This window comes from Marmota monax, unplaced genomic scaffold (genome assembly GCF_021218885.2).
Source record: "Marmota monax isolate L192 unplaced genomic scaffold, Marmota_monax_Labrador192_F-V1.1 WCK01_AAM20220418_F8-fsc00030, whole genome shotgun sequence".
Taxonomy (NCBI): Eukaryota; Metazoa; Chordata; class Mammalia; order Rodentia; family Sciuridae; genus Marmota; species Marmota monax.
The window spans coordinates 8673782-8745870 of record NW_026691988.1 but is presented as its reverse complement, the minus strand read 5'-3'; the positions used below and the strand labels follow the sequence as shown (position 1 = coordinate 8745870).

The window sequence follows — 72089 nt, the reverse complement described above, 5'->3', positions numbered from 1 at the left end:
TTTAGAGTAAAAAGGGTTATTTTAAGTTTATCTTTGGGTGACATATACCCCTTTCCAATTCCCTCTTTTTGCTTTAGTAAGTACATTTTAATTGTTTGATGAGCTCTTTCAACTATGCCTTGTCCCTGTGGATTGTATGGAATTCCTTTTGTATGAGTAATGCCAAATGATGAGCAAAATTGTTTAAAAGAGGTAGAAGTATAACCAGGACCATTATCTGTTTTTAACTGTTTTGGAACACCCACAGTGGCAAAATTTTGTAAGCAATGAGCTATAACATCTGTAGTTTTTTCTCCAGAATGGAGGGAGCCCATCAAAAATCCGGAAGAAGTATCAACTGTAACATGCAAATATTTTAATTTTCCAAATTGTGGCAAGTGTGTGACGTCCATCTGCCAAATATGGTTCGGTATCAGTCCTCTAGGATTGACTCCAAGATTAACTTGTGGTAAAAAGGTCACACAATTTTGACATTGTTTTATTATTTGTCTAGCTTGTTCCTTAGTTATTTTAAAACGCTTTTGTAAAGTATTAGCATTGACATGGAACCTTTTATGAAAATGTGTAGCTTCTTCTAGTGTAGAGAAAATATGTATGTCATGTGTAGTTTTATCTGCTAAATCGTTGCCCAAACTAAGGGCTCCAGGCAATCCTGTATGTGCTCTGATATGTCCTATAAAGAATGGATCTTTTCTGTCCCAGATTAGACTTTGTATAGCAGAAAACAAAGAGAAAACAGTAGAGGAAGGGGAAATCCTGCCAGCATCTTCAAGGGATACTATAGCATTAACTACATACTGACTATCAGAGAATAAATTAAATACAGAATCTTTAAACATCACAAAAGCTTGTAAAACTGCATTAAGCTCTACCTTTTGAGCTGATTGTTTGGGTACTAAAAATGTAAAAGTTTGATCAGGGGTAACTACTGCTGCTGTACCATTATTTGACCCATCAGTGAATACATTTGGAGCATTCATGATAGGGTTTTTTCTTGTCATTTTTGGAAAAACTACAGGATGCAAAGACCAAAAAGACAACAAAGGATTAGATGGTAAGTGATTATCAAATGAAACATTAGATTTACACATGATTATTGCCCAAGTATTTAACTCATTAGCTAACTCATCAATTTGATCCATAGTATATGGAGTAATAATTTTATTGGGAGAAATTCCAAACACTCCCTTTGCTGCTTTTATTCCTTTGAGTATTAATTGTCCTACAGCCTCAGGATACCTAGTAAGAATAGTGTTAGGAGAATAAGATAAATGTATCCACAATAATGGACCTTCTTGCCAAAATACTCCTGTAGGAATATTTTTTGTTGGTATTACAATAAATAATAAAGGCAAAGTTATATCAATTCTATCCAAATGCATATTTTCCATATATGTTTCAATAATTTTTAATGCCTTTCTTGCTTCAGGCGTTAACCTGCAGGGTGAATTTGGATCTGATGGACCTTTTAGGATATCAAATAAAGGTCCCAACTCTCCTGTTGGTATGCCTAGATAAGGCCTTATCCAATTTATGTCTCCTAATAACTTTTGAAAGTCGTTAAGTGATTTGAGTTGATCTACTCGTATTTGAATTTTTGGTGGACAGACCATGGTTGAGGATAATAGAACTCCTAAATAATTAATTGGAAAATTTAATTGTACTTTATCTATTGCTATCTCTAGATTATAATTTTTTAATAAATTTGTAAGTGTGGCATAACATTCTAGCAATGTGTTTTTATCTTTGTGTGCTAACAATACATCATCCATATAGTGAAATATTTGTAGTTTAGGATTTTGATTTCTAAGTGGCTGGATTGCTTTGTTAACATAAATTTGACACATAGTTGGGCTGTTAGCCATCCCTTGAGGGAGTACTTTCCATTCATATCTCTGATCAGGACCTTCATGATTCAGTGCAGGGATAGTAAATGCAAAATGTGGACTATCCTCAGGATGAATTGGAATTGAAAAAAAACAATCTTTAATATCTATAGCTAAAACGTACCAGGTTTTTGGCAAAGCAGACAATTGAGGAATCCCTGATTGAGCAGGTCCCATAATAACCATCTCATTATTAATGGCTCTTAAATCTTGCAATAATCTCCATTTACCAGATTTCTTTTTAATGACAAAAATGGGAGTATTGTAAGGAGATACGGAAGGTTGTATATGTCCCTCCGCTAATTGTTGTTTGACCAGGTCATGGGCTGCTTGTATCTTTTCTTTAGTCAGGGGCCACTGAGGAACCCATACTGGTCTTTCTGACTTCCAAGTAATTTTTATTGCCTCAGTGACCCCTTCTGAAAACCCAGTCCATGTCTATTTATTCCCTGATCTATTTGAATTGGTGCTGCTATGCCTTGTTCTCCTAATCTTTTTTCTTTCCTGAAACCTTGTCTAGCCCTAATAGTGGGTGCATTTGGATTGATGTTATTTGTTAATGTCAAACCTAATTGATCTAGGACATCTCGTCCCCATAAATTTATAGGAAGATGATCCAATACATATGGCTGTATAGTTCCTTCACATCCTTCAGGATCCTTCCAATCTAATACCATTGCACTTCTATGGGGATTAGTTGCCACTCCTAGGCCTCAAAGCGTTTGAGTGGCTTGTTGTAACAGCCAATGTTTTGGCCATTCTTGACGAGATATGATGCTAAGGTCTGCACCTGTATCCAGTAGGCCATTAAATTCATGTCCTTGAATATTTAGTTTTAGCATGGGGCGAGAATCTAAATTTAAAGACAGCATAGCCCAATCTACACCTGTGGAGCCTAATCCCCTGGAACCTTTTTCTATAGTACTACTGGAAAATTTATCATGTAGGCTGGGTATTATTAATAACTGTGCTATTCTATCTCCTGGTGAAATTACTGATATACCCTTTGGAGAACTAGCTATAATTTTTATTTCACCTTCATAATCGGGATCAATTACCCCGGGACTTATCATAAGTCCTTTTAGCGTAGAAGAACTGCATCCTAACAATAAGCCTACTGTTCCTTGGGGAAGAGGTCCTTTTACTCCTGTGGGAATGATTTGAACTCCCATCTCTGGAGTTAGTACTGCTCTGGCGGAGGCGCAGATGTCCAACCCTGCTCTCCCTCTGGTTCGTCTGATGAGAGATCTGATGGATAATGTGTCCTGGGCACTACCCTGATGGTGTTGCTGAGTTCCTCCATGGTGTTTCTGGGTTCCTCCAGTGCCCCGTACATTTGTGGTCGTGGGCCCCTGAGCATTGGGCCCCCCTGTCCGTTTTTTGGCAATGGAGCCCGATGCCTTTCTCCACGATATCGTGGGTAAACACTTGGTCCTTGTCTGTTTTTTGATAACGGAATACCCTCTATGGTGGTTTGAGAACGGCATTCATTAGCCCAATGTTTCCCTCTACGGCATCGTGGGCAAATACCCGGTATTCTATTCGTTTGATATCTAGCTTTGTTAAACCCTCCTCCTATGGGGCAACTCCTTTTAAAATGTCCTGTTTGATCACAATTATAGCATGTTTTTGGCCTGGCATCTAAAGCCTGTTGTACTGCTGCTAAGACTTGCCCTTGTTCATTAATGTCTCTACATAATTTAATATATGTGTTTAAATCTTCATGTCTCCATGGTCTAATGACCTCTCTGCAACAACGATTTGCTTGGTCATAAGCCAGTTGTTTTATAAATGGCATTGCCTGTTCTGTATCCCCAAAAATTCTGGAAGCTGCTTGAATAAGCCTATCTACAAATTCAGCGTAAGGTTCATTAGTTCCTTGTATTACCTTAGATAATTGACCTTGTAAACCTCCATGCCCCTGTAAAGTTTTCCATGCCCTAACCGCATCTACAGCAATTTGTGCGTATACGCCAGGATCATATTCAATTTGTTGCCGTTGACCCTCATAAGGTCCTTTTCCTAACAACATATCTAGATTTCTTTGAGGGTAACCGGCTGCTGCATTTCGTCTAGCTGTCTCCCTGCAAAATTCCTCATTGGCAACCTTCCATAACAAATATTGTCCTCCATTTAGCACAGATTTACACATACTAGCCCAATCTGCTGGCGTCATGTCCAAGTTGGTAATGGATTCAACCATACTTAGAGTGAACGGTGCTTGAGGACCATAGGTTGTTACAGCCTCCTTTAACTGCTTCACTGTTTTGAAATCTAAAGCACGGTGAATTCGCTGCCCTCCTGCCTGCTCAAGTACAGGGCATGCTAACCTTTGAGGTCCTGTCTCAGGATCCCATCTATCAACTACGGGGTTTGAGGGCCACTCAGCTATCTCCATAGGGGGAGCTGTTGGTTGAATTTCGCCCTCTGGTGATAGAACGGTGTTAGTAGCAGCCTCCTGTTGTAGCTTTTTCCCTAATAGCTGTTTCTCCTCTAAGCTTTCTTCCTTTAAATTTTCTTCCTCTGTCTGACTAGCTTGAGAGACCTTCTCTTTTGCTTGATCTAAAATGTCTTTCTCCATGGTCTGAACCTCTAACAATTTACTTAACACTCTTTCAGTTTGTTTTTTACTAATTTCTAATCTGTTATAAAGATAACGCAACCCAATAAGACAACACAAAACAAAACCGAAACAGAATGAAACAAAAACGGAACAAAAAATCGTTGTATCAATTTTCCTATTTTCTTGACATGTGCATTTGTGGTCTATTTCTATCTCTTCCTCAGGGGAGAACAACTTCAAACCTTGAGCCAACCATTTTTCCCAATCTGCCTGAGAAAATTCTAGGGATAGGCAGCTTGAAACAAACACAAAACAAATCAAAACAAGAACACATTGTTTTTTAAAATGGTCACCCATTCTCTCGCCTTCCCTTAGGGGCAAGCAATTTCACTTACCCCGAAGCTTCAGACGTTCCCTGCACGGGACGCCAAATGCCGCAGTCTGGCTGGGCACAAATCACGAGCCACTGAAGCAGGAACAAACTTTATTTTTAAACTGCAGGAAAACACTTCACACAGCTCCCGGGGAATCATCCCGAACGCCACGAGGCTTGTCCAGGAACCCCCAGCCGGAAATATCTCTCCCGGAAATCCCTCCTCCTGCACTTCCCCAACCAATGGGAACTCTCGGGGAATCCCCGGAAATCCCCACGAGAACTCCAAAATAGTGCGAGAACTCAAAAGTTGCGGCAGAGGCGGATAGTAATGCCTCGCCTGTCAATCAATACTGTTGGCAAAATGCCAACATACAGACTCGGCTGTGGCTCTCAGCAATCCAGATATAGCAATCAGCCAATAAGGAATCCCCACCATCTTAATGGCTCCGTGGTGTTGCCTCACAAACCACTCCTCCTGGCAAACTGCCAGGAGCCATCTTGACTTGATCATAGCCCCCAACAATTTTCCTTTTTTATTCTCTCCCCTGCCCCCTTTCTGTCCCTCTCCATTTGACATGGTAATTGATATCATCTGCTATCTGATATCATGCCAAGTAAAGAAAAATGAAAATGTCTGATCAGCTTGAATTTTACCATTTATTTTTATATTGAGCAATGGTGATTTTAAATGCAGGTATAAGAACAATTTAATCTGTTTGCAGAACAACTAAATTATGTAATTCATATGAAATAGCTTTCAGAGTACTTACCACATACTCCTGTGAGTCTCATTGAACTCCTAGGAACTTGTGGTTCCACCAGAATTCTATGCCCATGAGCATGGTGAGCGCCATGCACAAATCCGGCAGCAAGGAACCGTGACAGATATACATATTGCACATACCTCCTCTGCACAGTTCCATGCTCCGTGGTCTTGAAAGATTTCATTTTCAAAGAACAAGTTTAAAGATAAAATTATTAAGAATTTCAAGATGTTAACAGCAAAGCATTAAACCAACCGCAGATAGGGCTCTTCAGAGTTTGGTGTCCTGTGCAATACCACAAGTCACCCTGAAGCTGACCCTGAAAAGCTGTTTTCCAAAGTAGCTTTACCAATGCAACACTTCCTCCTGCAATGTATGAGTTCCAGTTGCTTCAACACTTGGTATTATATAATCATCAAAAAAGGAAGGTACTACTATCTCCTTATGGGTTCAGTTTGCATTTCCTTAATGAGTAATGTTGAGAGGCCTATTTTCTAGTTTGATATCTTCTTTTTCCAAGACCTGTTCAAAATTTTTCCTTATTTATAGAGGGTTCTCTCTCTTCTTTGGTGATTTGTAGGAAAAATGTTTTCTGCAGTCTTTGGCATGGCCAATGCCTTTTCCTGGTCTGTGCTTATGCTTTCTCTCTCGTAATGGTGTCATGATAAAAAACAATTGTCATTTCTAATGAAATCTAATTGACTAATCAGTAGCTCTAAAGTAAGCCTTGATATCTTGTTGTAAATTGCCAATTTTGTTATTCTATTTTATTCTAAATTTATTTACTAATTTAATTTGTTATACATGACAACAGAATTCTTTTCAATTCATAGTACACACATAGAGTAAAATTTTTCATTTATCTGGTTGTACACAAAGTAGAGTCACACCATCCATGTCTTCATACAGGTACTTAAGGTAATGATGTCCATTCATTTCACCGTCTTTCCTACCCCCATGCTCCCGGCCTTTTCTTCCTTCCCCTTTGCTCTATCTAAAGTTTCTCCATTCCTCCCATGCTCCTCCCCACCCCCATTATGGATCAGCATCTACAAAGCAGAGAAAACATTCAGCCTTTGTTTTTTTGGGATTGGCTTACTTCACTTAGCATGATGTTCTCCAACTCTATCCATTTACTTGCAAATGCCATGATTTTATTACCTTTTAATGCTGACTAACATTCCATTTGTATATATACCACAGTTTCTTTATCCATTCATTTATTAAAGGGCTTCTAGGTTGGTTCCACAATTTAGCTATTGTGAATTGTGCTACTATAAACATTGATGTGGCTGGATCAGTGTAGAATGCTGCTTTTAAGTCCTTTGGGTATAGACCAAAGAGTGGGATAGCTGTGTCAAATGGCGGTTCCATTCCAACTTTTCCAAGGAATCTCTATACTACTTTCCAGATTGGTTGCACCAATTTGCAGTCTCATCAGCAATGTATGAGTGTGCCTTTTTTCTCCATATCCTCGCCAACACTTATTGTTGTTTGTATTCTTAATAGCTGCCATTCTGACTGGAGTGAGATTTGTATTTTTCTAATTGCTGGAGATGTTGAACATTTTTCATATATTTATTGTTTGATTGTATATCATCTTCTGAGAAGTGCCTGTTCAATTACTTAGCTAATTTATTGATTGGGTTATTTGGTTTTTTTAATATTAAGTTTTTTGAGTTCTTTATATATCTTAGAGATCTTGGCTATTTGAGGCCCTTTTGAAATAAAAAGCTCCAAAATGCCCCGTGTTCTAATTCAGCATTTTAAAACACTACAGATCATAATTACTTAAGTTATTCAGATGAGAAAATTATGATACACCTCAAGTGAAGCCAGATTGCCTCTGGATTTGGACCAAAGTGGATTATTAATGTAGTGCTTTGTTTTTCCAAACCAGAAAAGAAGAACCCTTGTTTCCTTTTCATATTCTGGCTAATTAGCATGCCAGGCAGATACAGTCACCAGCTGAATTATAACCAACAGTTGTTGCCTTGAGATTTTTTTTTCTCCTGAATGCCAAGGTCATTCGACACTTGCTAGCATTTCCATCTTCTTTATTACCACTACTCTTTTTTTTTTTAATTTATTTTTTTTTAGTTTTCGGCAGACACAACATCTTTGTTTGTATGTGGTGCTGAGGATCGAACCCGGGCCGCACGCATGCCAGGCGAGCGCGCTACCGCTTGAGCCACATCCCCAGCCCCTACCACTACTCTTAATGGTGCTGACTGCAGGAACTTCTGTAGCTATTTACAAACCCTTCCAGAAGCCAGTGTTCTATTGTCAGGTGCCCTGTTTTCCATTCTGTATAGAAGTTCTCACCCTCAAAATGGAAATGACCCAAACAGTTTCACAAATCCTTAATTAAAAATCTTTCAATTTAAGTTAAAGTTGCTTAAAATACAGAATATATAGGTATGTATCCAGAATATATGCATATATGAATATAACATAATATTCTATATAACATGCAATATATCTAATGTACATATATTTTTTCCAATTTGTAATTTGTCTCTCAGCTCTTTATTTTTTAGTTTTAGGTGGACACAATATCTTTATTTTACATTTATGTGGTGCTAAGGATCAAACCCAGTGCCTTGTGCATGCTAGGTGAGCGCTCCACCACTGAGCCACAATCCCAGCCCCTCTTTTAGTGTCTTTTGATGAGCAAAAGTGCTTAATTTTAATGTAGTCAAAATTATCTGTCCTTTTATTTCTGGCTAGTCTTTTCGGTTTAAGTAATGCTTTCTGAGCCTAGGATCATACAGACCTTTGACCATAAGCTCTTTTAATATCTTCCTAGTTTTGCCTTCAAATTTAACTATCATATTGGTTTGTTTGGGCTGCCATAGTGTAGTACCACAAGTTGGTGACTGCAATGACAGAAATTTATTCCCATCCTTCGTGAGCTTAGAAGTCTGAATGTCAGGTGGCTTGGTTCCTTCTGAGGCCTGTGAGAAACAACCTGCTCCACATCTCCCTCCTAGTGTCTGGTTGTTTATCAGCAATCTGTGGCATTCCTTAGCTTAAAGACATATCACCCCACCAGAAACAGTGGTGCATGCCAGTAATACCAGCTGCTCCGGAGGATGAGGCAGGAGGATCACAAGTTCAAGGTCAGCCTCATCAACCTAGCAAGGCCTTAAGCAACATATGGAGACCCTGACTCAAAATAAAATATAGAAGGGCTGGGGATGTGGCTGAGTGGTTAAGCACCCCTGGGATCCATCTCCAGTACCAAGAAAAGAAAATCACTCCACTCTCTGCCTTTAAGTTCACATGACATTCTCCCCATGCACATCTGCCCAAATGTCTCCTTTTTATAAAGACATGGGCATATGAGATTAGGGGCCATTTTATACCAGTATTATGTCATCCTAACTTACCTAATTACATCTGCAACAACCTTATTTCCAAATAAGGTCACCTTCTGAGGTACTGGGAGTTAGAACTTCTATATAAGAATTTAGGGGGATATAATTCAATCCATAACAGCTCTTTAATCCACCTGAAATTATTTTTATACCAGTGTAAAATGAGGGAATTACCCAATTTTCTCAGAAGCATTCACTGCAAATCCTATGTTTTCCCCACTAATCTGAAATACCCTACCCCTTTGTCATTTTTCAAATGTCCATAAATAACCATAAGCTCTTTTAATATCTTCCTAGTTTTGCCTTCAAATTTAGCTCTCATATTGGTTTGTTCGGGCTCCATATATTGCGTCACTGATCTTCTCATCTGCAACATTGTCTTCTTAGAATTGTATATGTCTTGACAAGGTAAGGGAAAATCCCTAAGCTTTTTCAAAAAGGTCTTGATTGTACCTTTGTGATTCCAACCAGATTTTAAAATCACTTTGTCAAGTTTCACAAAATCTGTTACTAGTTTGATTGGAATCATTTTGAATCTGTGACCCAATTTTGAGAGATATTTGATTATTGTTAGATTTTGTCACTATGACCAAACTACCTGGCAAGAACAACTTAGAGGAGGAGAAGCTTATTTGAGCTCACAGTTTTAGAGATTCAGCCCATGGTTGGCCGACTCCATCACTCTGAGCTGAGGTAAGGCAGAGTGTCATGGTGGAAGGGTGTGGCAAAGGAAAGCTGCTCACCTGGTGGTAGCCAGATAGCAAAGAAATAACAGGAGGAGCTAGGGGACAAGATATCATCCCCAAGGGCACACCCCCAGAGACCTACCTCCGCCAGTCACATCCCTCGTGCCTGCAGTTACCACCCCTTGGTAGTCCTTTTGGATTATTAAACCATCAGATGGTGTAAACCCCTGATGAGGATACAGCTCCCATAAGCCAATCATTGTGAAAAGTCCAACCTCTGAAGCTTTCTGCATCAGGGATCAAGTTTTCAAACTATGAGCTTTAGGGGGACATTTAAGATCCAAACTATAACAACAACCTCTCTTCTTAGAACTGTACCTCAGCACACTTTCTCACACGTGATGCCCAGAAGGTGCACAGCATCTCTGCAGAGAGACTCCATCAGCAAGAAGGCCTTAACCAGATGTGGTCCCCTGCCCTCCCAGCCCTCCAGAACCATGAGCCTCCATGAACCATTTAGAAAAATAACCACTGCCCTATACTACATGAGATTAGTGTCCCCTATAGCAATAGCACAATTTGTGTAGAAGAAGAGGCTATGTCACCATCAAATTTCCAGATATTATATAAATACCTAATATTATGGAAATGTGATTCATTTATTATGAAGAAGTAGACAAATCATTGATGTTGCTGTTTATGTGACATCCTGTCTAATGAGATACTAAAAGTCAAAATCTAGCTTTGCAATAAAAGCAAATCTCTGGCCTATAATCCCAGCAACCAGGAGGCTGAAGTGGGAGGATCCCTTGAGTCCAGGAGTTCATGATCAGCCTGAGCAATATAGTGATACACTACCTTAAAAATAAAATGAAAGAAAGAAAGAAAAAGAAAGAAAGAAAGAAAATTCCTTGGTTTGATCCCCAACATAACCAAATGTGATGGGTTCCCATCCAAGTGAGCACAAAGCCAAAAAAGCACAGCCAGGTGATTAAAAGGTGAAGAAAGATTTATTACACTGCAGCAGGTGTAGAAAGCACTAGGCTATTTCCAAAACAATACTCTCCCTGAAGAAGGAAACCATGGGGATCTTATTCCTGGAGCCTATATATATTCATATAGGAAAGTGCTCTATGGAAGGTTACATTCTTGGGCATGCCCAGGCTGTGGTGTACTTTTTCAAGCAGGCTTAGCTTAGGTCATAGTTCAAAAAGGGGAGACGGTAGAAAAGCATTTTTGAGCATGCTTAGCTTAAGAACATGGAACATGTGTTCAAAAAGTTTAAGATGGTGGTCAGGAACGCTGTGGGTCATGCTTAGTTCAATGTTATAATGAGTTTATCTAGGTTGCCTAAAAGAATGAGTCAGAGTGGCATGGTGGCTTTGGCTGGTCCTCTGCGAGTTGTTCCAAAGAGTCTTAGCTGACACAAAAAAGAAGAGACAATTCTGAAGATGCATTAATGCAGGAATTTGCCCACAAAGTAGCCTGCCTCAGTTAGGGGCTAACACCAGCACCACAGAAGGAAAAGAAAGAAAGAAAAGAAAATTTTTCCTTAATTTCCTCCAGATTAAACACACACAATCATTTCTCTCTTTCCTTCATGAATGCACAGACAAATTTGTATGGAGAATACATAAAAGACTCTTACAAGTCAATAATAAGAAACAACCCAGAGTAAGGCCTTGTGGAACAGGTCTGGGATCCCAGACACTCATGAGGCTGAGGCATGAGGATGATCACAAATTAAAGACAAGTGTGGGCAACTTAGTTTATTTCGTTGCTATTGTGTTTTTTTTTTTTTTTTTTTTTTTTAAATAAACAGAAAGGACTGGGAATGTAGCTCAGTGGAAAAGTGTACCTGGGCTCAATCTCCAGATAGAGAAGAAGAGGGCAACCCAATTCCAATCAACAAGAAATGAATAAATTAAACACAACATACTCAAATAACTCCATGTTTTCATGTTCCTGGATGGTTTATGTTTCTGAGCAAAGGAAATTAGCATGTCATAGGAGAGCTCCTTAACCACAGATTCATTTCCTCTTTGCGTGGTAATGGTGTTAGACTTGGAACCATCTATCCTCATTCAAAGGGTAATAAAAATGATCTCTTCCATAGTCCAATGTTTGCATTCCAGGATAGGTACTTTCCCCTTTTCATCCCAGAAAGAATTAATTGACTTTCCAAAGAACTTATTTACAATAAAGAGCTCAGGTTTCTCTTTCTCTCTCAGAAAGAAAGCATGGCAGTGAAGCAGTATATATCCTATATAAACTAGGGACTTATCAGGAGGGGCTTCTGTTCCTGTGCTCACACACAGAATCTATCTGGCTCATCACATCACCTCAGAAGACAGAGAAGAATGGGGTGTGGGCAATGGATGCAATTATTGCTGTCAAAGTTAACTCTGATCTTGGCTCTAGGAACTCATGTTTCCTTTCAGGATAGAAATAGCCTGAATATTTGAGACTAGTCTGGGCAACTTTTGGAACAAATATGAACATTTAAAACTTACAAAATATTCTAGCAATAATATTTTTAAAAATATATAATCTACTGATATATACAGCAACATGAATCAATCTCAAAGAGATTCTACTGAATGAAAACTAAAAAGAGCCAAACACAAAAGAATATACATAGTGTGTTCCCCTTAATAAGGAGAACAAAAACAGGCAAAACTAATCAAATGGCAATGAAAGTCACAATAGAGAGGCCCTATGTGACAGATGTGTGAGGAGGAACATGAGTGAATCTGCGGGAGCACAGGAAATATTCTGTTTTGATCTGAAGCTGGTTACATGCTGTGTGCATATGAAAATCTTGAGATCAGTGTGGTTTGTGCATTTCAGTCTATGTTATACTTAAAAATTTTTTAAAAATCATCTCAGCTGTTTGTATTATGGGAACTGACAGTGTGTCTAAAATTTATATGAAAATTCAAAGGGTAAAAATTAACTAAGTCACCCAAATAAGAACAAAGCGGAAGGACTTACTCTACTAACAAAAAGATAAAGTGTTAAATAGTGTGGTATTGGTGAAATAATAAATCAATAGACCAATAAAATAGAACATAGTCTATAAACAGACCTACTCATTAATAATACTGAATTTATAACCAAGATGGAAGTAAAGAGCTCTAAGGAAAGAATACTTTTTAATAAACAGTACTGGGTCAACTGAAGCTCATAAAAAAAAAAAAGAAAAGAAACTTTAACCCCAACTGTATACTTTGTATGTTTTAAAATCAATTTCAGGTAGTTCATAATTTGAAATGTGAAAATTAAGCAATAAAGTTTCCAAAAGATAACTTAGAAGAATATGTTCATGACCTAAGGGTGGAGTAAGTTGTTTTTTTGTGTTTTTAAACAGGACACAAAGAACAACAGCTATAAGGGGAAAAATGGTAAGTGAGACTACATTAAGGAATTTCTTTCATTAAAAGACACTTGTAAGAGTAAAAAGCAAGCTACAGGGGAAAGATGTTTACAAAATATGTAACTGCTAAAGGCCCAATTTAGCATATGTAACAAATTCTTTCAAAACAAATTTTTAAAAAAATAAAGACAATTTAATTGGTTAAAAATAAAGCCAAAAAATTTGAGAAGACTAATTGCAAAAGAGTACATCCAAATGACAGTTAAATTATTGTAAAAACTCAATGTCATTAATCATCAGGAAAAATTCAAATGAAAACCACAATGGATATAATTACCTACCCTCTATCCTCTAAAATGGATAAGACTGTGAAGCCTAAAAATACCAAGTGTTGGAAAGCATGTGGAAGAATTGTCATTCACAGCCGATGGGAGTGAAACAGGTATAACTTCTTTGGAAACCCAGTTTAGCATTAATTATTTAGGCAGAAATATAGGCACCTAATCAAATGACATGTACAAGAATGTTCAAAGCAGCACAATTGCTAGTAGCCTCAAACCGGAAAAAATCTTAATGTCATCAGAATAGAATGACTAAGTAGACTGTAGTGTGGTCGGACAATGATAACTTCACAGCATTGTGCCATAGCTATAAGCAGCAGCATATGCCTAATTTCGAGTGAAAGAAGCTAAAAATGATGGAATACACAATAATTATTTGTGGGAGAAGAAAGAAGGTAATTGGCTGGCCTCCATAGGGCTATCACTTTGTGATAACTCATTGAGTTATAACATCTATCTAAATGCACTGTATTTTTCTGTGTAAATTTTATACTTCACAATCATAACTTTTAAAAAAGCATGAACTATTTCTCAAAAAAAAAAAAAAACTTTGAATGATTTAGAAGAAGATTTGGTGAAATAGGGTTCTATAGGACTTTATTAGATAATATTTGGGTGCAAGCACATGGCTAGAAATTGCTAGCAATCCCACCCCCCAATATTTATATGGAGTGTCAGAGCTTAATGTAAAGGATGCTTATTATCCACCCTGGACTTTCTTCTCTACATTTGTAACCACTATCCCCCAAAACTTTTTCCAGTGTACTTTATCTTACCAATGCTCTCTCTCTAACTGCCACTAATCTCTCAAGTTCACTCTAGAAACAGACATATCAATACAATCTAAACTTGCCCTGACTATACTTAAGTGTCCAGGGGATGAGTATTTTCTCCCATTCACAATGTAGTTTACAATACAGAAATCACAACAGTGCTGTTTTATCCATAAATTAATGAGTACATTTTGAAATGCTTGTTATTTTACAGTTCACACCTCAAATGTATTTGTTGTATTTTCTCAAGTGTAAGAGGCATATGAGGCAGTCATTAAAATCATAGACTTTGGAATTAGACTTACCAGGTCTTGAATTCCAGTTCTCTTATTCATTAAGTAAGCAACCTGTGCAAGCTTGTCTCCTTGTTTTGGAATTTGGGGTAATGTGACAAGTTCACAGAGTTGCTGCGAGGATCGAAGGAGGCAGGAAATGTCAAATCATTAGCATAGTATCTGGCTCAAACTAAGAACACAGTAACTTCATGTTATTATTGTTATGTATCGTTCCTGGAAAGACTTTAAGAATTAAACTAAAATACGAAAAATGTGACAGGTTTTTATTGTTTGTTTGTGATATTAGTGTTTGGAAGTGGGAGGTGTGGGGTTACTGGTTTATGGCCTTTTCAATCAGAAAGCCCAGAATCTCATAGTACATCCAGCTCCACAAAATTAAGACCTCACTGTGCTAAATCATAGCAAGAAGGGTCATAATGTTTATAAGTAGAATAAAACATTAATTTGAATGTATTGAATCATTTTAAAAACTTTTACAGGAGAAAAAGATCTTTGAAGCATACAGTGGAGTTTTTTTGTTTGTTTGTTTTGGTTTGGTTTTTTTTTTTGTTTGTTTTTTAAAATGGGAGGGACCAGGACCCAGGACTGCTACTACCTGAAGTCAACAGAGGTAGCTGCAGTCCTAGTTTAAGAGGTTAGACTTTAAAGTTAGTAAGAAACCTCCCTAAGGTGAAATCTGGGACACAGGTAAAAAAGTTATGATGAAACTCTTCATTTTGGCGCACGAGAGCATGACCTGAATACCTCTCAGGCCACACTCATCCTCCCTGAGGAAAGAATGAAGAGTTTGTTACCATGGAAGGGAAATGTGGACTGCCCTCTGGCAACTACCAAAGAGAACTTGAGGAAAGGAGAAAGTGCAGGAGAGGCCCGCAGAAAACTATTGGTCCCCAAACAAGTATTAGCCCACTCTTGGCTGGGAGTAGGTGGCCAGGGAGGGTGGGGGGTGTCTCACTGTCCCAATTCCACCACCCATTCCCACTTTTTGGTTGGGGGAAGAACTTTATGAAATGACGCTGTTCAAGTGAAGAAATATTAGGTTGTAAGGGCTATTATGCATGTCTGCTTTAGCCTTTATTAGGCCATGAATAAATCATATTTGAATAGAAATGCACATAAGTCTTGAAGTTTAGATATCAAACAGTTGTTGATGTAAAATGTTTTTGTAGCAAATCTATACCATATTTAACCCACTAAAGGTGATAGCAATGGAGATAAACTAACAGAATCTATAACAAAAAATAAGAATCAGCAATTCAAGGCAATACAGACGGTATACTAGTAACAGAGTTTTTCCTAAAATGTTCAGGAATTACAACCAAATCAATAAGAGTCCAGTGGGGAAAACTGCACTAGTTATTTTAGCAGAAAGAATTTACTATATAAAGAATTGGTCAAACAGATACTAAAGAACTAAAAAAGTAGAAAGGAATACTGGGATTAAAACAGAGAGAAACCACTGGAAGCCACTGCTGCCCTTAGGGAGAAGGAACAAGGGAAAGTGAGTGTTACATCCCAGAAGAGGAGCCTCACAAAATCGGGACTCTAACCCCCTGGGAATTAGGTCTGGTCTGCACAGAGCTGGTATTTCCAAGGATGCAGTGAGGTGAATTCTTTGCCAGGACAAAGAGGCAAGGTGACACATTACAACAGCAAATAACTCCAAAGCAAATCCCACCTCTCTTCTTCCAGCTCTGTCTTCCTCCAGTGCCCCCAACCCTGTAAACTAAAGATGCCACCTGGATGTGTGATTTGTGGAGTACTAGTTTCAGTATCACAAATCCAGAGTCCCAGCCTAAGGCACAACCTGACTTGGACTCCTGTTTCTAAGAATTTCTGGCAGGGGAAAGTAGCAAATATTAGGGAATTCTGGCTAGGGGTGTAGCTCAGTGGAAGAGCACTGCCTAGTATGTGTGAGGCCCTGGGTTCAATCTCCAGGATGGTTTTAAAATTTTTTTTAATCTGCTTTTTTTTTAGGGAATTCTAGAAATTGCCCATCCTTTCACTCCCTTCCCACTGAAATGATTTGTTTTCTCAGTTACTGAAGACCTTCTTTATTCCCCTAAAATTAAGGATAATTGATTCAATTTTAATGTCATTTTTCTTTATTTGTGCATTTGAAAACAGGCATTTATGGGAGGGAAGAGTCAGAAAGCATATCAGAGAGGTAAATCATTTAATTCTCTACTTCCGGGCTGTGCCCAACGTTTAGAACTACCTAGAAAGGATCAGCAGTGAGAGCAACTCTCAGATTTTTCTATTCCAATAAGTTTCCCTTAATTTCACTCTTCTTCTCCCCCACTAATTGGAGAATTGGACCTAAAATCAGACCTGTGGTGAACTGCAAGCTACTGTTCACAGGCCTGGGAAACTTCATTCAGACTGATTGCTGGAGGTGAAGTGTCCCTGTCCTCACCTGTAACACAGAAGGATATCTAACGTGTAGGTAGTGAAGGTTGAAGGAAATCCAACAGATATGGCAGGGTGCCTAACAGTACGTTGGGAAATAACTATCCATTTCATTCTCCCAGAACCTTCTTCCGGTGTTAAATCTGACATTTTAAGTGACCGGCAGATAAACCTGAATACCAGAATCGCTTTGCAATGTACTCGCCTCACTCTCTGTAGTGGAGTGAGCTGTCACCTGCATAGTGACCCCGGTTGGCCCGAGCGGTGAAACCCAGGAGGTGGAAAGGCCGACACTCTCACTACTGAAACCTGGAGCGGCTGGGAACCACAAAGCGACGGGAAGGTGCCCTCCCGCTGGCATCCACCTGGGGAGCCCTGGGGAGCAGCGCGCAGAGCCCGGGCGCTTGGGGAGGAAGCACTGCCTCCCGCAGCCCAAGGGGACATCGGAGTTAGCCAGCTGCTGCGGAGATGTGATCCAGCCCCGCCGCCCATGCGCGCACCCGGGACCCCTGCCCCCGGTCCCCCGGGCCTGCCTTTGCTGCTGCTGCTGCTGCTGCTGCTTTGGGTGGCACAGTCCGGATGTGCAGGTAGGTGGTTGCGCCGCCTGGTGCGGGTGGCTGACCTGGTGGAGCCGGGTTTCGCTTTCGGTAAGCTGGCGCCCGGCGCCCTGCCCACTCTGCACACAGAGCCCTGGAGAGATACTCTCCGCCACCGGGGGCGTCCGGGTTCAGGGTCAGGTTTGCGCGACTCCGGGTTAGCGCCTGCTTTTGCTAAGGTTGGCGGTGGTCGCTCGGAGTGGTACCCACAGCCTGCTCCTTGCAGCTACCGTGCGGGACCCCGCCCTTGCCCGCACATCTCAAGCTCCGCCACCACCGCTGCGTCGGTGCAGAGGTCCCTTTTGGATTCTGAGACTCCGGATCAGAATTCTATGACAAGAATAAGGAGAAGATTGCGTTTTTTAAAACAAACTTCTGTTATTGTCTAATTTTTTGAGTTCTTTGTATACTCTGGATATTAGGGCTCTATCTGAAGTGTGAGGAGTAAAGATTTGTTCCCAGGGTGTAGGCCCCCTATTTACCTCTCTTATTGTTTCTTTTGCTGAGAAAAAACTTTTAGTTTGAGTAAGTCCCATTTGTTGATTCTAGTTATTAACTTTTGTGCTATGGGTGTCCTATTGAGGAATTTGGAACCCGACCCCACCGAATGTAGATCGTAGCCAACTTTTTCTTCTATCAGACGGCGTGTCTCTGATTTGATATCAAGCTCCTTGATCCATTTTGAATTCACTTTTGTGCATGGCGAGAGAAAGGGATTCAGTTTCATTTTGTTGCATATGGATTTCCAGTTTTCCCAGCACCATTTGTTGAAGATGCTATCCTTCCTCCATTGCATGCTTTTAGCCCCTTTATCAAATATAAGATAGTTGTAGTTTTCTGGATTGGTTTCTGTGTCCTCTATTCTGTACTATTGGTCCACCCGCCTGTTTTGGTACCAGTACCATGCTGTTTTTGTTACTATTGCTCTGTAGTATAGTTTGAAGTCTGGTATCGCTATACCGCCTGATTCACACTTCCTGCTTAGCATTGTTTTTGCTATTCTGGGTCTTTTATTTTTCCATATGAATTTCATGATTGCTTTCTCTATTTCTACAAGAAATGCCGTTGGGATTTTGATTGGCATTGCATTAAACCTATAGAGAACTTTTGGTAATATCGCCATTTTGATGATGTTGGTTCTGCCTATCCATGAACAGGGTATATTTTTCCATCTTCTAAGATCTTCTTCTATTTCTCTCTTTAGGGTTCTGTAGTTTTCACTGTATAAGTCTTTCACCTCTTTTGTTAGGTTGATTCCCAAGCATTTTATTTTTTTTGAAGATATTGTGAATGGAGTGGTTGTCCTCATTTCCATTTCAGAGGATTTGTCGCTGATATACAGGAATGCCTTTGATTTATGCGTGTTGATTTTATATCCTGCCACTTTGCTGAATTCATTTATTAGCTCTAATAGTTTCTTTGTAGACCCTTTTGGGTCTGCTAGGTATAGAATCATATCATCTGCAAATAGTGATAATTTAAGTTCTTCTTTTCCTATTTTTATGCCTTTAATTTCTTTCGTCTGTCTAATTGCTCTGGCCAGTGTTTCGAGAACTATGTTGAACAGAAGTGGAGAGAGAGGGCATCCCTGTCTTGTTCCAGATTTTAGAGGGAATGCCTTCAGTTTTTCTCCATTCAGAATGATGCTAGCCTGAGGCTTAGCATAGATTGCTTTTACAATATTGAGGTATGTTCCTGTTACCCCTAGTTTTTCTAGAGTTTTGAACATAAAGGGATGCTGTAGGATTCATCCCTGGGATGCAAGGCTGGTTCAATATACGGAAATCAATAAATGTTATTCACCACATCAATAGACTTAAAAATAAGAACCATATGATCATCTCGATAGATGCGGAAAAAGCATTCGACAAAGTACAACCCAATCAACAAATGGGCCAAGGACCTGAACAGACACTTCTCAGAGGAGGACATACAGTCAATCAACAAGTACATGAAAAAATGCTCACCATCTCTAGCTGTCAGAGAAATGCAAATCAAAACCACCCTAAGATACCATCTCACTCCAGTAAGATTGGCAGCCATTAGGAAGTCAAACAACAACAAGTGCTGGCGAGGATGTGGGGAAAAGGGTACACTTGTACATTGCTGGTGGGACTGCAAATTGGTGCAGCCAATTTGGAAAGCAGTATGGAGATTTCTTGGAAAGCTGGGAATGGAGCCACCATTTGACCCAGCTATTCCCCTTCTTGGTCTATTCCCTAAAGACCTAAAAAGAGCATGCTACAGGGACACTGCTACATCGATGTTCATAGCAGCACAATTCACAATAGCAAGACTGTGGAACCAACCGAGATGCCCTTCAATAGATGAATGGATAAAAAAAAATGTGGCATTTATACACAATGGAGTATTACTCTGCATTAAAAAATGACAAAATCATAGAATTTGCAGGGAAATGGATGGCATTAGAGATCATACGCTGTGAATGTTAAACCTCTCGTACCTGCTTTATGATACGTGGTAGTGACCGTGCTTTATCAGAGCTGTTTTTAATGATGTTACTCTAGAATGTTTTCTTTTCAGATGATGATTGAGAAGCTAATAAAAAAAAAAATGGTGCCAGGTATCACAACAGTAACAGAACTTTGCTGTTTTCTCGGGTTTTTGTTTTGTTTTTGTTTTTTTACTTTCCCCCCTTTTTTAAATGGAGTGTGCTGGGTGTGTCTATGATTCTGTTCATATGACTGCAGAACCTGGAAACACTGTTGCTGCTGCTGATGCAGAACATACTGTTATTATTGGTCTTTTTATATAAATATATATATATATATATATATATATATATATATATATATATACATATATAGATAATTTGAATTTTTGGAAACTTTAGCTGTGCTGTCAACTTTGGAAAAGTATCCCAGTTTACCGTGTTGAGTTGGCATTGTACAGAAATTAACAGCCATATTGGTCTAGAAATGTTAAACTTAATTTTTTTCCATTTGTACAGGGGTAACGCACTGTATTAAATATGTAAGGTCTTATCTACGTGGGTTTGATTACAGAAACTAATAAAGTATTCTCTAAATAATGAAAAAAAAAAACTTCTGGAAAAAGTGACAAGATCTAGAAGGAGCAGCTCTTCAGAGCAGCATCCCCCTCTCCTGGGCACATTTTTCCCTATGCAGTTGTGACCATGTACAGATACGTGAACTTTGATTTTTCAGAAATAACAAAACTTGTCAGATTTATGACATCAGGCATTGGAGGGTTTTTTCTCTTGCTATTTTGAAGCTTAAGCTCTTTACAAATTGGAATCCAGTAAACCAGAATAATTCGTAAACTATGATTTTTTTCCTTCTGTATTTCTGTCTTATGGGGAAAAAGCAAGATACCTGGGATTTTTTATCTTTAGTTAAAGACAACAATCACAAAGCTTCTGGGAAGACTGTACTTTATGTAGATTAGGATCAGGCTTCTGTGACTTTTATCCCAGACCTGAAGAGCAACAGCGAATCTAGGGGGGAAAGAGTTGTCTCTGAAGCTGTCCTGCCCTTAATAGCCAAAGGGGATGGGACAAGTTGTGTAAGTTGAAAAGAAAAGTGTGTATACAGGTCTTGGAAGGATCTTTGTGTTTGTTTGTTTTGAAAACAAAGTTTAATTTTAAACAAGCTAATTTGAACAAAAAAAAAAACAAAAACACATTATTTTTCTAACTTCTTTCTTTCAGTTTTGGTAAGAGAAATATACTGAGTCCAGATTTAGATTATAACTGAGATTAGTTTTTAATTTAGAACAACCTTTTGTTATATGGAAACTTTTTCTTTTAATTTCAAGGGAACAACAGAACTATAAGCATTATCAAAGAGTAAATTATCTTTGAAGTTTCATGTTTAAAGAAACATATTTATGGTCCCTAACAATAGTTTAGGTGATAAACTTGTTCTTTTTGCACAATCTTAAACCTGAAATTACTAATTACTGTGAAGAATCAGAATAATGTAATGAATTATTTTTATAATACTATAGCAAGGTGAATGTTTGTGGAATATGTGGAATGTCACTGTATACCATGTAATAAATGAACATTCAGAAACAGATTCAACACAGACCCATTTAAAGCAAATTTCAGGGAATATCTGCAAATATGTATAAGAAAGAACTGGCCAGGTTTATTTTAAATAGTCCTACATAATTCCAAATATTTATTAAAACATGTCAATTCAATAGAAAATATGGAACTGTGATAACGTTTCCAGTTCATTTTTATTGCCCTGGATATCACTCCCTTCTTCCCTCTTGTAAGGATTTTTGAAAACAGATATTGTACACAAAATAGTTTCTCCTCTAAATCCTGAATTTATCAGAAGGTTTAGCGGTCCTTTAATAATCCCAGATAGGCTGAATAGAAAGAGATTACTGTTGACTTTGGCAAACACTGAGCCTTCAACTAACAGATAATATTTTGCTTGTTTTTCTTTAAAATCAAAGAGATTTAGTTACAGTGGACTGGCATTAGAAGGTAGTCATATTGTTAACTTCAAAGCAAAATTTGCAACAAACACACAAACTCTTTTCTGACCCATGAGATCTTAGCATCCTCCTGTCCTCTGGGGACTGCTGAGAAAATCAGGCTAGAAGGTGGATGTAGTTGCCTGCAGGTATGATAAAGATAAAGAGCTGTGGCCAGCATTATATAAACAGATATTCAAAGCGAATAACAGAGTGGAAGACTTCCCAGATCATGCATCTATGCTCAAAACCCTTCAAAGGCCTCCATTTGATTCTAAATTCTCCTGTAAGGTCCTATGTGGCTTAGTCATACCTGTCTCTCCAATCTTACTTTAATTCCTGCTATTCTGGCCCTTTTCTAGTTCCTAGATGAGAAACCGTCAAACTGCCACTAGAATGTTCCTACCCTTGACTGTCCTGTCTAACACCTGCTCAGACTTTTCATCTCAGCCCCAATGTGTTCCCCTCAAGGAGATCTACATCCCCAGAGGAGAAAAATTCCGAGTTAACTATGTCCATGAACCAATGAACCTAACTTTAGTTTTAGAGATTTAGAATGCAATTTAAATATTACTGTCACAATTATGCTTATTGGAACTAATACACTATAATTAACACAGTGAGGGTATTTGTTGAAATGTCTTATTTGATATAAACAGAGGCTTAGGGTATTTTGTTTCATTGAGGAATTCCATGGCATACTTCACATGCAACTGCACACATACATAAATTATTCCAGTGAACTAATTAAACTTTCAATTTTTTTTTACTTTTTATTTTGAACTGCTTTGAGACATAAAAGTCGCAGATATAGTACAATGTTCCCATATATCCCTCACCTAGCTTCCTCCAAAATTTGACATATTACATAATCATTGTACAGTATGTAGAACAATGATATAACTCTATTCACTAAACTAGAGACCTTGCTTGAATATTCCCCATTTTTCCACTAATGCTCTTTTCCTGTTCCAACATCTAATCCAGGATCTCACATTAAATTTAGTTATCATTTCCCCTTAATTTCCAGTAACAGTTCCTTGGCCTTTCTTGGCTTCCATGACCTCATACTCATTATCTACAATACATTGACTTATTTGTTTAATTCTACGTAGTCTCAGAATTGCCAACTTGTGCTCCCGTGAGAAACACATTTACTATCTAGATTACAGCATATATATATATATATATATATATATATATATATATAATACATACATATCTTTAGTCTTGGATTTATATTATCAATCAAGATACTGTTGATCAAAGACCTAAGTTAGATTTTTTTCCTTCACCCCTTTTAGGTACCATGATGCCTACATGGTACTCCTTTCTGGTTTTTGTTATCTTTAATGACATATGCACTCTGACACCTCATTCAGATTCAGAATTTTATATTAATACAGTTTCACTTAGTAGAAGTGATTTTCTATTTGCATCTCAGAGTATAAAAAAAAAAAGAAAGCATGACTTAATGATTTATCTAGGACTTGCCTGTAATGGTGATCTTTAATGCTACTAAGGCTACTTTTTTCTGGAAAGAAAAATTTTCAATGATTTCAAATATTATCTCTACAAAATCAGTTCTGATTTTGAGGGTGAGCCATTGCACATTGAGCCACCCAAATGGCTACTTTGCTCACTGTATCCACCACATGATCAAATGCCTGGGACACAAGATGGGTATTCTTTATCCTAAAGACAAGTCACTAAGTTTTCCTTATACTGCCTGATTTCAACATGTGTTCTTTGCATCCAGCTTCCTCTCAGATAAATTACAATCTAAAATCCCATTTCCTACAGCTACATTTGTGTTCTGGTGATGTGGAATATTGTAACATTTGTTTATACCATTTCTCCCATTTAAATTTTTCCCTCCCAATGTTTGTAGGTATTTTCCCCCTTGACATAAATCCCCTCATCTTACCTTCAGGTGATTCAGTAACCCTTAGAACATTTGTTTTTCTCTTCAATTGACTTGTGTTCATTTTTGAGGAAAGACATAGGCAAGCAACAGATGACCACTACAGTACAGTCTCTTAAGGCTGTCAAAACAAAGGACCACAATTGGGCAACTGAAAAGAACATAACATGATTCTAGAAACCAGAAGTTCAGCCTCTAGGTGTCAGCAGGACTGAGTCCTTCTGAGAGCTTCGAGGAAAAATCTGATCCATGCCTGTCTCCTCACTTCTGGTAACTGAAAATTTTGGGTATTCCTAATCTTACAGACACATCAGTTGACCTCAGCCATCGTCTTCTTATGGAATTCTCCCTGTATCTCTTTATGCAGTCTACAAGAAGACTGTAAATGTCCATCTCTGTATCCAAATTTCCATTTTTTATACAGACACCAGTCATACTGGACTTAGACTCATATTGAACTCATTTTAACTTGATCAGCTCTATAAAAACACTATTTTCAACCAAGGGCACATTTCAAGGTACTAGGGGTTAAGATTTCTACCTAACAATTTCTGTTGAGCATACGATTCAGTTCATTTCATTTGCCCTCTAAGACCTGTAGGGAAGTGAGCAGGATGCATGGGCTGGGCTTCTAGAGTGGGAAATAAACTGTCTTTCCAGCCCCTCTTGAACGTGGCTAGTAGTCAATGTCTATGGCTGATGGGAAACCTGCAGAAGTGTCAGAGCTGAAAGGCCCCACTTAGAATATTGAAGGCAGAAATGAGGCTTCTTGAATATTTTCCAAAACACAAATGTAAGGGAGAGCCACCAATGGGTGCTTAATAGAGACATGATGGTCAAACATCTTTAGCAAAGGGATTGAGTCTCCCCAGACTTCTGCCTCCTATCTTTATTCCATGAAGCACTTTTGCTGCAAATTCTGGCCCTTGCTCCAAGCAGAACCATTTCCATACATGAAGCATAACTATCTGTATTATTTGTCTCAGCACCCCATCTGTTTCAGATTTAAATATATATGTTGCAAAAAGTCTACTTACAATTACCTACTAAATTCTCACATGTAACTTTTAAGGTTAGTGCATAGATTTTTTTTTTTTTTTGCAGGGGTGGCAACTGGGGATTGAGCTTAGGGGCTCTCAACCACTGAGCCATATCCCCAGCCCTATTTTATTTAGAGACAGGGTCTCACTGAGTTGCTTAGTGCCTCACCTCACAGTTGCTGAGGCTGGCTTTGAACCCTCAATCTTCCTGCCTCAGCCTCCCAAGCCTCTAAGATTACAAGTGTGTGCCACCACACCCAGCTGAGCATAGATTTTTAAGTGCAAAATAGAATCACAAATGCAGGGGAACGAGGTACTTAAGGTGATCAAATTTAACAAAATAGGATTTCCTTAATATCTATCTCAAAATGCATCTATTTTCAGTTTTCAAAAAGTTTAAATATATCCTGACTCAATATGATTTTTATATAACCTTCCTTGGAATGCTATTCATTCATTCATTCATTCAGTTTCATTCATATTAAGAACTGTTCTAGGTTTCTGGGTGAACAAGAAAGCAGAGCCCTTTTATACTTAGAGTCTCCAGAGACAATCAAGTGATTGTATTAGGATATAAATACCAGAATTAAAGAAAACAAGTTTCCTTAGATTCACAGAACAAGGCACCTGATCTAGTCAGGGTATCAGGCAGTGCTTCCTATAGGACACATCCTTTAAACTGAGATTTATCGGGGTTAATGTATATGTGTGTACATGTAAACATTATATCATATTTTCCTTACTTGAGGAGAAAAGATGAATCAGAAAAGAAGCTTGATATCCAAATAAATCTTATTGCAAATAAATACTTTGAATACTTTTAGGAAAAAACAAATAAATTCAACTTAGTCATAGGCAGTGGCCATCCCTATTATGTGAAATATTTATAATTCATTGTAAATGATTGGTCTTTTAATTTAAATATTAACAAGAAAATAAAGCTAAAACCAGCTCTAGACAAAATACTATCTGTAAACTACCAGGTACTAGTATTCCTTTACGCATACTTTCTTTTTTCTTATAAAGCTAAAAATAAACAAACCAAAAATCAACAACAGCAAAATCCCATGGAAAAAAATGATCCTTCCGAGAGGAGTGCTTATCCAGTGAGGAGGAGTCAGGAACTCTGTGGCTATAGACTGACCTCAAGGTCATTGGCAGCCTTGTGGTCTGTGGCTCCTTGCAATACTGAATCAACCAAAGTAATGAAAAGGCACACGTTTACAGCTGGGGTTTCTAATTTAAGTACTATTTCCCATTTCCTGAGTCTACACAGTTCTTTACAAGTCCTGTTAGCTTTAATGGACAAGAGCAAAGAGAATGACTGGATCAATCCAGTCTCCATGTTGTTTCTGGAGAAGTTCCAATGATGCCAATGCAAGTATAGATTGAATAGTGTCTCAAACAAAGTCATGTCCACCCACAACCTCAGACTGTGACTTTATTTGGAAATAAGGTCTTTGCATATGTAACTAGTTAAGGATCTCATGATGAAATCATCCTTGAATTAGAGTGGACTATTATATGAGAAGCAGACTCAGAAAGGCCATATGAAGACAAGGGCAGACAGAGATTGAAGTTATGCACCACAAGCTAAGGGAACACCAGGGCCTCAGAAGCTGGAAGAAGCAAGGAGAGAATTCTCTAAGGGAGCGTATCTCTAAAGACACTTTGATTTTAGACTTCTAGCCTCCAGAATGCTGAGAGAACACATGTCCATTATTCTAAGCTACCTAGTTTGTGGTTTGTTGTTATGGCAACCCTATAAAACTAACATAAGTGCCTTTGACCCTTCTTTATGGGTCCTGTCTTCATTGTTGCTCTGCATTTTCCTGACCACTCACTTTGTTATATCTTGCAAAATATTGTAGATACCTGAATGAACCAGTCCTATAGAAGATCTATGCATAATGTGGACCCCTGTTTATTTTATTGCATTTAGTAACAGCTTTATTGAGGCATAGTTCAACCCTGAAGAGGTCTGATCTTCATTCTGGTGACCCTCAAAATACCAAAATACCTGCTTGTCACTATAGAGAAGAGTTAGCCTACAGAAAGACAGTTCACCTTTTGGCAGTGTATGCTGTGTCTTACTCCATTTTTTCATGGTATTCCATGGAAAGTCTGAGATTATGCTGTCAGCCTCATTTGCCTCAAAATCCCAACCAGCACTGAACAGAAGTAGATTCTATTAATTATTTTCTTGAGAATTAAAGGAAAATGCTACATTGACTTACTTCTCAAAAATGCTTCTGCTGAAATAGAAAGTTCTTGCAACCAGGAGTCCAGGGCAGAAGGGGAAATATGGTGGCCAGGAAGTCAAAAGATAGAAGTTCCAGCCACTCTTCTCCCACTCCCTCTTTATGGGCAAGTCACTTACCTTGGATGGGCTGTATTTCTTCACACATGGACTATGCCATGAAGGAGCAGGTCTCAATGATTTCTGGGGTCCAGAAATGGTCATCATACAATTGTGGACAGATCTGTACCTAGACTCACCCCTGCTAATAGGCTACTCCCTGGCACCAGGCCAGCACTCCACCTGACCCTGCTCCCTTCAACTGCCGGAGAAAACCTGCTCCTGTCACTCCTTGTCCTCAGGCTGGCCAGCCCCACAGACCTTTCCCTCCTCCACAGGTTTCCACTCACTCTCTCTTGCATTGACACCAGCTCCAGCACAAAGTTCCACAGAGCAGCCTCATTACATCTTCCCAACTGGACTCCCCATGATACCACTTAAGTAAAAATACAGCAATTTATTTTCTCTCAACAGACTCATTCTAACTCACACCAGTGGGTGGATTTCAAGCCATTCTTTTCCATTTCCCTGATCACTACCTGAAGCAGAATTATGTCCAGGATATGCTTTTCTTATACATTTCTGCTGTTTGCTCCAGCAGCTTAAGTTACCCTCCAGCTAGCAGTACACCATCACCCAATTGCACCCAGTTGCATACGAGAGCTGTTATGAGCTAAAAAGTAACTTGTGAAGGAAGATTGTCCAACAGAGGCTAATGAATTGCATGTGACTGGAGGAAATAGTTTGTGTCTTGTGCCATTTTCTATCCACCACTATCCTCCTTCCATTTGCCTATCTTTTTTTCATAGATAAAAAGAGTTTATTGTAGTGTTTGTTACTGATAGTAGGGCTAGTTATTTTAGAAAAATTGTTATTTCGAATTGTCATGAATAGTAAATGTTTAAAATGAATAGTAAATATTTGCATGGGTGGAAGGAGGGCAATAAGTATAGAAGGCAAGAATTAGCAGATTCTAATTGGATGGGAGTGATAATGGTAATACTGAAAACATGCTCAAGCCATGTCAGTAAGAGCTAAGGGGCATTTGAATCATCCCTGCATACTGATCCCATGAGCAAAGTGAAAACTTACTACTTTTGAGTGTGGGAAAACTATTTTTCTTAATTTTTCCTTTCAAAAAAGAAATATAACCATACCTTGGGGCTAATCAATAACTAACAATTAGCTGTGCCGGCTTTCTCAAAGATTTGTCAAAATTAAATTTTGTTCTGTTGTTTCTTTTCCTTTTTCTCTGCTTCTTTCTATTCTTTATAAGGAAAATAATTTCTCATGTGAAGTGTAAATTAAATAGATAAATATAAAAATTGAGGAAAGTTGATCTTAAGAGACGTGTTCCTTATGAATGAGACACCATAGAAGCGTCATGAGGGAAAAGAGCTACGCTGTTTTTTCATTCCATAAATCCTATTTATTCTTTGCTAATTAGTTTTGCTGATGCTTCTCAACTTACAGGTTGAGTGGCCCTTACCTGAAATGCTTTGGGCTGTAGGGTTTCATATTTTGAAGTTTATCAGATTTTGCAACACATCTCTTGGTGATGGGACCCAAGTCTAAACACTAAATTTATTTATATTTCACATCCACCTTATACACATAGCCTACAAGGTAATTTTATGCAATATTCTTAGTGAGCTCTCATTTTGACTATAAGTGTCACATGGGACTGGGTAGGGACCACCTATAACATCATATGCACATTCAAATAGTTTCAGATTTGATAGCAGCTCAGATTTTAGATGCTCAGCTTGTATGTGCATTAAAAAGTCACAAACTGCTGACATTCTTCACTACAATTCTTTAATAAAATTTTTTTTAAAAACTAATCTCCATTTTCCTCCCTCTCTCACCCTATGGTCCTTTTGTTAATCATTTACCATTTTATCTTTTCTGCCTGATGTTTTGCTTCCAAGTCTCCAAAGTGTAATTGCTTTCAAGACTCCCTTACTTTTTCTATTTTTTTTTTTTCACTTTTGTATCTTGCTGACTTTCTGAAATTTTCAAGCAATGGCGATATTAATGAAAGAATTACATTGCCTCTGGGAGGATAAAAAGAAGCAGAAAATTATTTGAAAAGTAAGTGGAACATGTATGTTGATATTTAATAAATATCCATTGATTGAACTTGGAGTTTCCAATTGCAATTCTTTTCAGTACCTCAGGAGTCCCCAGTTGTTTGTCTTTGAACCTGCTCTGTCTTTTATGTTTTTCTTTCTGTGGCATAGAATGAAGTAGAGATACCAACCCACATCTACTTTTCCACAGGTACTATGAAAATCATTATCACTTTGGAGATCATGAAATGTGGAGAAAAGGAGATTCTTGCTTTTAAAAAGCTTATTTTCTAAAAAGGAAAAGAAAGGAAACCAGTCATTCAGAGATGACATAATACAGCAGAGCTGGTTCCCTAACAAACAATGAAGCTGGCCTATGCAAATGAAGAGTGGCATCTGCCAAAGAGGCATGTTGGGAGGCTATTCACACAGTATCCCCCACCAATGAATTTCTTAAACTCCTCTTTTCAGAGCTGCAGATAGAGCCTGGCTCTCTTGAATCTGAATAGCCTGTTCAGTGGCAAAGATTCATCTTTACAGTAAATTCCATTTTCAAAAGCTTTCAAAACCACTTTCAACAACTTTTGAGAACCAAGCTGGGAAATGCTATGTTGAGAAAAAAAAATACAGCCATTAGATAAATGATATTGAATTTTTTTACATGCCAATAAACTACTTCCGCAGCCAGTTTTATCCAAAAGGAAGCATCTCTCAAGTGCCATGAGCTGAGTAGTACCATGGAAAATAAACTGCTTTGAAGTTGCATACTCTCTTTAATGGATAAACTCCAATATATTTATCTTTAAAACTCTTTTGTATTTTGAAGTCTTGCTTGCTGTCAAGCACCAAAAGCAAAATATTCACAAACATGTTTAAGCACATAGATTTATATATTGAGATGTGACTATAAAGAAATAACATTGACTTTTCTGCATTTCTTAAATATCGTTCATCCATATAAATGCACACATACTTGGCAGGAAAATTATATATTAATGAGTTGTGTCCCAGCCTCATGAGAGTCTGGTCATTTCTACTCCCTGCTGTACCCCAGGACTACCATAGTTTCTAAATCTAGCTCATCACAGGTGCTCAGTAGCTCTTCATTGAATGAATTATATCACTATGGACAGTTCCATCAGGAAAAGAATCAAGAAAAATAGTTTGCCTCATTGGATTTCTTCCCTCTCATCTTAGAAGCTACTGCCTATAACATGCAAAAGAATTTTATTTAATCACCCCCAACAAGCCTAAGAGATAGATCTGTTCCATTTATCAAAATGTGCAAATTCTACAGAAGTTAAGTAACTTACTTAAGGGCAACAGCTAGTAAGCTTTGTAATAAGGGTAATTTCCCATGTGTCTAGAAACAAAACTAAAACAAGCATTCTAGAACCTCTCTGACCTGCTCATGTAAACAGTTATTGGAAGGCAGCAGGATAGGGTAGGCAGCAGTAACCTGTATAATGAACAGTACAGAGAAACCGAGGTAAAACCCAAGAACAGCCATGAGAAATGACAGTAGGGATGGTGGCTCAGGAAGGAAATTCAAGTTCAAAGTAACTAATATGAGAACCAAACCATGCCCTCTCCTTTACACAACACAATGTTTTCTTTCTTCTCAGGGAAGTTACTACCTGAATCATATTTTAAGTGCCATTTAGAAGACTTACTTTTCAAGGGCACTTGATATATAATTAAGAGGAAGAGGAAGAGAGAGAAGTTAATGTTTTTTCAAGAGAATTGGTTTACAACTTGAGACAAGAAAACATGTCTTTCAACATGACAAAGTTAGACCAATACTTAAGATAATCTATTAGAAGGCAGTCATACCTGTTTTGCTCTTCTTTGGTAAATAGGATACTGTTATTTACAAATTTTACTTCCTGAAATTGGCTAATCACCCTCTAGTGTTTTTCATACTTCAGATCTTTTTAACCTCTCACTCAGGGGTGGGATTTTGTTTTTGCTTTTGTTTTTTCTTAAAAGTCTATTAAGGTATTTTCCTATTGAGAAATATACTTGCAGCACGTAGCAACCACTTGCCAAGGGTTTCTGTGCCTTCATTAAAAAGCAACTCTGAATTGGACACAGTGGTGCACACCCATAATGCCACAACTCTTGGGAGGCTAAGGCAGGAGAATCACATGTTTGAGGCCAGCCTCAGAAGCTTAGTAAGACCCTGTCTCAAAATAAAAAATGAAAAAGACTGGAGATGTATTTCAGTGGTAAAGTGCTCCTAGGTTCAATCACCAAAGAAACAAACGAACAATGCTTCTCTCAGAATGTGCCAACCATGCTGCTCCCTCTGTGTAATGGAAGCTTACCCAGGTGATTTCAAGCTGTAAACATTTAGTGGCTCAAGCTATTCCACTCCAATTGAGATGATCATGTATATCTGAGTCCAGGCCCATTGCCATGATTTCCAGCAGCTCCACAAGTTGCTGATCAGTTTCATCCAAAAGCATTTATTTGCCAGGCTCTGTGGATACAAAGACCTTACAACACACATTGACCCAATGTCTAACAACTCAGAGCCTCACGGTTCCTTCACTGCGAGTTTAGAAGGATAGAATGGGCTGGGGCATCTGGGTTCTTCTCTGGGCAAGACTGAACAGGACATCCCCAAGGCTAAACGTTCCCCTAGTTATCAGCCTGAGTAAATCGAATGATCCCAAAGAAGTGCCACATTTGGCTCTTCAGTCTCACAGTTTGGTTATTTTCTGCACTGGTTGATGATCATACATAGTCCTTCATGGAAAGTCAGAATGGAATGCCTGAGCCTCAAAAGAGTAGTGAGGGTAACCACAGAGGCTGGCTACCCCTGCTCTTTGTGAGTTCACCATTTTTTACTAGTGTTCAGCAGGCACTAATCTTTGCATAGGTTTTCCTGCAGAATAACAAAACAGAAATAGCTTTTGCTTTCAGGCGTAAAATTAAAACTGTAGCATACTTAGATGATGACCTGTGATATTAGCTTTGAATCCACAAAGAGAGTGTCATATACCCTTTTGCTGAACCTAGAGACCTGTATTCAAGGTACCATTTAGAAAAAAAATGTACTGGTCACGTTTTATAAAACTCCATTATTATGACATTGTCCTAGACTCACTCATTAACTCATTCTCGGCCTTGGAAAAGACCCAGGAGCAGACACAACACCTCCTCTCTTTGCTGCTGTAACATAGGGGAAGCTGGGCTAGAAGATGCCCCCAAAGTCCCAGTGGCATAGTCATTCAAGCTGCTATAACAGTGCCATAGGTTGGTTGGTTTATGAAAAACAGAAATTAATTTCTCACAGTCCTGGAAACTGGAAAGTCCAAGAGCAAGGTGACAATAGATGTGACATCTGGGGAAGCTTCCTTCCTAGTTCATAGACAGCCATTTTCTCACTGTGTCATGGTGAAAGGGAGGAGGAATTTGTCTGGGGTCTTTTTTATAAGAGCAGTAATTCCACTCAAGAGGCTTTCCCCTTATGACCTACTGATCTCCCAAGGACTCACCTCCAAACGGTATTATACTGGACATTAGGCTTTAACCTATGAATCAGTTTATAGCATTAAGGTAAAACAAAAGGAAATTAAGCACTGAGAGGGGACACTAATATAAATGATAGGACACACAAGATACACATAACCAGTCATTATTTGAAGTTCATCAAATGGATATGTCCTTGCCAAGCCCTCACAACTTTGTTGAAGCAGAGGCCATTTTTAATCCATACAACTCAAGGGAACCTAGTCCAGAGCTTAGAAAATTTCAAAGGGCCCCCAGAACTCCTGCCCTTTTCCTCAACCATCCGAGATCCATTTTCTTTTAAAAGTTCAGGGTCCTAAACAGAAGGAACACTCAGTGGAGGCCATGAATACCTTACACAACATCACATCATAATCATGTTGCTAAAAATAGCCCAGGCCAATATTCATTGAATGATGCACACACAGAGGAACAAAGATCTTTTAGTTCTAAAAGGTACTACAGGCAGAGGGGACCAAAATGGTAAGGGTATAAAATAGCAGATTAAGTTCTAGTGTTTGAGGTAATTATGTGTGGCTACTGATAATAGTACATTTCACAGAATTGCAAGAGAAGAAGCCAGACAAGATCATAAAGAGCCCAGGTGCCAAACCAAAGTTGTGTTGTTCCAACACTCTCCAGATATACAACTGTGTGCACCATTTAAATTGCTTTTTAATGTGGGATGTGAAATCTGCGTACCATCATAGAATCAGAACTGTGCTTCCAGGCCATAAATCTATGGGTATAAAAACACTTTTCTTACCCATAAATTGGCACATGACTCAATAATGATATGGGTGTGACTTGTTTTCACTTAAGTATTGATCAGATAATCTTATCAGTGCTAGAAGTTTAGAAAAATGACTTAGCTCAATTAGAATGTTTATTCCGGAGTTCTTTATATTTTCCAAACTTGATACAGAGCCCCCAATTTTTGAAAATATTTTTTAAAACTACAAGAGAATACTAGTTATCAATTGGGTTTTCTTTTAAAATGTGTCATTTCTCTCTTCCTTTAAATAAAAAGAAGTGCTGATTCTATTTCTTACCTCTTCTTTGCATCATCAAATAGGGCAAGGATTCCTTGACGTGTCCTCATCTGTGAACCTGGTTTTTTTGTTGTTGTTGTTGTTTTGGGTTTTTTTTTTTTGTCTTGTTTGTTTTGTTTTGTTTATTTTTTACTTTTTAATGATGTCTGTCTTTTCACTGGCCTGGGAGATCTATGAGGGGAGGAACACATTATTCACCATTAGATATTTAAGTGGGCACCAGAATTCATTTCCTAGGGCTTCTGAAACAAAGTGCCATAATGTGGGTGGCTTAAAAGAACAGAACTTATTTGTTCTCAGTTCTGGAAGCTAAAAGTTAAACTCAAGGCATTGGCAATGCCACACGCCCTCTGAAGTCTCTAGAGGAGGCTCCTTCCTTGTTTCTTCCAGCTTCTGGTTTCTTCGGCATCATGGAGATGATAGCAATGATAGTGTTCCAGGAAGTTCTTGATTTATAGATGCATCACTTTAGTCTTGGCTGCCATCTTTATATAGTGTTCTCCCTGGGTCCCTGTGTCTTCACATGGCCATCTTCTTTTAAGTACATCCATTACATCAGACAAAGAGTCCACTCTAGCCCACTATGACCTTGTCATATGCCACAACCCTATCTCCAAATAAGTTCACATTCCAAAGTACTGGGGGTTAGAACTTCAATGTATTTGGGGGAAGTACAACTCACCCCATAACAATACCCATAGTATTAGTTAAATGAACAAGGAAGATGATTCTGGAACTGATATTTCTCATCATTTACATGGGATTGACTGTAATATGTTCTATATGTGAGAAAAAGAGCTACAGCCCAAGGCCAAGATGAAATATATCTATCTACACATGAGTTTTGTTAGCATTTTAGATTGATATAGGTCCTATACTCAGAAACTTAAAAGAAATCAGAACAGACTCAAACACAATATCCTTTTTTTTTTTTTAGATTTTTTTTGGGGGGGTTATCCTGAAAAACTCACACATGCATGAAATTTGATTTCAGTTCTTGATCTCCCCCATTTTCCCTCCTCCTTTTCCCCATCCTCCCTCCCATCTCCCATTTTCCTTCCTCTATTAGACTTACTTTCACTCAATTATTTATTTATATTAGATTGGTTCTTTCTACCTATGCATAAAGTTGAAGCTCCCTGTGGTATATTATCTATGCAGATAACATGATTTTTTAAGACCTCCGTTTGCATTACCTCCCCTTACCCATCCCTCCACTCTGCCTCTCCATCCCCTTCTTCTCCATTACTGATATTCCCTATATTTGGGGGTTATCCTATTCATCATTCTCCCTTTTTTTTATTTTACTCTAGCTTCCACAGAGAGAAAACATTCAACCTTTGAGTTTCTGATTTTGGCTATTTCACTTAGCATGATATCCTCCATATTCTAAGAATGCTTAACTTTGCCATCACCTCATGGTCTGAGGAATGTGTCAAAGGAGGAATAAAGTTCCTACTTGTATTCTTTAGGATCAGATGGAGAAGGAAATAAAAGGAAATATTCTGGCAAGAAAAGGAAAAGGACCTCTTACTATGAGGTGTGGTACAATTTTAAAAAAAAATTACTGACCAGATCAGTATCAAGTATTTTAATACTCGAATCATTTTATATATTAACATCTTAGAATAGTAAACATTTTTCCATCGGCCTTGCCTTGTCATTGTTTAGATTATAATTAGTTTGAAAGGGTGTCAAGTGAGGATGGAGGTTAAGAGCTCTGAAGTTAGCTCCTCCACTTATTAGCTGCATAAACTTGTGCCATTTAACTTCTCTGGGCCTTGGTTTCCTCATCTGCATCATGGAGATGATAGCAATACTTCACCATGCCTACCACAGGGATGCTATGAAGATGGATAAGTTGGCTGTGGAAAGCACGTAGAAACATACCAGCTGAATGGTAAGGAGTCAGTAAATGTTAGCAACTATTTTTATTAAATACTAGCCAGTTTGCCTCAAGTCAACCAAATACTATAACTTATGAAGGTCTTCACAATATGTATTACATTTTCTAAGCCTGTACAAACTGAATTTTATGTAGATATTATAGCCACTATTAAAACAGAGCCTCTTCATCACAATACCAGAACTTAATTTATACTACAGAGCTAAAGTAACAAAAGAGCATTGTATTGGCACCAAAACAGACATATAGACCAATGATACAGAATAGAAGACACAGAGACAAATCCATATAACTCCAGTTATTTCATCCTAGACAAAGGCACCATAAACATACATTGGAGAAAAGATAGCCGCTTCAACAAGTGGTACTTGGAAAACTGGAAATTATATGAAGCAAAATGAAATTAAACCCCTATCTCTCACCCTGCACAAAAACTCAATTAAAAGTGGATCAAGGACATAGGTATTAGACCAGAGACCCTGCCCCAACTAGAAGGAAAAATAGGCCCAAATCTCCATCATGTCCACTTAGGAACCATCTTCCTCAACAAGAATCCTAAAACACAAGAAGTAAAATCAAGAATCAATAAATGGGATGGTTTCAAACTCAAAGTCTTCTTCACAGCAAAGGAGACCATCAATAGTGTGAAGAGAGAGCCTAGAAAATGGGAGAAAATCTTTTCTACCTGCACCTCAGATGAAGCATTCATCTCCAGAGTATATAAAGAACTCAAGAAACTTAACACCAAAAAACAACCCAATCAACAAATGGTCAAAGATACTGAACAGACACTTCACAGAAGAAGAAATACAAATGGTCAACAAATATATATGAAAAAAATATTCAACATCTCTAGCAATTAGAGGAATGCAAATTAAAACTACATTAGGATTCCATCTCACCCCAGTCAGAACTGCAATTATCAGGAATATAAGCAACAATAAATGTTGGTGAGGAAATGGGGGAAAAATACACTCATACATTGCTTGTGGGACAGCAAATTGGTGCAATCACTCTGGAAAGCATATGGAGATTCCTCAGAAAATTTGAAATGGAACCACCATTTGACCCAGTTATCCCATTCTTCAGCATGTACCCAAAGGACTTAAAATCAGCACACTATAGTGAAACAGCCACATCAATGTTCATAGCAGTTCAATTCACAATAGCTAAGCTATGGAACCAATGTAGGTACCCTTTAACAAATGAACAGATAAAGAAACTGTCGTATATATACACAAAGGAATGTTACTCAACCATAAAGAAGAATGATATTATGGCATTTGTCAGTAAATGGATGGAATAGGAGGATATCATGCTAACTGGAATGAAAATTCAAAGGCCAAATGTTCTCTCTGATATGTGGATGCTGATTCACAGTGTGTGCATGTTGGGGTGGAGAATATAAGTTCATTGGATTAAACAAAGGAGAATGAAGGGAAGGGAGGGAGGATGGGCATAGGAAAGACAGTAGAAGAAACTGGCACATAACTTTCCCATGTTAGTATATGATTACATGACAAGTCAAATTCTACATCATATATAACCCCCACAAGAATGGAATACTAATTAGAATGTTATATTCCATGTATGTTTAATATATGTAAAAATATACTCTACTGTCATGTATAACTAAAAAGAACAAATTTTTAAAATATGGAAAAAAATTTTAAAAAAATATGGAAAAAAAAAGAAATTTTATGGCCATGCCTGGTGGGGCACATCTATAATTCCAACAACTCAGGAGGCTGAGGCAAAAGGACCACAGGTTCAAGGCCAGCCTCAGTAACTTACTGAGGACCTCAGCAATTTAGCCAGACTCTGTCTTAAATAAAAAATAAAGGGGGCTTGGGGTGTCGTTCAGTGGTTAACTACCCCTGTGTTCAATTCCTGATTTTTTAAATAAAATAGAGTTATAATTGGTCCAGATAGACAATTTACTACCAACCCACAGCAATTGATCAAAATCTATTTCTGGGAAAAAATTTTATGAGCAGAGAGGCAAGATGTACTGTGCCTGAATCAAGAAAGATGACCAACATAGCTTAATTTGCTCTGATAAAAAAAAAAAAAAAAAACATGGTACAGAAACCAACAGACCATGTCACCACAAGGAATATATTTTGTGTCCTGGGGAGATTTAGAGATAAGATGTGCCCTACTTTGCTCATGATAGGGCTGCTCCTCAATAATACATTGATTTATTGACATGGAGATGATATCTTTTCTGCCTATGCAATCAAAAAATAATGTCAATCCAAAAGCAGAATCTGCAGGACTATAAAGGCTACAATATTCTTTCCATAGAAATCGTGTACAAACCAGTAACATCCACTTTAGGATGCATTTCTGTTAAAGGTGTTTGCTACTCTGAAACCTTGTCAGTGTACTCACAATGGCCTTAACTAAGGATTCATCTTTTTTTAAAAAAAAATGAAAAAGTTGTTGCTCTGCTCTTCTTGCTGGATTTTTATTTTCTTCATAAAGATAAAATGGAACATTATTTGTTGTTTGTCTTTTGGTACTAGGGATTAAACCCCGGGGCACTCCACTACTGAGCCACATCCCCAACCCTTATTTTTATTTTGTATTTGAAGACTGTGTCTTGCTAAGTTGCCAAATCTGGACTCAAACTTTCTGTCCTTCTACTTCAGGCTCCCAAGGCACTGGGATTAGAGGTGTACACTACCACATCCAGCAAATTGAACTATTAAAAAGAATATTTTTCAAAATTATTCAAGCAAGAGTCATTTATAACATTTAATTTGTTTTATTTGTTTTACTAATTGGTCTCCCTTAGTTTCTTTCACTTCTATATTCTTTGTTATATTTGTTCTCTATTGCTGTGTAACAGATTACCTCGAATTCAGTAGCGGAAAACAACACGTTTTACCTCACAGGGTTTCTGAGGATCAAGAGTCCAGTAATAGCTTAGACCAGTGATTGTGGCTAAGGATCTTTACAGTGAAGAGGAAGTCTGGGGCTGCCAATGTCTGAAGGCAGAACTAAGACCAGAGGATCTGCTTCAGTGCTTACTAATATGTTCTTGGCAGGAGGCTTCACCCAGTTCTTCACCAGCTGTCAGAAATTTCAGTTACTTACCACATAGTTCTCTCCATAGAGCTACTTACAAGGCTAGTAAGCTTTTCCCAGAGCAAATTATATAAGAGAAAACAAGATAAGAAGCCACAGCACCTTTTATAACCTAACCTCAAAACATATTCTATTGGTCATACAGACCAACCCACCTATGAGGCGGGAGCGAACTATACAGGCTGTGAGCGCCAGGAGGAAGGGATTATTGGAGTCCATCTCAGAGGCTGGCTCTGTGATAGATATGATTTACCCATAATGGAGACCTGAGGGGGAGGTATATATGCAGTTTACAAAATATAATGGCAAGATAATAAAATTATTTAATGTTTTAATGTTCTTGTTACATTATTCATTCTCTTTAACCCCATTATTATCAGAGTTTGGTAACCTTACTAGAATTTTGATAATTGGCATAACATTTGTGATAATTAGCATAGAAATTTTGATAACTGTTATAGCATTAATGCTTTTTTAAACTAAAAAGCATTAATCAAAATGTGTATTGAACAACAAACAGTTTAGAAGTGCAAAATTACTTTCTTCCTCATGATATCAAATTAAAATTAAAATAATATGGGCAATCTATTTCTTTTAATCCAAGTTACTTCTTAAAACTTTTTGGCATATATGAAGGTGCCTAAAGCATCTTTAGAGTCTGTCAATTATTTGCTTATGTTAAAAGACAAGTAGAAACTGGTTTTATAGCACAGAATATTCATATAGATTAAACATTGAGAAAATATGCGTAGGCATTAATATCTAAGATTACTTGTCATTTATAACTCCAAACTCATGTTACCACAAACCAGAATATTCTGTTTCTTTATCAGTGAGGTCAATAAAGTTATGTTTTGACAAAGTCTTCCATCATTGATATTATAATGCACTATTTAAATTTTATTTCTTATAAGATGCTAACCATTCTTTACATGTTGGGGTCATCCAAAAATGTAGAATCACAGCATTTTAGATCTGGAAAGATCTTTAGATTTTTTTTTATGTTAAGAGCATTCTTCTTTTTTGTAAAGGTTGGGAAATATTATAATCGGTGGTGCTGCCTTCTCAGTTCCCTGTTTGTCTTTAAAAATCTAACTATAATTAAGGACCTAGTAATACCATAGAGCAGTAAATCATGGTAATTATTCTCTGTATATCATTTCCAGAAAATACCAATATCAGTTGATACACAATGGTTTCAAGTGTTAGAAGAATGGAAATCAAAGACAGACTTGGGGCAGACTGTGTCCTTTTGAGAATCTCCTGTCTTTTCCACACAAGTAGACACACTTGCATTGTATGGCAATGATCAGTCAGTAGTCTTTCTCTGTATTTAACTTTCTTCTTAAAAATAAACCTGAGATATTTTTTAAATGATCAAGGTGGAACATAGCATTCATTACAAATATAGCACATGCAAACACACAAGAACACACCTCAAACCTAGATTAAAGAATTTATTTTGCTTAGAATCGAGGTTATATTACAACGTTTAATTCTAAAACAAATGATTTTTTTCTTTCTTTTTGTTTGGCTTGTGATAATACAATGTATCACATAGAGCTAATTTTAGCGGAGGATTACCCTAAGCATTAAGCTAATTCCTTTCTCTGACATTAGTCCCAGCTAATTTACACAAGAATTATGGGACTTAGCCAAGAATGAGCCAGCTTTCAGTGACTGAGCTAAATTTTATTTCCTAGGTTTGATTTGCAATATCAAAATTTGATATTTTCCAAGCTCATTGACTGGAATATGCATATTTATGATAGGATAAGTTCTTCAATAAAATCTGATTGGTACTTGGTAATCTTTCCAATATTTTAAATTAATGTTTCGATTCCTTACATGTTACCACTAAACTTTTTAATTTTCTTTAAATCAAGGACCATCTTTGGGCTGGGGTTGTATGGCTCAATGCAAAGCACTTGCCATTTGCCCAGCATGTTTGAGGTCCTAGGTTTGATCCTCAGCACCAATAAAAATAATAAGTTTAAAAAAAAAAATCCTCCACTTTCCTTTTCTACTTTCGTGGTAGTTTTTCAATTATTTATCATTTCTGTCAAAGGATTTCCACAAATTAATGCTCTAAAATAGTTTTCTTAGAGCATAGTTATGTGTTTTTTTTTTGTTGTTGTTGTTTGTTTATTTGTTTTGTTTTGTTTTTGGTACTGGCTATCAAACCCAGGAGTGCTTTGCTACTGAGCTACACCTCCAGTCTTTTTATTTTTTAATTTGAGATAGGATCTCCCAAAGTTGCACAGGCTGGCCTTGAACTTGAGATCCTCCTGCCATAGGCTCCTGAATCCCTGGGATTACAGCACCCAGCCATTGGCTCCTCTTGTGTTGCTTTATTATATACTTTAGTAAAACCACATCAACTCCAACCTCCTAGCTCTGACTTTTCAGGAGCATCTATCCTAAATTTTATTTCCTTTTTAGTATAATAACATATTTTAAAACAAATTTTATTTCAATAAAATTTCAGTTGTAAGAATATAAAGAAAAATTTGTCAGGCTTCTCAATAACATCTGAATCTGAATAGCTCCCATGTAAGATTCACAACAGTTAATACACTTTTCTATTTTGTTCTTCAAAACAGGCCTCCCGCCTGTGAGGTGGATAGGCAATTATTATCCCCATTTCACAGAAGAGAAGACTATGAGCTCCTTCAGTTTGTGGAGCATGAGCAGAGTCATAGGTGGAAACCGGGGAGGCTTGTGTGCAGTGTACAGCCTTCTGCACAGATCCCTAGATTGTATGTCTGTCTCTAAATAGAGCTTTTGTTGTTGTTGTCTCCTGGTGCATAACAAACTACCCCAAAACTGACTTCAAATAATCATTTTGTTATTTCTCGCAAATCTGGGGGTCAATTGGGACTCCTCTGGACCGTTTCTTTGTTGGTCTCATTTGGGTCCTCACGCAGTTTCAGTGTGTGACAGAACTTCATTCTGTTTCCTTACTTGGAAGGCTGGGCTCAGCTGTAACATGGAACATCTTGACCTCTCCTTCACGTGACCTCTTGACATGATCTCTCCAACAGGTTAGCTGTTGTTTCACATGGCAACTCAAGGCTTTCAAAAAGGGCAAAGTGCAAGGTTCCAGGCTGCCTTACAGTTTCCACCCAGAGTTGCTTCAGCCACATGCTTTTGGTTGAAGTGCACCACAGAGTCAGATCAGGTTCAGACTGGAAGAAAATACACAGGGAATGAGGAGTGGAAGACCCCACTCAGGGCCATCTTCAGAGACCAGCTACTACAAGTCTAAGTGTTCCTTTTCCTGCACTAAGACCTCAATTCCTCTCTACTCCTTTTTCAGTTCCCTGTGTCTCTGGCAGTTTGCCTAAACCTACAAATATCACCTTCTTATCTGTAAACATGAAGAACGTCCTACAGTGGAATCCACCAGAAGATCTGCAAGGCATTGAAGTTAGGTACACTGTGCAGTACTTCATGTAAGTTGGTCCTTTTCCTCTGGCTAGTCTTAAACTCAAGACTCAGACTCCTGTTAATTGTACAAAGATAAACAATCTGTGATATTAGTTTTTTGGAAAAGATAAGTTTTTGATATTCCATGGTTTCATGATATGTTTTGCTATATCAAATTAGAAAGTAGTTTTTTACAGAGACAGAAGCATTGGATGCTCAGGCAAGGGGCGTTTATTTAAATGGAGAAAATGAGTTGGTCAAATAGGATTCTCTGGCTAAGCAAGCAAGGCAGTAGCTCATCTCTGAAATTTATAAGGGTACTGGAATGATAGGCTTAGACCTAATGAAATCATAGACTTAGACTTAATGAAACTAAATCCAAATTCTGTGCAACCAGCTATTGATATTAAACATAGTGGTGAGTAGATAATTTTGCTTTCCACCTCTCCTTTAAAACTCATTGCAAACACAAAAGAATACCCAATAGAGAGGTACCTGTATCCTCATCGTGCGTGACCAAGGAAATGGCCACCACCCCAGACCACAAACCATAAAGTTACTACTTTAGTAAAACCTTATGAATGGTAGAATCTAATTTCTGTTTGTTCAAATATCTAATCATCCTTCTGTTTATATTTAGCCCAACTAGATATCCAGAATCATGTACACCAAATGTCTTAGGATAATGGTTTTCTGGGTGATTTATTCCTCTCTTGATTATACTTTTCTGATTTTTTTGATCATTTGAATTTTTATAACGTGTCACATTTACAAAAAGAAGTCATTTTCATCTTTGAATAAAAAAATATTCTGACCACCAAAATCAGTTAAAGACTTCAGCAGGTATTCATATTGACTTCATTTATCTAGAATCCCAATCTCCACCTCATTTATCTAGAATCCAAGTCTCAGTCTGTGGAATGTTTAGTTTCATTCTGTGGAGTATTAGGAAAGAGGAAGAGACGCCAACTTCACAAAGAGAAATAGCTCATGAGCATGCTCTTGCTTTTTTTTCCATTAGGTGGAGCAAAGAGCTTGCTCTGTCTCTTATATTTTTATGTGTTTCAAAGAAAGGACTTTAAAAATAGGCAGGCTCATTACTGCTCTTATGAGCGCAGATAATTTACATTGTGCAACTTTTAAGAAGACTTAAATAGAAGCTTGCAGGTTCAGAGTTCTGACATGCCCATGCAGGTGGAAGATGGACAGGAATACTGAGTAGATTTTGCACTACTTGAATACAGAGCTGATGCAGAATCAGTCTCCAGTTCATGGCCAGGCTGTGAACCTAGCTGGATAACCTTCAGCGGGTTACTACCTTTGATACTTTTGAGTGAACTTTGTTTATAAGGTAAAATGTTAACAAAAATACAAACAATATCCACCAAAAGAATTGAATGCTGAAAATAGAGTGTCACACTAAAAGCACAAAATTTGACATCATGGAAAAGTGGTTCAAATCTCAGATGTTCCTTTTAATTAGTCATGTGAACTTAAACAGATCCCTTAATCTAATCTTGCTGAGTTTCAATTTCTTTACCTGTAAAGTGGCATAAAACTAATCACACCTGCCTCTTAAGGTTGTTACTGTGATTCAAAGAGATGAGGTGTTTGAATCCTGAGCATGAGTCTGAGCACAGAAGAGGCTCTTGGTGGATGCTTCTAGTTGTTACTAAAAACAGTCTGAAAACACTAAGGGCTCCCATGAATTTTTACCATGGATAAATATCATTACTAGAATATTTGTTGAATAATTAATTTTACATCTTTCATTGAGAATCCAGTGAAGCATATTTTCAGAATCTGTCATGAGAAGATATCCTACCCTTGGCAGAGTGAAGAGGTGCAGGAGGGAGGGTTGAATAGGCAAAGCCAATATTTTTCAAACCTCAAGTCAAAACCCTTTAGTGGGTCAAGAAATCAATTTTGGGCCACATAACTAGCATTACATGTAATAGAAGAGAACGAAATGGTGTGATGTGGTGGCATGGGATGGAAAAGAATTTGAATGCATGGTATGTAGTGCAGTTTTGGTATTATCCTATAAAACTTTCATTTTCATATGTTAGATATGATTGCTTTATGATCTGGATCACAATGTAAAATATATCTTGAAAGAGGATCATAGTCAAAAACGTTTGAGAGTCCCTAGGCAGTTTTGATCACTTAGGTGGAGAAGTTGGCTCACAAGATCTGACAGTATTTGTAATACCTTTTGGCAGGTATGGTACTCATGAAGTGAGAAATGTTGGCTTTCAGAAATCTATTGCCACATTCTGTAAAGGAAAGGCATCCTTAAGCCTTGGCAATACTTGATAAAGTTGCCAGATCCTCCTTATCAAGACACGCTCTTACCTTGACTTTTGTGGTATCTGTCTTTCCTCCTCCCTCTTTAGCTATTATATCCAAGTTGATTTTGTATCCATCCTTCAAATCTCTATGCTCCTGAAGTTTTCCACTAGACTATGCTTTGCATTCATGGATGAGTTCATTCGCGCCTACTCCCTCAATGAGCAGATGTCTGCCATTAACTCCAAATCCTCTCCCTCCCTCTACACCTCTCTCCTGAACCACATTGCCTCCCTGGCATCTGCACTTAGATAGCTCTTACATAATTCAAGCTCAACGTGTCAACACTGAACTCACTATCTTTCCCTCTTTCTAGCCCTGCCATCCCCATTTCCGAAGCCTGCCCTTTTTTAATGTTCCTTGTCATGGTTAATGTTACCACTATTCCATCCATCCCATCTTTGATCTCACATGCACTCAATCACCAAGTCCTGTCTCCTCTTATTCCTTGCTGTCATTTTGTCCTCACTCATTCCATGGTCACCATCTTATCCAAGGCATCTGCATCTTCCACCTCAATGACTGCAGTATCCCCTCAACTGCTCCCAGGATGCCACTCCTAACCCATTACATTCTCCACATCACAAAGCAGATTTGCTTTCTAAACCATGCCTCTCTCCTGTCCTCACCTTTAATCTCTTTAGTAGCCTCCCATGCATCCCTATACTGGCTCATCACATTTTACTTAAACCCTTTATACTTCAGTCTCTCCCCCCCAAAAAGTGCTAAAAATATTTCCCCTACCCTATTTTTATGAATGTTGTGTATTTTTAATAAAGGAAAAGAAAACCAAAATGAACAACCCTAGTCAGTATCGTCATCACCATCATCATCATCATCATTATTGAAAATTCAGTTTTTGGTACACACTCCAACCTAGTGAGTTTTCACCAACACTCTGGATGACTAAAAGATTTTTAAATTTTATGAGAATGTCATGGTAATTTTTCTTCCAAGAAAAAAAAATGACTAACTTTTCTTAGAATAACCCATCAAACTGACCTCATCTACAGAGTGGACTAAAACCTTAGATAATAACTAGAAGAACTGATCACATAATATGTAAGTTTTACTGTAGGTGAAGAATAAAAATAAAATACATGCTTTCAAAATGTACTATCCACATTATAATTCACAGAAAAGAAAGGTGATTACAGAAACTCTGACTCATGTTCCTGACAGCTAATGAAAAAATTGCCAGCAGCAAAAGTGGATTCTTTTTTATCTCAATGACAGGCACTTTTGTTTATCTGAAGAGAAGGTCTTCCATTCAATTTTATATAATGGCTGTTCTTTTTTTTTTCGTTTTGTAATTGTAAAACATAGAGGGTACCTCATTATTAATTCATAGTTTCCCTCTTAGCAGATATGGGCAAAAGAAATGGCTGAATAAATCCGAATGTAGAAATATCAATAGAACCTACTGTGATCTTTCCGCTGAAACTTCTGACTATGAACACCAATATTATGCCAAAGTTAAGGCCATTTGGGAAACAAATTGTTCTAAATGGACTGAAACTGGACGATTCTATCCTTTTTTAGAAAGTAAGTAATGCAATCATTGGTCAAACATGCATTAATATCCCATTATTCTGCCCTCCTGGTTTGACTTCTCAGCCCCACAGACAATCTTACCACAGAGAAAAGGGCTCTGCTTGGTCCTATTCTGCCCCAGCAGGTTGAGTGACCAGGCCAAGGTACTTACCTTGCCAAACCAAAATTAAGGCAGGTGCTAATAATATTGAATTTGATTTTGTTTTTTCATTTGGTGGAAGCTATAAAATTTGAGAAACAACCAACAGATTTTTTTTTTCTTTTTGAACCAGGGATTGAACTCAGGGGCACTCAACCACTGAGTCACTTCCCCAACACTCTTTAATATTTTATTTAGAGACAGGGTCTTCCTGAATTGCTTAGTGCCTTGCCTTTACTGAGGCTGGCTTTGAATTCTCCATCCTCCTGCCTCAGACTCTTGAGCTGCTGGGATTACAGGCATGCACCACTGCGCCTGGCCAACAGATTCTTTTTAATGTTGTAAATTAATGCAATCAAGGAGATTGTCCTTTTTGTCCTGATCACTCAACTAAGTCTCTCCTTGTCATAAACTTGGTAGTGTGGTGATGTCACTTCAAGGTGTGACTCAGAATGAAGGCAACATCTTCTTGGTATTTGCTTTTATAGTTTGCTTTCTTGTGATCTGTGGCTGACTCAGCCGTGAAGAACTAACATGGGGCCACCATGATGAATCCTGCAAGGTCTCCAGAGGCTCCCAGAGCTGGTGCCATTCCCAGTGCTCTGCAAATCAGAGGTTGGCAAACTACAGCCCTCAGGCCAGATCCAGCTCCTTCTTTCTATTCTTCTCCAGGTGCTAAGAATGGTGCTTATATTTTTCAATAGTTTTTAAAAATCTAAAGAAATCCAGAAGACAGGATGAGGTAGCCCATACCTGGAATCCCAGTGACTTGGGAGGATGAGGCAGGAGGATTTCAAGTAGAAGGCCAGCCTCTGCAACTTAGTAAGGCCCCGTCTCAAAATAATAAATAAAAAGAACTCGGGATGTGGCTCAATGGTACAGTATCCCTGGGTTCAACCCCCAGAACTGGGGAAAAAAATCAAAGAAGAATATGTGTGACACAAACCATGTTCATTTGCTTATGTAGTTATCTATGACTACTTTTGTGCTAGAGTAGAATTGTTGCAACAGAAGCCCATGGCCCACAGGGTCTTAAGTGTCCTTTCTGGACCTTTTTGATAAAAGTTCACTGATCTCTGAGATCATTCTAATTGTTATCTCTGATTTTTCCACTTATTGAATCATATTAATATTATTTATCACCATTTTTTAAGTCACAGCAATGTTACAAAAACTTTTGGTTCTATTTACCATTATCAAGTACTGTTTATCCCTGTGCCTTGGAACTAAGTAAATACAGTGCCCCAAATTTGCTCTTTTAACTTTGTGTCAAGGTATATGAAATGACTGTTTCAAGATCTGGTGTACCTGGAGCTCTACTTAGCATGTTTTGTGGCATTTATAGTAGATATTTTAGGTCTTTGATGAAAGTAGGATTATATTATAGCTTTAATAATAAGGTGATTTTTTTTTTTTACATAATGCCCTCCCTACTCCCCTTTAAGCACAAATTGGCCCACCGGAGGTTACCCTGACCACTGACGAAAAGTCCATTTCTATTGTCCTGACGGCTCCAGAGAAGTGGAAGAGAAATCCAGAAGACAGAACAGTTACCATGCAACAAATATACTCCAATCTGAAGTACAACGTGTCCGTGTATAACACCAAATCAAAAAGAATGGTAAGCCTGAAATGGAATGGGGCACATACTCCACGTACCACTTTCTGTCACTCAAGTGGAACAAGCAGCTCTAATCCTTTCTCTCTGTGTGAGAATAAGGGAAACGCGCTCTTGAAGAGATGTCCCGGAGCCTAAAGCAGGAGGATCACAAGTTCAAAGCCAGCCTCAGCAATTTAACAAGGCCATAAGCAACTCTGAGATCTTGTCTCTAAATAAAATATAAAAAGGGCTGAGGATGTGGCTTAGTAGTTAAGCGCCCCTGGGTTCAATCCCCAGTACCAAAAAGGAAAAGATGTGTGATACGAGAGACAACTGAAGATCATTTGTAGAAAATTTACAGAGCTGAACTAAGATGTTCCTCCTAGAAGCTCTATTAACAGTGCCTGATGCTATTGTTGGAGTATAGAGCAATTGTGTGCTTCCCTTGATGAAGAGCCTTTACTTGCATGTCCCCTGTCAGTCACTCTAAGGATTAAAAAAAAAAAAGTCAGCAAGAACACAGGACAGAGTTGAGTAAGAAATCCACAGCCCTATGTTATTACTTAGAATTGTTCCTAGAATTGGTCCATGCTTTGCTGAGCTATAAATAAATAAACAAACAAACGAATAAATAAATAAAAGGATATTTTTAAATTCTTCCTGAAAAAGTAAAAACTTGTAGTGATACTCATGGGTCAAATGACAGCTCAGTCTTCTATTTCCTTCTGGAGTTGACTTTAACTGCTGTTTGCAATTCCCTGTCCTAGTGGTCCCAGTGTGTCACCAACCACACGCTGGTGCTCAGCTGGTTGGAGCCTAACACTCTGTACTGTGTCCACGTGGAATCCTTTGTCCCAGGGCCCCCTCGCCACATGCGACCTTCTCAGAAGCAGTGTGTCAGTACTTTGGAAGGTAAGCTTCAAAAAAAAAATCTCAGCTAATTTGAGGAAGGAAATCTGATAAGGCTAGAAGGAAGTATAGCAGTTTAAACAAGATTCTTTTTTAAAAAAACCTTTTTATTGTTTTATTTTATTTTATTTTATTTTATGTTTATTTATTTATTTATGTTTAGTTTATTTTATGTTCACTAATTCTAATACAAAATGAAATAAGGTTACATTTCATTTTGTCCTTTATTTAATTACTTTTTGTTCTAGAAAGGATTGATAGTGATTTAAAGTATATATACTAGAATAAGGTAATATAAATTAAAGGTAAACAAACCAAAAAGAAAAATGGGCAAGTTCATAGAAATTGATCCATGAAAGAAGCCAATCTAGAAAAGCAGTGTAAGAGGATCTTTATGGTTGCTACTAGTAATCTTTAAATTGTTTCCAAGTTTTTCAGCAGACCAGATAGAAAGAGACACATAACCAGTTGCACAATCACTATCCATGGGACTCCAATTAAACCAGTTGCTTAATAACAATCTAGTTTTTCCTGATACTAACATTGACTAGTTCTTCCAAAAAAAAAATAAATAAATAAAACAGAGTATTTGGTAATGAATAAAAGAGCAGTTATCTTTCCTCTTCTACTGCTACTGTTAGACTAAAAAGCCTTTGAAACATCAAATCATAAACTCTTCCCAGCCTAGGGAAGATAAGAGCCACCAAATAAAAACTCTGAGGGGAGACATGGGAAGAAGGGATGCATGCACAACTGTGGGCAAAATGGGACGGCTGACTGCTATTTTAAGCTCTTATGACTAAGATATTTATTAACTGGTTCCAGGTGATAATAATCATTAATCCTAACTAACAACTAGAAGACTTTGTTCTGCAAATTAATTGGAGATGATAAATTATCAGGTTTTCTTGATTTGAGTTTAGACAAGATGCTGACGAATCCATGCCTAAGAAAAGCAGGTTGAGGCAAAGACAGAAACTTCTATCACCTGAAATGAATTAAACTGCTTGCCAATGTTAAGGAATGTTGTCACCACCTCCAGGAGCCCTAAGCACAGGATCCAGGGTCCACTGCCAACAACCCTCCCTGGTCACACAGCTTCCTGCTTAGGAAATAACCTTAAGAATGTTCACACACATCCTTTTTCTTCTTTAAAGTCATAATCACTCTGATCAATAGAAGTTCAAGAGTCTTAGAAGTTCAACAGAAGTCTTCAAGAGCATCAGATAATTTTATTGCAAGAAACAAAGCACTGTCCTGAAAAATTCTTTAAAAACAGAATTGTTCTTGCTCTCCCTTGGGAATTCAAATTACAGGCTTCTCATGTTGTGCTCCAATACCACTTAGCTGCACGAGGGGATGGAATCAGCAAATCAGTAATTACTCCCCTGGTGTTAGAGTTGGCTTCTCTCTCTCCTTTGTCTCTTTCTCACATTTTCTGAGTGGGTCTGCTGAGGAGCTCTGGTTGAAGGCATTTGCTCCTATTAGTAGATTTGGTGTTCTGAGCATGGCATTTCTTTAATCTTTCTGCTCCCAGGTTGACAGGAGCATCACCTCAAACCTGAATAAATCCTAAAGCTGCATGGAATGCCTCTTTATGCATAATTCGTCACTTCTCCCTTCCAACAAACACACTTTGCCCAAAGCCTTGATTCTATTGCCAGCTATGAATAGGATTCCAGAGCCCCCACTTTCCTCTCCCCCTCCCTCTCATCATCCAAGATGAAACTGTCCTAAGGAAAAAGGGGGACTATTGTGAAGATATATGGAAATCCAGAGAAAAACATCATTGTTGAATTCCTGTATTTCTCATACCTTTTTCTTTACAATGAAGAGTCCCTTGCAATATTATAATTAAAACTAAAATGCCCAGCAAGCAAAGAGCAAAACAAAGCAGATTGAAGAAATCATTTTTGTATTTGGAAAAAGTGCTGTGTTTACTCACAGCTTGATCAGTGCCAAATGGTGGGAATGAATTTCCAGTGGAAATCATTTTACTCAGTTGGCAGAACCAACGCAACTAAAGCACAGATTAAATTAAACACTTCCCGGTGAGCAGATGGAGCCCACTTTCTCACCAGTGTAGAAAAAGGAATAAAATAATGGGGCATTTCTGATTCTGCACTTCCCCATCATCTCAACTGTTAAATCACTGGAGATAATTTTCCAAAGCACCACTTTCTTAAAAATCACTATTACCTCTTTGGGAGTAATTCTTTGAAAAATATTTCTGCTCTCCACAATCTCCCAATCCCTAAAATGCAGATGCAAGTGATCAGGTTCATTGAGGCACATGTGCTAGTGTACACAAGACCCTCAGTCATTGTTGTCATGACTCCTCTTAATTAGGACAGGCTCCATCAAGGACCTAAGGGTTGTATTAAGAAGATAGAGCTGACCTGCAGCCTAAAGCGGGAACCGGTGTTATTCGGACACATGTACCAACTGCATCACAGCCTTGGCATGTTACTGTGTGGGATCTGAAGATAAGCATGCTCTTCTGGAACTGGGCAGAGTAGAAGAGGCTGAGCTCCACCCCATACTGGACTTTTCCCACCAGCTATTGTTGAACACTCTCACTCTCCAAGACACATCTGTTTGCCATCTGTAACTGGATAGTTAGCTGGACAGTTACTTTGCTGCTTTCTCTTAGACCCAGGAATCAAAAGCATCCAACATTCTAGAATGTTAGACTAGAATGCTCCCGTGACACTCGTACTGATTTTATTACTGTGTAAGGAATACTTCAGAACTTTTGCCATTTATGCTAAATTTGTGTCCTTTTTCTACATCTGTTTTAGTCAGAATTAAAAAAAAAACAATAGGATAGATAATAAAAGAAAAGAAAGAGAGAAAGAGATTGATATTGAGGAGTCAACTCATGCAGTTATATATGCTGGCTAGTCTAAAATCTGTAGGGCAGGTGGCAGGCTAGAGACCCAGGGGAGAGCCGATGTGCTGTCTGTGTCCAAAGGCAGTCTGCTCACAGAATTCCCTCTTCTTCCAGGGTCATCAGGTTTGATTTGTTTTGTTTTGCTTGTTTTAACTAAGGGCTTCAACTGATTGGATGAGACCCATCCACATTATAAGGGATAATTTGTGCAAAATCTACCAATTAAAATGTTAATCTCATCTAAAAACTGCCTTCAGAGAAATATCTAGGATAATGTTTTGCCACATATCTGGGTACTATGGCCTAGCCACATTGATGCATAAAATAACCATCCCAACTTTCAACCCACAGTCTGATCAATGGTGGGCCAGGGCTGCGTTTCTTAAAGTTCTTTGCCAGTTTTTCATTCCTCTGAGACTTTTGCTCATCCTAAGCCTATAGCACTGAGAAGGAGTTGCTGCTATTCCCAGAGCTCCTGCTTGGCCACCTTCCCACACACACGTGCCCAAGCTCTGACCCTACCCAGAAAGTCTGACCTACCAAGTGCAAGATGGTTCTGTTAGACACCTACGTGGCCATGTCATACATTCATGTCCTCTACTGAATATGTGGAAACGATTGAGCCAGATGAGTGGCATGGGAAAGTGGGATCTTTGCAAGAGTTTTGCCATGCGGTTTGAAGAGCTGTAAGTTACCTGCAGTAAGACACATTGCCCCACAAATGTGCAACCCAGCATAAATCTCAGAGCCAGATGTAAGATGTTAGAGTGTCCACTAATGTCAATGTTAACATTTCCTTACTATAAAAATGTAATATGAGTCTAGATGATTCCTTCTGATCATTTATTGTTGGGAGATTGAGAATTCTGAGGCCCTTTGTATCATTTAGCTTGAGCTTCTTAATGTAGAGGTGAGAAAACTGAGTCTGTCCCTGAATGTAAATGATTTGCTCAAAGCATCTCAGCGTGGCCTGTGTTTTCTCATCATATGAAATCACAACTATCCAATCCTTACCCACCTCCTCTCTTTTGTAAACAGATCCATCATCAGCGTTGAAAGTTAAAATCATCTTCTGGTATGTTTTGCCCATATCTGTAATCGTGTTTCTTTTTTCTGTGATTGGCTACTCCATCTACCGATATATCCACGTTGGCAAAGAGAAGCACCCAGCAAATCTGGTGAGTGCTTGGCATACCATGCTCCAGGACAGAAATGGAAGCGCTAGTACAGATATAGTTCCTCCAAGGGCAGAATGGATTTGAAGTTAAAGAGTTTATGAGTTAAAAAGCACTTTTTATACTGGAGTAGCTCATGAACATAACCAAAAATAAAGATTCCTTCACTTTGAAAAGATTTTATATTTAACGACTGGATTAGACAAAGTCCTGGGATGCACAGATAAAATTAAGTTATGATCCCTGTCCTCCTCGAGGTTCCAGTCTAATCAGGCTAGAATGTAATACATGAAGGTTAAGGTGAAATCAGGCCATGGAGACTCTGGAGGTACAGGGAGGCCCCCCCAACCCTCCATGTGGGGCCAATTCTCACGTCAGAGCTTGCGTATGCAGGGGAAGTTTGGACATTTACTGTAGGCAGAAGAGACAGCAGAGGAAAAGGGGGGAAGGGGCAGATGTGTGGGAAACCACGCCATATTGCTGAACCATAAGGTTCCTGATAAGGGGCTAGACTGAAGAGCTGGGGTCAGGCCTGGTAACGGGGAAATTGGGATGATATTCTAAAGAGCCTGAGCTCTAATCTGTTGGCAGAGAGAAATCACCACAGGGTTTTAAATTAAGAGTGTCATAGCCATCATTGTCTTTTAGATCTAACTGGATATTAGGATAACCTTAAAAGAAATAAGATTATAAAATAAGAAAAGCCACTAGGAGACTGGGACAATTGTCCAGGGAAGAAAAAAAGTAAAAACAAAGAAAGTGGGACGTGGAGCTACTGATTAAAAGATGGAATGGAAAAACACTTAGGAGCAATATGTCCAGGTCTTGATCACTGAAGGCCAGGAGAAGCAAGCAGGAGCAAGAAGGAATAAGCCCGATGTCCCCAGACTGTCTGCAGAAAGGTCCCCAAGGCCTGAGCAGCATTTGTTTCACATTAGAACTTATTTCCTTGGGAATTAGTAAAAGATGTGTTCAAACGTATGTGTACACAGCAAGAATACCTGTTCCTGGTAGTTCCATTTGTAGACTTTTCTGCTATTCTGCTGGCATTTAGGTTTCAGAGTTATTTCTTAAGGGAAGACCTTTCCTGGGAGGAAAATTCACAGGAGAATTGATGATGATTTTTTTTTTTTTTGAATACTGAATATTTGTAAAAGAATGAGGCTGAAGTTCCTTTTTTCTAATGTTAAATGAAATCATGTCTTGGGGTGATAATGAGAGTCATAACCTAACTTATCAACAACTGGTGTTTCATAGGTAACAGATGCCTTCCACATATCCCACCAAAATTTTAACCTCAAATGACCTTCCCTGACACAATTTAGAAGTTCTCTAGCTACCATAAACTGGCAGATCAATTTCCCTTTTTGGACTTATTCTACCATGATTCATGCATGGCGAGGAGGGAGGGACAGTGAGAAAAAACATTTCTACTCACATTCTTACATCCGTTCTACATCCAACATACCTTTCCACATGCCATGGCACCCTAGAAGACCCCCACTTATTATCAAATACATGGCATACTATAAATACCAAAGCAATTATACAAACTCTCAATTTTTACCACTTTTAATGAGGCAGAGATTCTAATTTTGCAGAATTAAAAAGTTCAAGAAATTCATCAACTCACCTGCAATCCCTCAACCTGTTAGAGGAGGGGACAGCCACACCCTGCGCCTCAAATTGGGTAAACGCCTACCTGCAAATGACAGTTCCTTCCATACATATTTTGTGTGTCTTGGGTCTCTTGGCTCCCAGAAAATGAGATTTTTCTGTATATTCTGAGCATAACTTCCCTGAGTTGGTGAGAGTAGGTTTTTCAAACTGATGACACTATAAATTCTAGTTAACAGCTGTTTTTAATGTTTCTTCTAAAGTGAAAAGGTGAAAATCATTCTCTTCTCTCTTTATAGATTTTGATTTATGGAAATGAATTTGACAAAAGGTTCTTTGTGCCTGCTGAAAAAATCATGATTAACTTTATCACCCTCAGTCTTTTGGATGATTCTAAAATTCCTCAGAAGGATATGAGTTTACTGGAGAGAAGTAGGGACGGATCCAACCTTAATGATGCTGAGTCCCTCGGGGACCCAGAGCCCCATCCAGAGGAAGTGGAGACCATAAACCTAGGTTATGCTTCCCATTTGATGGAAATTTTCTGTGACTCCAAGGAGAACACCAAAGGAACTTCTCTAACCCAGCAAGAGTCATCCCGCAGAACAATCGCCGCAGGTAAAGCAGTTGTGGAATATGAGTATGACGTAACAACTGACATCTGCAGGGGGCCTGAAGATGAAGAGCTCTGTGTGCAGGAATTGGTGTCCACACAAGGAAAATTAGTTGAGCAACAAGCAGCTTTGGCCAACTTGGGCCCACAGATGTTACTGGGTTCCTATACCCCTCGGCTCAGCGACTTGCTTCACCTGGAACTCCAGCAAACAGGCTCAGAAGAGGGGCTAGAGGAAGAGCCATCCACAACACTGGTGGATTGGGACCCTCAGACGGGCAGGCTGTGTATACCTTCATTATCTACCTTTGACCAGGACTCCCAGGGCTGTGAGCATCATGAGCCTGACCAACTCTCAGAGGAGGGCCTTTTGTCTAGACTCTATGAGAAACAGGCACCAGGCAAGCCACCAGAAGAGAATGAAAACTATCTCAAGCAATTTATGGAGGAATGGGGATTGTATGTACAAATGGAAAACTAACCCAAGACTTCCCTACCATGACTCAGTGCAAACAAACGAGGGACCCAACAATAAAGAACCTGGACTACAAGTAGTGTATTCAGATTCATCGGGGTCAGCAAGAACGAGTTATTTCTTCTTCCTGTTCTCCTTTGCACTTGTTTGGTCCTGCCTCCTGTGGGTGTCTGGCTCACACATGTGGGTCTCTTGCATGTGCCCCTGGGGTACAGGGACTGGCCACTACTCTAGGCAGAGTGAGCATTCAGTGAATGTTTCCCATGTTGGGTGCAGAACTTATTCAAGAGGGTGCACTGAGGCCACTTTGTGTATTAGGTTCTAACAAGCATACTTCTCCAGTTTTCTTCTGGGCATTTACCATGTGCGTGTAATGCTATAAAGATAGTTCATAAAGGCCATTCATGTTACAATGCTACCTTTCTAGAACATTTTGATTTTGAGGATGAGATATTTGAAAAATATACAAAAAAAAAAAATAGGTCAGTGGTACGTAAGTTGGTCACATGTTAAAGACCAACCCACTCTTCATTCATAATAATCCAGGCTTAGAGGGAGTAATCCAGCACAAACCTCCATGATGTTACTTGCTTTTGTCTACCCTAAGAGGAGATACCCTAAGTTCTGGAACATGAACATAAATAATTATTCTTTTGTAACAGAAAAATGCCCCTTCAGTCATTCAGTAGGGGCTTTTTGTTGTCCCTCAAAACTAACCCAAACAAAATTGCCACATTTTATAATAGACTATTACATTTATTTCTGGAAATGTGTTGTTAAAAAGATATTTACATAATCTGTAAACCAGGGGGTCCCAGAAGCTGGAATACTATGTTACTCTTTTATGTCAAGTATTTTCAAGTGCCTGGCAGACTCTTTGGGGTATGTGAGTGAATATCCTCTGTCTGCATAATATTAAAATCAGTAAATAAACACAGGTCATAAGAAAAGATAATTTAATGAACTTGGAAAGGAGAGTTTATTAACATTTGACATAATTTACTGTGGGAACTAAAATGTACCATGAAATAACACCTTCCTGGTTAAATTCCAGTAACTATCTCCATGTCCTTTTCCAATTGTTTAGACAATTCTACAGTCATACTGCATTAAAATGTGACAGAATTTATAAAGTGGAATCATATAAAATTATTGGTATTTAGTTGTTTGAGATCTGTGTAAACAGCAATTACATATGGCCTACCTTAATATATATTTGTTTTAATCATGAACTCATAATTCACTGATGCTGTTTCAGAAAAACAGATACTATCCATATTTTCTCGTCATGTTTTTAACAAAGGCAGACAACACTGGTAGGAGAGATGGATTTGGGGGTCATGGTCTTTTGTGATTGTCCACAAATCCAAACAGTTTATGATCTAATGGTTTAATTTACAGCATAATTATATTAACCAGAGTGTTCTGTTCTAACTATATTTGTAGAAATGATTCTGTTGTTTTGAAGAGCAAAATTTCAACATGAACTATAAAAAAAGTTCAGGAGTGCAAGACAATGAGTTGTTATTAAGGCAAAAAAATAATTGATAATAGTTTGGCTTGTTCATTTCATTGACAAAATATTTATTGAGCATCTACTATATCTTTCCATACCCTCATCTGTGAAATAAAAATAACAACCTCCTTTGAGTTGCTTTGAAAAGAGACTATAGAAGCCACTTACAGCAGTGCCTGGCACATAAAGGTGCTCTGTAAGCGTTTGTTATCATCACTATTCACTGCCAGATCATACGCTTTGTACTGGAAAGAGAAGCCATTTAGACATAAGACTATTTTGATTCAAAAGCAGTCCTTGCCTCTCTTTATTTTTCTGACCTGACAGTACTATAGTATATTGCTTCCTGCTCTATGCCTTCAGATTCAAATCCCTCAGGGGTTAAACCACATTTTCTGGCTTTTGAAAAGGGAATCTAATTCTGAGTTGCTTTTCCATCTCTTGTCATTCTAGGCATGCCAGAAGTACTGAGCTTTTCTCTAATTTTGCTGCTTCAGTACTTTACAACATACATGTATACACAGGTGGTCCCTGGCTTAATGATGGTTCAACTTGATGATTTTTCAGCTTTTCCATGGTGCAAAAGCCATACACATTATGAAGAAACCTTACTTCAAATTTTGCATTTTAATCTTTTCCTGGGCTAGCAATTTGGGTTATGATCCTCTCTGCACCAAGCCACAGCTGCGAGTCAGTTATGGGATCCCAGAGGCAACAAGGGACGCTGTGGTGGCCTGCCTCACTGTATGTGTAGGTTACCATGACATGGGTGAGTGTCCCCCAAAGTCCATACGTTAAAGCCTTGTTGTACAGGGTGGCACTGTTAGGAGGTAGGAGGTTCTTAGCTCATTGGGGATGTGCCCTGAAGGACCTGGCTTGTATTGGGAACGCTGGTCCCACATACACTCCCATCATGATGTACCATCCCTGCCAGAGACCCAAATCCACCCAATCTTGGGCTTAAGTCTCCAGAATTCTGAGCCAGAATAAACCTCTCTTTACTTCATAAGAAGCCTGTGTATTTTGTTATAGTGATATGAAGCTGACTGACACAATTTATTAAATGCATTTTTTACTTATGTGTTCAATTTATAACAAGTGTATCAGAATATAACTCCATCATTAGTTGAGGCACATCTGTATGCTCAAACTCGAGTACATGATAGATATTTCTTGTGGGGAAGGGTTACATCTTCTCAGATGTAGACAGCTGTCATGCATCCTGTCTTCTGTGGCCAGACCTCTCCACTGCCTCTGGGACCTCATAAGATTCCATCTCTAGGCCTGAGGTTCAAGTGTAGCTGTGATATTGAAGTGTCAGTGACTTTGACAAGTCAAGTATACTCATCCTGCCTCTAGGCACCCCTCAATTCTAGAGCTTTACATGGTCCTTCCACATCAGATTGATTTTCCTTGTGACAACATGTCTTAGTGACTATTTCCATACCCTATAAATCCTAAACAACTAGGAAACAAAACTGAGTGTCATAAGGGTAGAAAGAAAGCAAAGTGAGCTTGTCACCTCAGGCTGTAAAATGAGAAAGATCTAGTGCCCTGGGCTGAGCTCAGCTCCAAAAAAAAATCAGTACAGCAAGGAAAAACTATTCGTACAGCCCAGAGCACAAGCCTGCCCAGGGTGATGAATCTAATGAGAACATTAAACAGAGGGCTTGATCATCATGGATGGGTGCACCTGGGTCATAAATCAAATTCCTTCTGGCCCACACATTACCACCCCCACATCTTGCAGATGAGTTTAGGCTAAATTAACCTAGAATTGTTTTTCTTGATTTTCTTTTTGTTCCCCACGTTGTATCAACCATAAATCTTCCATCTACATTTTTTTTCAAAGATTGCTCAAAAACATGTGCCTATAGTTTTACAATAAATAATGCTATGGCTGTGGGTATTTTAATAGTAGTTTTTATTTTTTATTATTGAAGATGTATATTCTAGGGGCTGGGGATGTGGCTCAAGCATAGCGCGCTTGCCTGGCATGCACGCAGCGCTGGGTTCGATCCTCAGCACCACATACAAATAAAGATGTTGTGTCCGCCAAAAACTAAAAAATAAATATTAACAAATTCATTCTCTCTCTCTCTTTAAAAAAAGATGTATATTCTATATTCTAAAATTTATATGTATAATATATGCATGTTATACACATGTTTGTTTATATGTTAGAATAACAAGAAATAAGTGGAGAAGAAAAGGAAAATTATCTATAATATTTCCAATTTTGTCTCTCCTGGGACATTTGGCAGTGTCTGGAGACATTTCTTTTTTTGTTATTGTTGCTGTTTTGTGTTGTTTTGTGAGACAAGATCTCACTATGTTGCCTAGGCTAGTATCAAACTTGTGAGTTCAAGTGATCCTCTCGCCCCAACCTCCCATGTAGTTGGGACTGCAGGTGCACCCCCCGAAACACAAGTCTTAGAGACATGTTTTATTGTCATGGCTCAGGGGGAAAGTGTAGCTTCTAATGGGGAGAGGCTGAGAATGTTACTGAATATCATACAATATACAGAACAGCCCCTCTGCTCTGTGTGATCAAGAATTACGTGGCCTAAAATGTCAATAGTACCAAGGTGAATAAACCCTAGTTTAGAACTTTTCAGACACTTCTTGTTGCATTGCATATATTTTTCCATAAAAGGAGGATTATATTGAAATCTTTTATAACTTACTCCTTTCATTCAAAAATACTTAACAATCTTAACTCTAGATTAAAGTTTATAATGCACTAATCTTATTCAAACTTGAACTTCTGAAGCAGCACATTAGGAATGATTTTCTCTAAACATAATGCTCTTAGAATTTTTTTACTGAAACAGTAACCACACATTGGAGCTATTAAGACTCCTTTACAGATACTATAGGGATTCATCTTGACATGACCGTAGCCATCTTGAGTCATAACTGCTGTGATGGCCCTACTAGGTTTTCCCACATAGTTTTCCAGCATACTATAAATAAGCTAAAGCATTAGAGTGGTCTATGGAGCTTGGATGAAGTCACTTTCATCTCAACCACATTATAAGCCCCCTACTTCTGGTTCAAATTGTGGGGGTCCCCTGGTCTTGCTGCCACCTGGGACTTCATTTCTGTCCATAAGATGCCAATAAATTGCACTCTGAGCAACCCTGGATCTGTCTGCCTCTTCCTCCAGTTTCATTGTACCTTGGGGCCTGTGTTGTTCCAGAACCGATACTATGAGTCTGTTAAAGATAACTAAAGCTTGGGCTGGGGATATAGCTCAGTTGGTAAAGTGCTTACCTTGTATGCACAAGGCCCTGGGTTCATTGCCCAGCACCACAAAAAACTTTCAACAACATTATTTCCTGAAAATCACTACATGCAGGACTTCAGACCCTCATTGACAGAGGCTTTGCAGCCCAGTCCTGTTACTATTTCAGCAAGACCCATGTTTCTTCTGGCTCCTTGCCTGTGGCAGCTGCAAGATTTTAATCCTACTTTGCTAATTTTAATCTTTAACAAGTTTGCCAACTGGTTTTCATGCTAGTAAAGATGCCAGGTTAAAGTTTGTTCCTGCATGGCTGCACACAATCTCCCTTTAGGGCGGGATGTGGGCTGGTATGTGATGTGACTTGGTAGCTTTATGTTAATGCTTGTGTTGGTGGATTGAGGTTCCTTCTGTCCCAAGGAACTGCATCTATGGCTCTTTGCTACATCTGGAAACATATGAGGCACTTTCTGCCTTACCCTGCCCAGCAAATTTCCTTTGATTTCTCAATCTGTCATTCTCTGGATTAAGTAGTACTTGGAGGCTTCCCACCAACCCAGAAGATGGACATATGGCCCATGTTTACATTTTCATGCTCTGGCCACAGAGACAGATGAACACTGATGGGGAAAACACCATCATCCATTTGTGTCCCTGGAATTGATTTCTATGGGACATAAAAATAAGACTCTGCTCTTACAGGTCTCATACAGTTAAAATAATTCACATATTATTCTTTCTTCTCATACAAGTACATTCTTCCCCATCCTGAAATTGATTGAAAATGTAGAAACTTCAGGATGTTTGATACAATGGGAAAAACATGATAAACATTTTATTCCCAACCCCCATAAAAGGAGGTATGGGGTCTTGGATCTCTTAAATTTATTGACTCTTTTGCTTTTAAAATAATTTGGTTGCATTTGACTGAAAAATTTACTTGTCAGAAGATAATAATTTCGCATACCTCATAGGATTATGGGAGATTTAAATAAAGTGTTTAGAACAATAATTGAGACAAAATAAGTACTCAATAAATGTTGCTAATAAAAATAAAGAGCATCAGAAGACATACAAGAATGTTTATAGAAGCATTGTTAACTAAAAAAGAAATCTAGAAGAAACACAAATGTTCATCAGTAGTAGAAAGCATTGAAAATAAATAAGCTACAGCTGATCGTGGCAATGTGCATGAATCTGAAAAAGGTAATATTGAACAAAAAGAGTGATTCCCACCTAGAGGATAATTCCACTTGCATAAAGTCCCCAACCGTGTGGAAATAAACACTATGGTGCTTAGGGACACATACCTATGTGGTTAAACTATAAAGAAAGGCAGAGATATGACTGACATAAAGCTCAGGATCATGGCTCCTTCTTGTAAATCAAACTACAGAGCAGGACTGAGCTCCAAGGGGCTTCCTTGGAATTATCAATGTTCTCCTTGAATGATGGTGAAAACAGAGTGTTTCTTTGATTAGTTTTCTTTAAACTGAGTACGTACCCCAATGTATGTATACTTAATTATGCAAAATGATAAGAGAACCCTCAGCTTCACAACACTGGAATTACAAGAGCTATTATCCAGTTTCCCTTGGAAGTCAGAAACAAGTGTATTTATGGTCATATTCTGTGTACAAAGTTTTGTCTAAGTCTAAAATTCTGCACAGGAAAGAGCTGTTGACAATCTGTTTAACTGAGTTTCTATGTTGAAGGGCATTGCCGAGTTTAACACTTGGGCTTTCCTAAGAACTTTCATTACTCAGAAAAGGATACCTGAGCCTTGGCAGGAAGTGAGGAGGACAGTGATTCACTCAAGTCTCTGAACTGCAAGCATCTGTCTACTTCTCACAGACACTAAGAATTAATAAGGCATGAGACCTCAGGCAGGCAGGCAGCCCTACTGAGAGTCACACCATGTGAACAGATCCCTTCTCCATCAAACAAGTAATACTTGACCTCTGTGGAACTGATTTCAATATGTGGAGAAGAATCATCTTTGGATTTGCGAATGCTTTGCCTTTGCACTTCGGCCAACTGTTCCTTTCTGTAATAAACTTGCCTTGGTTACAAATGCCTAGTGGCCATTAGCAAATAGAATGTGTTTGCTTTTCCTTTGTCCCATATTTCCTGCCAGTGTGTTGTCACCAACCTCCAAAATGAGAGATTTGTGAAATTAAATTTAAACACCACTTTCAAGTGAAAACACCTTTAATCCAAGCATATAAAGAAATTTAGAGCATTTAATCTTTGCAAAAAGAGAGAATAAAAGTGTAAACAGAACAATAATTGAGAATAATTTAGACATTTCTTGATATCATGTAAATCCTAGTCTCAAAAACCAAAAGTGTTGTGATCCTTCAGAATACTACATTTTAATAAGAGTTTTAACCAACAAGAAAGCTTAAAGAGGGGCTGGGGTCATGGCTCAATGGAAGAGCACTTGCCTAGCATGTATGAGGCACTGGGTTCAACTCTTAGCACCACATATAAATAAATGAATAAAATAAAGGTCCATCAACATCTAAAAAAAATTTAAAAAAAGAAAGAAAACTTAAAGAGAGTCTGGAAACCAAGACATAAGGAGAAATTAGGAGAGAATCCAGGATTTAGTGTTTTCTTCTAAGCAATTCGCTAGCTTGCAACTCATTCTGTTTTCCATAAATTGTCATGGACTTGACCTTCCATACAGCAGAGAAGAGCCAAGTAGTGCCTGTCCTTGCATGTGACAAACACCAGATTAGCAGCTCACCTAGGACTTCTGCACTACAGTGGCAGCTCTGTGTTCTACCTTCCAAGAAATTAGTTTGAGTCTAGAAGTCTCTTCTTTGTCACTCCCACCACCATCCCTTTCATTACACTATCATGCGTAAGTCAGTCAATTTTATGTATTTATTTTTCTCCTTAATGAAGTTTTTGGGTTGTCAGAAAAGGAAGGACTGTACAGTTAAGGCTCAGAAACTGTCTGGCTCCCATAGCTACCTCTAACTCCTAGACTAAGGCTAAACAATCACAAGAACAGCAATGCATCTGAGAGGCTCAAATAAATGATAGGTTCATTATTTTCAAACATTGCCTGTATCACCAATCAATCTGAATAAAATTATCCATTCTCATACCTTTGATCCAGAAATAAATAAATAAGCAAACAAACATAGGTAGTTAACTTTAGACTGAAGTTTTCAGGTTTCTTTGCTGGAAGTAAAGTACGTTATTTTCATTTTTATTTTCTGTTACTGAGGATTGAACCTAGGAGTGCTTTACCAATGAGCTACAGCCTCAGCCCTTTGTTGTTGTTATTGTTTATTTTGTTTTGGTTTTGAGACAGGGTCTCCCTAAGTTGCCAAGACTGGCCTCAAACTTGTCATCCTCCTGCCTCAGCCTCCTTGAGTAGCTGGGATTAACAAGCATGTGCCTCTGACCCCAACTATATCCCAGTACATTCTGAAACATAACTTGGCTAATATCCCATTTCTTAATGCACTCAAGGTCTCAGGTATGCTTAAATCTAAAAATCATATCATGTGCTTTTTCAACAGGTAGAAAAAAGTGATTGTGGAATAAGGGGAGGTGGGAGGGAGGGAAGATATCTTCACACCCTCAGCACCTTGTAGCACCCAGCTCAAGTTTGTGCTGAGCGAATGTCCTGAGAGCATGAGCAAAGACTCAGAAGCATAGAAGTGCAGGTTGCCACTTAGCCGGGAGAGGATTGTGAATAACTCGAAAAACTTTCTCACATGTAATATATCACTTCTAGAATGTAAATAAACTCCATGAAGACAGGGATTCTTTTATCCCACTGAAATTTTACCAGCACCTAAAATTGTACCTATCATATTGCACTGCTCAATTTAAATATTTGCTGATAGAATGTATCAACAAATGAATCTTAAAAATTATATGAATTTGTGCCACAAAATAAAGCCACACACACACACACAAAATCTTTGGTACAAGGGTAATTCAATGAAAAAAAAAAAAAAAAGGATAGGGTATTCAATAAATGCTGCTAAACAATTGAGTATCCACTGCTGAGAGAAAAAGAATCTAAACAAAGACCCCCACCTTTCACACACACTAAATTTAACTTAGAATGGATTATTATAAACTAAATGTAAGATGCAAAGCCATTAAACTTCCCAAAAAGTTGACAGAAACTCCAGGCTACACTGGGATTGGTAATGAGTTTTTAATTACATCTAAAGCACAATCCAGAAAGGGGTTCTTGGCCAAGGGAAGGACCAGGTCAAGTGCTTGGTCTCTGACTCACACGCGTACTTGTACTCTGGAAGGGAGGTCAGAAAGAAGGTAGCTGCTCATGGTGAAGCAGGGGAGCCCCGGAAGAGGTGAGGGCAGGCGCCAGGCAAGGGCAGGATCACAGGAGCCCCGAGGCACATATGAGGAGTTTGGGTTACACTGTAATTAATGGCAATGGGAAGCCACTAGAGAACCTTGCACAGGAGGCTGATAGGATTGGATAAAATCAATAAATGTTAATTTCACTTGCATCTGACTATGTGATTGTAGACTAGTGGGCACCTTCAACTTTAAAAAAGAGAACAAATAGAGAAAAATGAGATGTTTAGAGTTTGGGCTGTTTTTGTTGGGGGAGGGATAGGAGGAGGTGTTTTGAATTTGTTTTGCTGGAAGTTGGACTAAAGCATAATTTGAGTCTGAGGAAGACAGTTTTTGAGATAAATGGCACTACCATCCTGTGGCTGTGCCAAGGAATATATGGGAATATATGTCAAATGATTGGGGAAAATTATAAAGATTAAAAATGAATCATTCTAGAACTACTATCAGAGGATGAACAAGCTATGGATGAGTATAGACTACAGAGAAGGGAAACCAGGGACAGAATCATGGGAAATGTGGTATTTAAAAAGAGGACAAGGAAAAGAGGTGGTGAAAGATAGGAAGGAATGGGGAGATTACAGAGGCAACATTGGCCAACCCCAGATAGCTTCTAGCAAAGAACAGAAAACCCAAAGTGAGAAATTCCAAAAAACGTAAAAACCAAAATAAAGATGTAAGGCCAGAAGACCTAACATGAAGAATCTAATACAGGCAATACCATCTTCTGCATCAGCAAAATCAGCTTGCATTGAAGGAGAGAGGTTGAGGCCATGCGCATAGCTGTGATCAAAAAGAAATTAGGTCCCAGAAAATGTATCTTACAAAAAGAATTGGGCAAATGCACAAGAATGTAACTCTAAGATGTCCATCACTGCATTTATAATAGCAAAGATTTTGAAATAATTTGCAACTCCAACAAAAGATCAATTAAATCAATTTCACTGCAGCTGTGCAAGGCAAAATTAGTCCTCTGTTAAAGAAAAGGAAAATGTTCACACCAAATTAAGCAGGAAATTTTTAAAAGCAATGAAATGAATCACATTTTTATAAATACATACATATTTTAAATACATATTTATAAATACCTAAATATAAATGCATGGTTTTTCTTTCTGCTTACCTGTTTTCATTTATCATCATGGATATGTATTACTTGTGACATTTTAAAAGAATTTTAAAAAGAGAACAGTGGAAATTCTATTATGAACACATTTACTCTGTTATTGGCACCACTCTCAGGAACAGAGAGACCTTTAGGCCTTTAGGCTAGTGCGTTTTTAAAGCCCAGTGCCTCTCAGAAAAAAATAATTAGAATGGAATGGTGAGAATTAAATGAATGGTATCTGTCCAACAATGTTACAAAGTACAGTTGCCAGCATACAAGCTCAGATAGGCAACTTTCAAAATGCATTAGAAATTAAGAAGTAAAGCAAGGTGAATACAGCTGAAGATGAACAATCCTGTAAGGTGTCTGTCTAGCTGAAATTAGAAAACAGCAGAGTCTACTACTGTCCATAAGAACAATGGTGTCTCTTCAACCTGGTAACAGAAAAGGAGTACATCCACCTCGGGGGCAAGTGGTCCACATCTGAATTGTAATTGTTTTGTTGTTTTTGTTTTTAAAGTAATCTGCAGTTTTAAGTGGGATGATTTTTTAAATATATATTTTGATATTGCTAGATACAAAACAGGTGCTCATTTATGGAAGCCACTTTGGGTTTGTATAGAACCTGATATACAAATGCCTTTTAAATACCAGGCCTTAGATATAACAGAAAAAGCTGTGGTAAGGTTGCAAAGTTTTCAAGGATTTTTTAAAGACCCTACATCTCTAGAGGGCAGGGGTGAGTCAACATAAGCATCTCTTCTGGGTCGGTATTTCCAGAGAAAGTACAGAAGGCAGTGCCTCTGAACTAAACTTTGGGACCCTAGGCTGGAGGTGTGGCTCAGCAGTAGAGCGTGTGCTTGGCATGGGCGAGTCCCTAGGTTCCATCCTCTACACCAAAAAATAAATAAATAAATTTTGGGACCCCCAGTGAAAATTCATAAAAGCCCTGAATTCATCTCAGAATGCACAAAACTCAGCGTATCTTTGCAGAGGGGGCTCCTGGGTTTTGTTTCTTCCAGAGCAGCCTGGGCGGTCCTGGCATCCGTGGCTAAGGAGCTTCCCTCCGCCTGCTCGGTACCTTCTGCTCTCGGGTTCGCAACCCCGAGTGAAGACTCAGAGATGCCAGCTGAGCGTGGGAAAGAACGGGCTGCCTGGCTGCCGTGCCCTCCGCCCGAGCCTGCGGTTGCGCTCCCAGGGAGGTAGGTGGTTAAGTGCAGGGAAAGGAGTGGAGGGAGGCAGCACGCAGCAATTATGTCTTCCTTGAACTGCCGCAGGCAAAGCCCCAGACATTTATATCCAAAAATGGCTTGATGGGATCCCACAGCCTTCCCAGAAACGTCTGTCATGCCTTCATCCCCCTCCACTAGGGCAAAGATCCGCTCTCAACAGGGAGATGGTGTTATCAGTGGTCCCCGCTGGAACTCAGAGATGGGATAGGGTTAGAAACTGCCAGTGCTGCCCATCCTAATCCTACTAGGCCCTCCACTACTCCTGCGCCTGCCTATCTTCAGGCCACAGGTTCCGTTTCGTTCATAAGCCAGTTCTTCCAAAGTCGTTGTGGCCCCTGGTTGAGAGCAGCAAGTCCAGGAAGAGTGATGAGGACCCTCCATGCATCCTGCCCCCTAAAGGGCCCTCTCTCTGCTCCCAGGAGCCTTAATGGCCTCTCTCTGCCCTGTTAAATGCATCCAGAAGGATCTCTCCACAAAGAAGTGGCTAAAGCAGAAACAGTTCACCTCAGGTTTGCAGAAAACTGAGCTGTTTCAGGAGATGCAAAAGAAAAGGGAAAAGGGGACAAACAAGGCTCTTCCAGAGAAGGGACATAAACTTCATCGCCCAGTTTAGCTTTATTTTAAGCACCTCTACCCAGGCGGCACCATGCACGTCTAATCAAAGACTTCATAATGGCAATATCTACTGTTTGAACTCACAGATTTGATAATCTGATGTAATAGAGTATATTTCATAAACAAAGATGACCATTCTCATGAGGGCTTCAGGCACTGGTTTTCCTTGTGCGATTCGTTTCTTATTTTATTTTGTTTTAGTTCCTGCTTCATAGCCCACTGAAATTTTTAGAGCTGATTTTTTTTTCAGATATATCAACCATGACTCACAGCTATTTAATAAAGAATAAAATGCTTCAATTTCCCAGGCTTAGCTTAGAAAATCAAACATTCAAATGAAAAAAAAAAATTAAATTGCTTCAATAGATGTCAGTAATTAAAATCATAAAAACAGTTCTTTTATGAGAAGCTCTATAATGAATCTAGACTGTTCTTTCCCTTTGTCCAAACCTGACCTAATTCTTGCTTTTCTTTTAAGTGCATCTTGACTTAATTATTTACCAGTGGAGATGACTTTCTTTTCTGAGTAGAACCCCCAGGGGAACCTTCTAGGGGTCAGAAAGTTTTCAGGGGACAATGTGTTCCCCGAGGTTAGCTGAAGAAGACCTCCTTTCATTGAGGGAATGACAACCCTTCACTAGACCTGAAAGCATGCCTCTGGGCTATGGACACCCAGGGCTGCTCTGGTGGCCTAAGATGCTATGCTTGCCCCACTCTGTGCATGAGTCAGGCGGCTGACCAATGTTTGCAACTATAAAAGCAGCTGAAACCTGAAAAGATGGAAGGGCTGCCTGTCAGTGTTTTAAGGAAATCTGACCCATTCTGGACTATTCACACCCTTGAAGAAAAATGGTTTGAAAGAGAAATATGCCCGGAGCCAACTGCTATCTGCTCAAGGACAGAAGACACCTATAAATTGCCTCAGTCTTATCGAAGATGACTAGAAAAGGTCAAGGTGATTTTAACTGGTTTCTATAAATCAAATAAATTCATTATTATTCATTACCCACCATATTTGGGCTCTGGGGACATGTGGATAAATGATGTGTGTCCTGCCCTCAAGGAACTTACAAGGCCTCCACTGTGTACCAGTCATTTGGAGTGAGGTGTTTTCTTCCCTGGCAGAGAAATTCACTGCTAAATGGATTTTGCAGTTCTCTGACCTTTTGCTGGTGATTCCCAAGTCTTTGTTTCAAATGTCAGCTATAAGAAAATGATACCTCCAGGGAGACAGGAGTCTCTTAAGTTTTTGTTCACAGCAGCCAGAAATCTAAGCAGCATCCTGGGCTCTTTCTTCTCCCTCACTCCTCACATCCAATCAGCCATCCTGAGCTGGGAATTCTTTCTCTAACCTTTCAAGTCTTAAATATGCCCCATCTCTGCTGTCACTGTCTTAGTTCAGAGTTTCGAACTTCTCACCTGGAGTATTTGAAATGTACTTTAGCTTGTTGCTCTGACTTAAGCCATATTTAAGTTCATTCTTCTTGCCACAGCATTACAGCCTTTGGTCAGCCTTTAGGATAGATTATGAACTTTTGAGAGTAGGCATTGAATTTTTAATTTCTGTATCCTGGGCATTACTATTGTGATAGGCTAGTGCCAGGCACCCAACTCAGTTAGTAGAAATATGCAAGAATGGTGAATGGATACATGTGGGCATTGATGTCTCCAAACCACTGTGGTTTTTACAGTTTTTCCTCTTCAGCATCCTCCTTGAAGAATGGCAAAAATCACTCTCAGTATTTTAGTAGCCCTCTATGACTCTAATAAATTGTTGGTTATCATCTGCTTTGGGCTAGTAAACCAAATAACTAAAGTTGCTTAGGCAGAGTATAAAGAAGGACACAGGCTCTGAGTCCCTCGTCTACAATTAAAGCAAATGAGCTTCAGTGCATTCATTTTGTAAAAATCGTTTCAGTGCCTTGAGGGAAATTTGTTCCATTGCTGTGCTCCAGATTGGACTAGGCATTAAGTCTGATTTCTAGGGTACCAAAGTGTTACTATACTAAACTTCTTGGTAATCAGTGATTTTAATTTATATTTTTATTTCATCAGGAATCTTTCCAATTCATATGTGGAAATGTATGGCAAGAATCTTGATTTTACTATGTTTTTATGATCAATAGTTGAGTTTTACCAAAAATATGTTCTTAGCCAGGCACAGTGGCACATGCCTGTAATGCCAGTGGCTCAGGAGGCTAAGGCAGAAGGATAACAAGTTTGAAGCTGGTTTCATCAATTTAGCAAGGCCCTAAGTAACTTAGCAAGACTCTATTTCAAAATACAAAATAAAAAGGGATGGGGATGTAGTTCAGTGGTAAAGCACCCCTGAGTTCAATCCCCAGTATTAAAAACAAATAAAAATAGTATTTTTTTTACTAGACAATGTTTATATCTTTGCTGCTTAAACTTTTCAAACACAGTTTAATGTTAAATGAGACAAGATATTAAAAGTCCATGTTAAGGGGCTGGGGTTGTGGCTCAGTAGTAGAGCAATTGCCTGGCACATGTAAGGCACTGGGTTTAATCCTTGGCACCACATAAAATAAATAAATCAAGTAAAGGCATTGTGGCCATACAACTAAAAAAAAAAATCTTTTTAATTTTTTTTTTTTTATGTCCATGTTAAAGGACTAGGCTGAGTGTCAGAGCTTTCCTTAGCATGCACGAGGCCTTGGGTTCAATTCCTGGCACCAAAAAAAAAAAAAGGTAAAATAAATTCAGAGCACTCTTGACTAAGAATTAATAGACATTTACAATATTCTGTTGAAAATCTCCAAATAAATTCTATGGCTAATGGGCTCTTTGTGAATGTAGAGGTGAGCAAAACAGTCCTGAAATACTTCCCAGCACATAGCACTGATATCTTCTTTTTCTTTTTAAGCTGTAGTGGGTTGTATTTATTTCTTGGAGTGAAGATGCTATACACCCTTGTAAAAAGAAGCTGATTTGGGAACTGAAGCCAAGTCATTTCCTTGTACATATTATAATTGCCTCCGTTGGGTGTATAAACCAGCCTGTACTTGCTCCTTTGGAATTGCCTTCCATCTGAGCCCTAGCAAAAGTAGATGTGGACAACCCAGTATACCTTTGTGGTCCAGCCCTTCGGAATAGATGGATACCTGACAACAAATCCACAGGCTTCACTAAGCCAATTAGAATCTTTCTGCCAGACATTCAGCCTTAGAGCTCTGAGACAGAATTAGCCGGTAGCTGTTAACACTTGAATTAAAAGGTCATATAGAGTCAGAGAGGAAGTAGCTGACCTAGAGAGAGAAGTAGAGAGAAGAACCACTCTGAGATGCAAGAGGAGGCACAGAGTGGCCACAATTCAGAGCATGGCCAGCTATATAATTTGTGAAGTCTAGTACAAAATGAAAATATGCAAAATTGGGAGAACCCATTAAAAGCAAGAGAAAAATGTAAATGTACTAAAATATAAAATTTTTTATTTTAAAAATATTTTTTAGGGCTGTAGCTAGGCACCCTGAGTTCAATCCCCAGCACCACACACACACAAAAAAAGAATTGTATGTGTGTGTGTGTATACACACACACATATACACATATACATATATACACATATACATATATATATACATATATATGAATGCATACATATATGTATAAATTATATATATAATTTATAAATGTAATAAGGTATATGTATTAGTTAGCTCAGCTGCTATAACAAAATACCACACACTGGATAGTTTAAACAACAGACATTAATTTTCTCAGAATTCTGGAGACTGGAAATCGAAAATCAAGGTGCCTCAGAATTGGTTTCTGCTGAGGCCTTTTCTTACAGCTGGCAGATTGCCAACCATCTTCTCACTGAGTCTCATGTGGCCTTTTCTTTTTACACTGAGAGAGAGAGAGAGCTCTCGTTTTTTTGTTTGTTTGTTTGTTTTGTTTTGTTTTGTTTTTTTGTCCTTATAAGGACAGCAGTCCTATTGGAGTAGGGTTCCACCTTTAGGATTTCATTTAGTCTTAGTTACTTCATTAAAGACCCTTTCTCCAAATATAATCACACTTATGGTTGGGGATTCAAAATTTAGGGGCACAAAATTCAGTTCATAACAAGGGGTAAAAGTGATACATAGTTAAAACATGAACCTGCAAACTGAAGAAGATATTTTGGTGTCCCAATCTTATATATGAGATAAATAATACTGTTAGGTGCAGGACAGGCTGAGTAAGTTGTCTGCAGGGCATACCAAACAAAGTTAGCTGCAGGATGACCTGGCCACTCAAACCCTCTGTCCGGTTCTTTATCACCTGTTTGCTTCAAGCCCAAACGCCCAAGCCCCCGCTCAAGGCTGAACACTCAACCCCCTGCTCAAGGCTGAGCACTTAACCTCCTTGTGTGCCAACAAGGCAGCTTGCAGACCCAGAGACCCCATTAGATTTGGGCTATAAAAACTCCCTCCTGCTGGGCTCC

The 72089-nt window shown here is 38.5% G+C and overlaps 1 protein-coding gene across 1 annotated transcript; it reads left to right on the top strand.

Moving 5' to 3' along the window:
* The first annotated feature begins 17011 nt into the window (after window positions 1–17011).
* On the top strand, window positions 17012–59041 carry Il20ra (interleukin 20 receptor subunit alpha). Its single transcript, XM_046448663.2, has 7 exons — window positions 17012–17437; window positions 42141–42276; window positions 45966–46144; window positions 47738–47913; window positions 48660–48804; window positions 52733–52872; window positions 54786–59041. The coding sequence occupies exons 1-7, from the start codon at window positions 17341–17343 to the stop codon at window positions 55578–55580; spliced, it is 1668 nt and encodes a 555-aa protein (XP_046304619.2). The 5' UTR covers window positions 17012–17340; the 3' UTR covers window positions 55581–59041.
* Window positions 59042–72089: the final 13048 nt, after the last annotated feature.

Excerpts from the sequence above, each read along its gene's own strand:
- Il20ra (XM_046448663.2), top strand. The coding sequence starts at position 17,341 with ATGCGCGCACCCGGGACCCCTGCCCCCGGTCCCCCGGGCCTGCCTTTG. Across the intron at positions 42,277-45,965 it reads TACACTGTGCAGTACTTCAT|ATATGGGCAAAAGAAATGGC; the intron begins GTAAGTTGGTCC and ends CCCTCTTAGCAG. Across the intron at positions 52,873-54,785 it reads AGAAGCACCCAGCAAATCTG|ATTTTGATTTATGGAAATGA; the intron begins GTGAGTGCTTGG and ends CTCTCTTTATAG.